The sequence below is a fragment of the Gorilla gorilla genome, chromosome 4, assembly GCF_029281585.2.
Source record: "Gorilla gorilla gorilla isolate KB3781 chromosome 4, NHGRI_mGorGor1-v2.1_pri, whole genome shotgun sequence".
Classification (NCBI taxonomy): domain Eukaryota; kingdom Metazoa; phylum Chordata; class Mammalia; order Primates; family Hominidae; genus Gorilla; species Gorilla gorilla.
The window spans coordinates 84376268-84427500 of record NC_073228.2 but is presented as its reverse complement, the minus strand read 5'-3'; the positions used below and the strand labels follow the sequence as shown (position 1 = coordinate 84427500).

The 51233-nt window shown below is 46.6% G+C and overlaps 2 protein-coding genes and 3 pseudogenes across 2 annotated transcripts; 4 read left to right on the top strand and 1 right to left on the bottom strand.

Moving 5' to 3' along the window:
• Positions 1 to 8936: 8936 nt before the first annotated feature.
• Positions 8937 to 9985, top strand: LOC115934679 (coactosin-like protein). The gene has a single exon (XM_055386136.2). The coding sequence runs from the start codon at positions 8937 to 8939 to the stop codon at positions 9309 to 9311; it is 375 nt and encodes a 124-aa protein (XP_055242111.1). The 3' UTR covers positions 9312 to 9985.
• A 14453-nt stretch (positions 9986 to 24438) lies between these two features.
• Positions 24439 to 25313, top strand: LOC101150945 (CMT1A duplicated region transcript 15 protein-like protein). Its single transcript, XM_004042226.4, has one exon. It carries the CDS (start codon positions 24526 to 24528, stop codon positions 25129 to 25131), a length of 606 nt encoding a protein of 201 aa, XP_004042274.4. The 5' UTR covers positions 24439 to 24525; the 3' UTR covers positions 25132 to 25313.
• Positions 25314 to 28099: 2786 nt separating this feature from the next.
• Positions 28100 to 30828, bottom strand: LOC101150210 (zinc finger SWIM domain-containing protein 5-like; annotated as a pseudogene).
• Positions 30829 to 42622: 11794 nt separating this feature from the next.
• LOC101149841 (interleukin-6 receptor subunit beta-like) lies at positions 42623 to 43884 on the top strand (annotated as a pseudogene).
• A 2096-nt stretch (positions 43885 to 45980) lies between these two features.
• LOC101123847 (putative homeobox protein Meis3-like 2) lies at positions 45981 to 47182 on the top strand (annotated as a pseudogene).
• The last annotated feature ends 4051 nt before the right edge of the window (positions 47183 to 51233 follow it).

The window sequence follows — 51233 nt, the reverse complement described above, 5'->3', positions numbered from 1 at the left end:
GTTCCTCTCTCTCTGCACGTGCGGCAAGAGCTGAAAAAGGAGAAAGGGTCACTGAGCAGGTTTTCTGTGTCCGAGCCCCAGAGTTCAATCTCTGCTGACCAGACCCCCACTGACCAGACCCCTGAGCGGTGGTGTTCAGAGTCCCCTACCAATGGCCCTTCTCAGTCCACAGACCTCTCCCTCCCCTCATCAGCACCCACAGGTGACTGAGAGTCTTCTCGGGGCTGGACCCCAACTCCAGGACACAGGGAGGGGCAGTTGGTCCCAGGCTCCGGGTGCTGAGCTTCACGCTTGTGCCACAAGGTCCTCTGGGCCATCTCAAAGGGGGCAGTGATGTGGCCTCGCACATCTGGATGCACTGTCTGGGCCTATTCCTGAGCCACATAGCCAGAGGAACAGGAAGATGTTTGTCAACCCAGGCACCCCACTCTACTGGGTCTCCCAGGGTCCTTCCCATGGAGGCCAGATCCAGAGACACAGCACAGAGACCGCAGGGTAACTGGCCCAGAACCCTTGAGACTAGGCTGGGGATGACAGGAGGACCGTCCCCAGACAACCAGAAGACCCTTTGCTAGTTTCTTGGTACTTCATTTCTCGCCTGCTACCCTTACCCCACCAGAAATCCCCTTCATGCAGAGTCAATGAGGAGAGGAAGACGGACACAGAATCTGTGGAAAGAAAGAAAACAAAAGATGGGTGGGGAGAAGAGTTGGGAGTGTAACGTTGTAAGGGTCCTACACTATGCGTATTATTTGAGGGTTGGCTGTGATTAATTAAAGGTGTGTCTTGTAGACAACCATTTCACACACTATAAATAAATTATATATATATATATGGAGAGAGAGAGAGAGACAGAGACAGGGTCTTGCTCTGTCACCCGGGCTGAAGTGCAGTGGCCCAAACACAGCTCACTACAGCCTTGACTTCCCAGGCTCAAGCAATCCTCCCACCTCAGCCTCCTGAATAGCTGGGACTACATGTGTGGGCCCCCATGCCTGGCTGCTTTTGAAATGGTTTCTTGTAGAGACAGTTATCTCACTGTGTTATCCAGGTTGGTCTGGACCTCCTGCCCCCAAGCAATCCTCCAGCCTCGGCCTCTCAAAGTGTTGGGATTACAGGCATGAGCCACTGCACTCAGCTTACACATGTTTTTAAGAGGCGTAAATGCTCCGTCTCCCGTCTCCCGTCTCCCGTCTCCCGTCTCCCTCTCCGTCTCCCGTCTCCCGTCTCCCTCTCCGTCTCCCGTCTCCCGTCTCCCACTTTCCATGGTCTCCCTCTGATGCCCAGCTGAGGCTGGATTGTACTGCCGCCATCTCAGCTCACTGCAGCCTCCCCGCCTGATTCTCCTGCCTCAGCCTGCCGAGTGCCTGGGATCGCAGGCGCGCGCCGCCACGCCTGACTGGTTTTTGTATTTTTTTTGGTGGAGACAGCGTTTCGCGTGTTTGCCGGGCTGGTCTCCAGCCCCTCACCGCGAGTGATCTGCCCGCCTGGGCCTCCCGAGGTGCCGGGATTGCAGAGGGAGTCTTGCTCACTCAGTGCTCAATCTTGCCCAGGCTGGAGTGCAGTGGCGTGATCTCGGCTCGCTACAAACTCCACCTCCCAGCCGCCTGCCTTGGCCTCCCGAAGTGCCGAGATTGCAGCCTCTGCCCGGCTGCCCAGTCTGGGAAGTGAGCAGCGCCTCTTCCAGGCCGCCATGCCGTCTAGGAAGTGAGGAGCGTCCCTGCCCGGCCGCCCATCGTCTGAGATGTGGGGAGCGCCTCTGCCCCAACACCCCGTCTGGGATGTGAGGAGCGCCTCTGCCCGGCCGCGACCCCGTCTGGGAGGTGAGGAGCCTCTCTGCCCGGCCGCCCCATCTGGGAAGTGAGGAGCCCCTCTGCCCGGCCGCCACCCCATCTGGGAGGTGTACCCAACAGCTCATTGAGAATGGGCCACGATGACGATGGCGGTTTTGTCGAACAGAAAAGGGGGAAATGGGAAAAGAAAGAGAGATCAGATTGTTACTGTGTCTGTGTAGAAAGAAGTAGACATATGAAACTCCATTTTGTTCTGTACTAAGAAAAATTCTTCTGCCTTGGGATGCTGTTAATCTATAACCTTACCCCCAACCCCCTGCTCTCTGAAACATGTGCTGTGTCAACTCAGGGTTAAATGGATTAAGGGCAGTGCAAGATGTGCTTTGTTAAACAGATGCTTGAAGGCAGCATGCTCGTTAAGTGTCATCGCTACTCCCTAATCTCAAGTACCCAGGGACACAAACTGCGGAAGGCCGCAGGGTCGTCTGCCTAGGAAAACCAGAGACCCTTGTTCACGTGTTTATCTGCTGACCTTCCCTCCACTATTGTCCTATGACCCTGCCAAATCCCACTCTCCGAGAAACACCCAAGAATGATCAATAAATACTAAAAAAAAAAAAAAAAAAAAAAAAAAAAAATCATGTTGTACATCATAAATACATACAACAAAAATAAATATTAAAAAAAAAGGCGTAAATACGAAGGTTAGTGTTGCCATGAAGTCAGGCAGGGGTGGGCAAACTGTGGCCCACAATCCAGATGAAGCCCCCCTCCTATTGTGAATAAAGAAAGGTTTATTGGAGCCACAGTTCCTCGCCTGTGTTCACTTTTTGTCTGGGGCTGCTTTGGGGCTGCAGTGGCGAAGCTGAGTAACTGTTGAGTAGGTGCAACAAAGACCACAGGGTCCACGAAGCCCAAGGTGCTTACTACCAGGTCCTTTGCAGAAAAGTCTTGCTGAGCCCTGTGGAGGGGCCAGGTGGCAGTGAGGAGGCCATTGGGGAGGCTGGTACAGTAATCCAGGTGAAAAATGAAGGGAGCTCAGATTAAAGCAGTCATGACAAATGGCTGGAATCAGGATATATTTTGGGGGTATGACCAACAATATATGGATAAAATGGACAGTATTTAGAGTTTCAGATTTTCTTTCTGCCAAAGGATCCCTTAAACAAAAAAATTATACAAAAGATCAATTAAAAAACTGACCAGGCCGGGTGCGGTGGCTCACACCTGTAATCCCAGCACTTTGGGAGGCCAAGGCAGGCAGATTACGAGGTCAGGAGATCGAGACCATCCTGGCTAACATGGCGAAACTCCGTCTCTACTAAAAATACAAAAAAAAATTAGCCGTGCGTGGTGGTGGGCACTTGTAGTCCCAGCTACTTGGGAGGCTGAGGCAGAAGAATAGCATGAACCCAGGAGATGGAGCTTGCAGTGAGCAGAGATCGGGCCACTGCACTCCAGCCTGGGCGACAGAGCAAGGCTCTGTCTCAAAAAAAAAAAAAAATTAACCAAAAATCATGTCAACAAGATTATTTGTGCGATTGAAGCTGGGGTTGAGCCTAGGCACCCTAACACCTTTTCAGCACCCCTAACACCCCGGCTGTTCCAGAGGCAACCTATAGAACCCCTTGGGTTCAGACGAGCAGAACTTGAAACCACAGATCAGAAGGAATAGAAATTTGCGTATCTTTCACACAAGCCATAACATTCTAAGCCGCATCTTTGCAGCACACTGACGTGGGGCTACTTCACCCACAGCCAGCAAGGGTCTGCACCAGTGCCGGGATTTGTGTCCACCGTTATAAGAAGGCAGCTGCTTGCATGAGGCATGGCGGTGAGGAAACAATGCCACCCAGATTTCACCATTGGCCGTGTGGACTGGCTCTACCATGGGCCAGACGCATGTCTTGGGCAGACACTTTTTAGATGCCAACTTGCCTGTAGACAAAGATGACGCAGAGGTGGCCTCGGGGATGGCCTATGTGATGGGTTGAATTTGTCCCCTGAAATTCCTATGCTGATGTCCTTAGCCCCAGTGCCTGAGAATGTGATCTTATTTGGAGACAGCGTCTTATAGAAATAAGTTAACATGAAAAATGAGATCAGTAGGGGGTGCCCAATTCAATATGACTGATGTCCTTATAAAAGGGCAAATTTGGACACAGAGACATGCATAGAGGGAAGACGAGGTGAAGAGACACCGGGAAGGCCACCTACATGCCAGGAGAGAGACCTGGAACAGAGCCTTCCTGCACCGCCCTGGAAAGGGACCTTCCCTGCCGACACCTTGATCTTGGACCTACAGCCTCCAGGACTGTGAGACAGTGAGATTCTGTTGCTGAAGCTGCCCAGTATGTGGTACTTTAAGGAAGCCCTAGCAAGCCAATGCAGCCTGGTAGCCCACAGCTGGTGAAAAGATGGAATGAGCAATGGAGACTCAGGCTTCCTGTCTATACCTCCCAAAGTGCACTATGGGATCTTTTGCTGGGTGTAGGTTTGCAAGATAATTTTGGCCGGGGTGGGGACGGTGGGGTGCAGGGTGCATAATTTCAGTGTATATTATCGTATGTTTATCTTACTGTGTAAATGCTTGTAAGAACAGTTAACCAACAAAGTTTATATGCTACTCAAGATACAGGTTTAAATGCTCTCAATGCAAATGAAAACACTGTCCTGCTGTGGTCCAGGGAATCTTGATCTTTCCTTCAGAGAGACTTGCAGCTTTGAGCAGGAGCTGCCCTTTCCTTGCTGCATACTGCATGCTCCCACAACACACATGCACACACACATGCCTTTGCACACAGCTGGACACACACACACTGTGCTTCATGCCCTCATTAAGGAGGCACAGAAGGGAATGTGTCTGTTAGGAAATGAAGACGGCTCAACTCCCTGGTTCCCTGGGTGTTTGCACAGGTGCCCTCTGTGCAGACCATTCTTTGGTCTCTTTCTTCTCTTAGTGAAGGGAGAAGCAGAGCCCCAGTGGGTACCCGGCTACTTTGGGCCCAAGTCAAGGTCACAAGCTTCCTTGGGAGCCTGGTGAGATGGGGGCACCACTGGTCCTCCCAAACCGAGGGGGCAGCATTCAGTGGAGCCTTGAGCCCAGGAAGGTGATAGACAGGATGACTCGGTTCATTAGAAAGAACCAAAATCCAGTGAGGAAGGGCAGCCCTCAAAGGTTTTATTCTCCAGGAGGAAGGACTCTCAGGGGCTGCGAGCAGCAGGCACAAGGGCTTTATTGCACATGCAGTTAGGTGATGGTGACCTACAACTGCACTGGAAACTGGGACCCAGAGTGCCCCGACCTCCTGCTCTGTCTCTCTCTCCCTCTCTCCCTTTCTCCCCCTCTGCCTCTCTGGCTTCTCTGTCTCTCTTGTGCCTCTCTGGCTTCTCTGTCTCTCTTGTCATCTCTTGCCCCTTTCCCCATCTCTCTTTCTCTCTCTCTGCTCTCTCCATCCTCCTCTCCCTCTCAGCCTCCTCTGTCTCTCCCCCATCTCTTTCTACCCATCTTTTGCTTTCTACCTCTCTCTTCCCTCTCCCCATCTCTTTTCTCCCTTTCTCTCTCCCCACTCCTCTCCCTCCTCACCCTCGTTCATGCTCCCTGGCCCCCATCCTACGCTGCTGCTAAGGCAATGCCAAGGCTACTGTCCTGTCACGGTGTCCCTACTTCCAGCATCCACACATGAAAAGATGCTCAATGTCATTAGTCATTAGGGAAATGCAAATCAAAACCACAATGAGACATCATTTTATACTCATTAGGATGTTATTATCAAACAAATGGAAAATAGCCAGTGTTGGAGATGTGAAGGAACTGGAACCCTCACACATTGCTCATGGGAATGTATAATGCAGTGGCTCATGGGAATGTATAATGTATAATGTGGAAAAGTTTGGCAGTTCCTCAAAAAGTCAAACATAAAACTACCATATGACCCAGCAATTCCACTCCTAAGTAGATGTCCAAAACCCCTGACAGCAGGGTTGCAAACAGGTACTTGAACTCAGGAACGGAAAACCAAACATCATATGTTCTCACTGATATGTGGGAGCTAAACTATGAGGATGCAAAGGCATAAGAATGATACAATGGACATCGGGGACTTGGGGGGAAGATTGGAAGGGGGGGCGAGGCATAAAAGACAACAAATACGGTGCAGTGTATACTATTCTGGTGATGAGTGCACCAAAATCTCAGAAATCACCACTAAAGAACTTACTCATGTAACCAAATACCACCTGTACCCCAATAACTTATCAAAAAATAAAACACAATTTTTAAAAAAACAGATACTTGTGTCCCAACATTCAGAGCAGCATATTCACAATAGCCAAAAGGTAGAAACAGCCCAGTTGTTCATCAACAGAAGAATAAATGAGCAACATGTATTATATGTGCACAGGTGGATACTATTCAGTTATTAAAATGAATGGAATACTTATACTTCCTGCAAATATGGATGAACTTTGAAGATTTGCAATTCAAATCTAATGAATAGACAGGGCCGAGCATAGTGGCTTATCCCTTTAATGCCAGGACTTTGGGAGGCTGAGGTAGGAGGATCACTTGAGCCCAGGAGTTTGAGATCAGCCTGGGCAACATAGCAAGACCTCATCTGTACAAAAAAATTGTTTAAATGCCGGGCATGGTGGTGTAGGCCTGTATTCTTGGCTACTGGCAGGGCTGTGGAGGGAGTCTCACTTGGGTTCAGGAGGTTGAGGCTGCAGTGCCCTAGGATACCACCACTGCAATCCAACATGGGGAAGAGAGCAAGATCCCTCTCTAAACATAAAAATTATAAAAATAACACACAAAATGGCTCAGCACGGTGGCTCATTCCTGTAATCCCAACACTTTGGGAGACCGAGGTGGGTGGATCATGAGGTCAAGAGATGGAGACCATCCTGGCCAATGTGATGAAACTCTGTCTCTAGTAAAAATACAAAAATTAGCTGGGTATGGTGGTTCCTGTGTGTAGTCCCAGCTACTCAGGAGACTCAGGCAGGAGAATCGCTTGAACCCGGGAGGCAGAGGTTGCAGTGAGCTGAGATCATGCCACTGCACTCCAGCCTGGTGACAGAGCAAGACTCCATCTCAAAATAATAAAAACAAAAACAAGTAAGTGTGTGTCTGTGCCCATGCCTCTGAGCAAGTGCGTGTCAGTGTGCATAGCTGTGTTGTGTCCAGGTGAGTAGGCACATGTGCATGTGTGTGAGTGTTGGATGCTGGGGCAGTCAGGGTTAGAGTCACTCACAGTCAGTACCTGCTCTTCACTTCCTCATGCCTGGTTCCTACAGGCCCCCACAAGAAGCATGTAGGGCCCAAGCACCCCCTGCCACCTCTTAACCCCAAGCACAGGCATGAGAGGGTGAGGGTGGCCGACTGCAGGGCCCAGGCTTGGAGGACCCTGGAGCTGACTCCTGGTTCACGTGCCACAACCGCCAGCCTGCCTGGCCTGGCTCCTGGGAAACACTTGCCCTTGGCCAGCTGGAGAGGTGTTGATTTGGGACACAGCCCCATAGTGATCACCACTTTATCCCACCCCCAAATACTTCCTAAGGCCATTTATTGCTAGGAGATGGGCACAGGCAGCCTGCTGTGATGACTTCCTAGACACAGGCTCTGAGGACAGGAAGCCCATCTGGCCCCCTTCCTATGACGTGGCTGGGAGGCAGGAGGTGGGCCTCGGGTATGAAGGATAGATAAGAGCAGCTTGGGCAGGTTGGGGTGATCAGACCCAACATCAGGCCATGGGGGCTTCGAAGTCCAGCGGAGTCATAGGAATGAGAAAAGACAGGAAATAAAGTGGGACCAGGGGGCCAACACTAGTATGGAGGCTGCAAAGGCCCTGAGCTCTGGGAGCCCAGGCTATTTATTGGTGCTCAAACAAAGAAACACATGGTGAGGATGTGGGGGTTTAAAGGAAGCAATGTATCAAGTGAGTGAGCTACAGCTGTGATGCTGTAGCATTTTCTTTGAAACATGTGGCTACTTGAGATAATGGGAGTGCTAGAAGCAAGAGCCAGCAAGTCTAGCAGATACGCGAGCCTTGCCTCAGCTTCTCTCCCAACACTCAGCTTTTCTCCCAACAGGACAGAGTAAGCAGCAGTAAGTCTCAGAGCCTTAGGACCAGAGGGGCCCCAGTGCCCCTTGGTCAGGATGCTGAGCCCAGAGAGGGCAAGATCCTGACTTGAGGTCACAGAGCAGCAATCCCTGACAGAACTAGCATTCCTTTTGGAGAAATTCAGAGTTCATGGTCCCCAGGAGTCATTCATTTACTCATGCATTCATTCGGCAATTACATATGGAGCCTCTACTATATGCCAGGCCCACTTCTAGCCCCAGCATACAGCAGTGGACAAGACAAACCAATCCCCACCTCAAGGAGCTGATGCTCTGGTCACAGAGACAGAAAACAAGTGAAGAAGATCACATTACATGATGCTAAAGGCTAACAAATAAAATTACACCACATGGAATGTTGGAGTCACTCTGTCCAAATGGTGGCCACTAGCCCCATATGGCTATTTGAGTTTCAAGCAATTGGAGTAATTGAAAATTAAGAGTTTAGCGGCCGGGCACGGTGGCTCACATCTGTAATCCCAGCACTTTGGGAGGCTGAGGCGGGCGGATCACGAGGTCAGGAGATCAAGACCATCCTGGCTAACATGGTGAAACCCCGCCTCTACTAAAAATACAAAAAATTAGCCAGGCGTGGTGGCGGGCACCTGTAATCCTAGCAACTCAGGAGGCTGAGGCAGGAGAATGGGAGAGATTGAGACCATCCTGGCTAACACGATGAAACCTCATCTCTACTAAAAATACAAAAAAATTAGCTGGGGGTGGTGGCAGGCACCTGTAATCTCAGCTACTCGGGAGGCCGAGGCAAGAGAATGGCATGAACCCGGGAGGCAGAGCTTGCAGTGAGACGAGATCATGCCACTGCACTCCAGCCTGGGCAACAGAGTGAGACTCTATCTCAAAAAAAAAAAAAAAAAAAAAAAAGAGTTTAGTGGACCTGCAGCCGTGCTTGGAGTTTGCAGACGCTGCGTCACTATCACCACTACCTTGCTCCCATCCCCGCTGCAGCCAAGGGCATGCTCAGTCACCCCGGGCAGTGTCCCCGCTGTGGCCCTATGGCAATGGCCACCAAGGTTGACAAAGAGGCTTGCTGGGAGGCCTACAACCTGGCGCGAGACGACGGCTTGGCCGTCATCTGGGTGACTTTTAAATATGATGGCTCCACCATCGTCCGTATCGGGCAAGGAGTGGAATACCAGCACTTCATCCCACAGTGCACAGATGAGATCTGGTTGCTTGCCTTCGTGTGCGTCACCACGAGGGATGCCACCCTCATCACGTGGATCGGCGAGAATGTCAAGACCCTGGTGAAGGAGGTCATACAGGATTTCACTAAGGAGTTTGTGATCAGTGATCAGAAGGAGCTGGAGGGAGATTTAATGAAAAGCGAACTGAAGAAGACTGGGGGAATCAATTACAACGCCCAGATGGAGTAACCCCAGCTTCCCCACTGCCCCTTGCCAAAGTCATCTGTCTGCTCCCCGGGGAAGGGGCCCTCCGGCCTCAGCTACCAACCCACCAGCCCACCAGGGAGAAAAGAATCCATGAGAGGCAGTGCCCGCCACCCTGTGTCCACAGCCCCCACCTTCCTGCTTCCCTTAGAACACTGCTGTGTCTTATCTCATGAAGCTTGTGGAACCCCTTTCTTTGATTTTTTTCTTTTCTCCCCCTCTCTTTTGTTCTAAAGAAAAATTATTTTGATGCAAGGTCCTGCCTGTCATCAGATCCGAGGTGCCTCCTGCGGTAACCCCTTTTCCTGGCATTTCTCTTACACATAATGAGGCTGCCTAGTGGGATCTGTGCAACCTCATGTTGCTTCTGGAGCCTAGATTTATTTTGCCATCTCAGTTTTCTTGGGTCCCCCTTCCTGTTTACCACTGAGGGGCAGCTGGGCCAGGAGTGGCACCTGGTGACTGCAGCCTTCATAAGCACACAAGTCCATTCCTGTAGTCAGTCCCAGACCTCCTGGAGTCTGCCCCGGGCTCCCTCATCCCACCTTCATCCAGAGTTGCCTAAGTTGCATCTCCAGCAAACACAGGATTGCTCAGTGGTGAGAAGGTTAGGTCTGGCTCTGATCGAATAAGAGATAAAATTTGCCTTAAAACTTGCCTGGCCGGATGGATCACCTGAGGTCAGGAGTTCGAGACCAGCCTGACCAACATGGTGAAACCCCATTTCTACTAAAAATACAAAAATGAGCCAGACATGGTGGTGGGTGCCTGTAATCCCAGCTACTAGGGAGGCTGAGGCAGGAGAATCGCTAGAACCCAGGAGGCGGAGGTTGCACTGAGCCGAGATTGCGCCATTACACTCTAGCCTGGGGGCAGGGAGAGATTCTGTCTGAAAAAAAAAAAAAAACCTTGCCTGGCAGTGGCTTTGCAGCAGGGTCTGAAAGCACCCGTTCCCACCCTCTTGACTGAAATGTCCTAGTGACACAGAGAAGGGCAAAGGTCTGAGCCCAGAGTTGACAGAGGGACTATTTCAGGGTTCACTTCAGGGGCTCCCAAAGCAATGAGGGTGTTAGGGAGTGAGGCCCAGGGTGGGGACTGGGAATTCAAGGAGAGCTGGGAACTGATCACTTAGGTTCAGGAAGCTTCTGTACAAGCAGTAAGGATGGCTTGGGCCAGAGGGCTACTCCCCCTGTGGTGCTAGCAGTGAGCAAAGCCCTGGGCTCACGGCAGCGCTAAAGCCCATAGCTTCAATCCTACACCTGCACCACACATTCAAAAGGATCGTTTTTTGTTGTTTGTTTGTTTTTGTTTTTTGAGGCAGAGTTTCACTCTTGTTGCCCTGGCTGGAGTGCAGTGGTACTATCTCGGCTCACCGGAACCTCCGCCTCCCAGGTTCAGGCCATTCTCCTGCCTCAGCCTCCTGAGCAGCTGGGATTACAGGTGCCCACCACCATGTCTGGCTAATTTTTGTATTTTTAGTAGAGACGGGGTTTCTCCATGTTTGTCAGGCTAGTCTCAAACTCCTGACCTCGTGATCCGCCCACCTCAGCCTCCTAAAGTGCTGGGATTACAGGCGTGAGCCACCGTGCCCAGCCTGTTTTGTTTTTAAAGAAAGATGAGATTGTCTTGGCTCTTCATGAGAAAATTTTATGTAGCTCTTTTTCTTTTTTTCCTTGCTCATTTCATTTTGGAAAAGAAATCTGTACTGTATTGGGATTACGAAGAACATCTCTGCACTCAAACAGCTTAAGAAAGAAATTTTGTTTTTCAAAAAAAAAATGAAAAGAAAATTAAGAGTTCAGTTCTTCCATCGCAATAGCCACATTTCAGGGGCTCGTTAGCCGCACAGGGTGGCTGCTGTGTTTGGCAGCGAACCGGGAGCATTTCCATCACTGAAGGAACTACCGGACAGGGCTGGTGTGGGGAGTGCACAGAGGGCTGGGGGCTGGACGGCTGAGGACAGCGACATCTGGGCTGTCCTGCTGAGAAGGGGTGGCCACATGGCGACACACCAGGAGGAGGGGACAGCAGGTGTAATGTTGGCCAGATAGGGATGTGCTTGATGTGTTCAAAGGACAGAAAAGACAGACGGAGCAAGGGGAGAGTAGAGCAAGGTGGGGTTGGGGAGGTCAGTGGGGGGGCCTCTGGGGCCTGGGTAAACAGTTTTCTGCTTTACGTGGAAGGCGTCAGGAAGCCATGGGGAGAGGCGTTAAGCAGGGTAGTTGCATAGTTTGAACAATATATGAAGAATGGATTTGTGGGGGCAAGAGTGGAAGGAAGGAGCCCTAGGGAGGAGGCTATTGTGTCACAGAGAGGAAGGTGACTGAGACCCGGGGGATACGGGGGGTGGGGAACAGCCATAGCCCAAGCCTCAGGGTTCTGGATCCAGCTGTGCCTGAAGTTGATCCCCCCTCTCCTCCCTTTCTCCTCTTGGTTACTGGGCACTGACTGGAACACCCCTCATTACTACCACCCACCTATCCCCTCCCTCACAAAACACCTGACTGTCTCTCCTCCTGTCTCTGTGCAGAGCACTCAGAAGGGACCTAGGCTTCCCTCAGTGCCCTGGGTCCAATTTCTTTTCAGAACTTTTCCCCCCTGACTGCATCCCAGGGCTGATAAGATAGCCCTGTCTAGTCACCCTGGAGTCCTGGGAAGATACCTTAGGCCACCTGGTGTTTCACTTACTTTCCCTACCAGGATGATTTCCTGGAGCTGTGAGCAGGAGGCAGGAGGAAACAGCTGGCTCTGGGTCTGGGAGGTGGAGGCAATGAAAAGAGAAGGGTCAGCTTCAGTTGCAACCGTTGGGACTTTGGTTTTCTCTTGGGAAGAACTTCCCCTCTATAAAAGGGCTGATGCCATCCTCGTGTATTCGCAGCGGAGGGGATCTCCTAGGGCCCTAAGAATAAGGTGGAAAACCTGCTCCCTAGGGTGGGCACCGAGAGGCCAGCTCTGCTCCTCCAAAGCTGGGCACTCATTCTCCCTCAGGACCTTTGCAGCTGCAGTTCCCTCTGCCAAGACCCCAGGTGGCTCCTCCATCTCGCTCCAAAGTCTCCTCCTGAGTGGCGTTGTGGATTGCCTGATGAGCACGGCTCCCTCCTCAGAAGCACCTTGTCTGTCTCCTGTACTAGAACGCCAGCTCCACAAGGGCAGGGCGGTTGTTGATCTTGTTTCTCTCTGTCCCCTCCTGTCTGACACTGTGCCTGGCACATGGTGGATGTTCCCAGGAGGTTTCTGGAATGAGCAGATGTCTGGGGTGAGTGTGGGCAGGTGGCTGCCATGCATACAGAGCCTGCCAGGCCCTAGTGGGCTCAGACTCACCCTCTCACTGCACCCTCCCAATGGGGATCAGGACTTTGAGGCTTAGAGAGGTGAGGTCACTCACCCAAATGGCACAGCCAGTATGTGGTGGCCCTGGTCTGGAGAGGCCTGGAGGGGACTTGGAGGGGTTGGAGGCTGGGCCAGGGCCTGTGGACACACTGCCTTTCCACATGGCAGCTCTCCATCCATCCACAGGCCCTGCTTCCCCTGCCAAGTCCCACCTGGGGCTTCCCCGGCCACCTTAGGTCCTCAGGTACAACTGCACTGCAGGGCACTGGCCTGTGGCACACAGAAGCGGGCCCTGCAGCCCAGATTCACACAGCAAGTGAATGAGGCTGAAAACCGTGCGTATGGTGGCCTCAGCCGGGCCACACTGGGTAGACCCAGACTTGGGCAGGCATGTGGCTCCACCCATCACTGGGCCGGCAGCCCTGCCTCCTGAGTGCACCTGCTACACCCAGGGCTTGCACCAGCTTTGGGGACAGGGGCCGCCTCTCCAAAAAATGCAGCTCATTGTCAGTGATGGGGCAGGATTCCTTCCCGATGGCCGCACCCAGCGGGGGATCTATCCAGATGGACAAAGGCAGCTGAGTGAGGTGCCTGAGGAAGGCTGACCCCCTCCATCCTGTGATGGATCCTACCTGTGTCCACCCCATCCTGTCTGACTGCTTCAGCTCACTCTGTCTGTCCCAGCCAGTCTGGAGCCACACTTCCTTGCAGCTCTGTGGCTCCTTCCAACTGCACAGCCTTCCCTGGGCCACTTCCCCTGCCTAGAAGGCTTTTTGCCCGTTGTTTCCATTTCTGCTTGGTCTTGGTTACGTGGTCTTGGTTGGAGGATGGTCTCTCTGATCGACACCCCTGCCCGTGGGACCCTCTCCCTGTGGCCTCCATGCTCAAAATGCTCATTCTCACCTGCCTCAGGGCCTTTGCACTTGCCATGCCCCAACCCAAGCTAGTCTTTCCAGGCCACCCCCTCCGAGCCACCTCCCCACTTCCCTAAACAGGCTCCTCTGTCCTTGGCCTGCAGGGCAGTTATGGTTGCCTTTGCCTGTGGAGTCGGTGCTCACTATGGCACAGCCCTGCCTGTAAGCTGGGGAATCCAGCCATTGAGGAGTGCTTGCCAAAAGAATGAACGAGCACTATGATTCAGAAAGGGTCCTGGACCCACATGTGTCCCCCAACACAGTGTGTGACCTGGGATGACAGCTCCCCCTCTGCACTGCATCTCCTCTGTCCACTGTGGTGGTTGGTCCCCAAGATCCCCAAGGGCCCTGCTGGCCCTCACCTTTGAAGCTCTGGGACACAATTATCAAGGGAGACCACTGTCTACACTCCCAGAGCTGAGAGCACAAACAAGCTCTTAAATCAATCAGCGACATCACCTTCCAATTGAAGAAAACAGGACCTCTGGCCTAGACACAAGGACAGGGCAGAGGAGGCTGTGACCATCCCTGAGCGAGCTGGTTAGGAAGGGTCACTAGTTGCCTGGACCTGGAAGTTGAGGGACCCACAGAGAAAAGCAGGGAATCTCAGCTGGAAGATGGGGACGACATCAACTCAGACCCTCAGACTCAACCTGGTGAGGGAGAGTGGATACATCAAGACTCTTTACACCACCAAAATCAACTCTGGCTAAGTCCAGCCAAGGCAAAGCAAGCAAGGAATGTGCCAGGAGATTATAGGTTAGCTCACAGAACCAAAAGAAGAAGTAAAAAACCACATACTGGAAAGGACTGCTTTGGATATGAAATTTAGGTAGCCGAACTAATGGGAAGCCCTTGGATGAATGAATTCCCTCTGCTTCCATCCTCAAGTCACTCTACTCAAGATCCAAATTTCCTTAATATATAAAGAGTTCCTACAGTCGATAAGACAAATGAAACTGCAATCGAAAATATGAAATAGAAAAAATGTCCACGAGTATAGACATGAACAGATAGTTCACAGAGCAGGAAGTAGAAATGGCCCTTGAGCTGATAAACAATGTTTAGCCTAATATATAACCAGAGAAGTGCAAATGGAAACTAGTTCAAGCCCATTTTTCACTTATCACATTGGCAATTATCCAAAACTGTGATAACACTGTGTCACCGTGGGTGTGGGAGACAAGCTTTCTCCTGCATTACTGGTGGGAGTATAAACTGGTAAGGCCACTATCAACATTTTTTTTAATGCACATGCCTTTTGATCTGAAAACTTACTCCTAGAAATGTACAGGGACACTTGCAAATGTGCTGATGGCCCTAGTACAAGGATATTTATTGTGGTGTGTTTCTCTTGTAATAGCAAGATTGGAAACAATCTAAATACCCATCAATAGAGGTTGGTGAGCTCTATAATAATGTAGCCACTCAGTGAACTCTGCAACTGCGAAAAAGAAGAATGAGGTAGCTTTACATACTGCAGCCTGGAATGGTCTTCCAGATAGACTATCCCATGAAAAAGCATGGTGTAATGCATATTTGTGAAAGCCTCCATTTCTGGTCTCTGAATTCAGAACGCTCACCTTTGTCTTGTGTGGCTACCGTCCACTCTCCACCGGCAGGTCACAGAAGCGTGACCCCTCGCACCTTCCCATGCGCCCCCTTCCTGGCCTGAATGGCCTTGGTTTCCAACTGTCCACCCCTATGAATCTTTGCAGCAAGACTGTCATCAGGCTATTGGAGCCCCTTGGTCCTTTCTGCAGAGAGCTGGAAATGTCCCCCTGCCGCAGGATGGCCCTTCACTAATGACTGACATGTGTATCCTTAGCTCAGGCTGGGAAACAGAGATGTGACTCCACTCCACAGTCCCCAGAGGGACCTGCTTCTGTAGGATTTTGCCTGGGGCCACAGCCTTGCATGGCTTTTCCCCTCTCTGTCTGCTACCCCCGTTCCCTTACCGCTCTCCTTGGGTGCCATCCTTCATCAGTCACTGCCATACAAATCAGGATCTACTTCTGGGGAATGTGACCCAGATAGCTGCCCCCTTACCCTGCTCCTTGCTTTTTGCAGGTAGGGTGTGCCTGTGTATGCATGTGTATGATGCAACATGGGCGCCATGGTTCTTCCTGTTTCACAGGTGGGGGACCTAGAGCTCCACGGCTCGCCTTAGGTCCCAGGTAGGAAGTGGCAAGCGACTTTGAAGCCACGTAGTCTGGCTCCAAGGCCAAACTCACATCCACTGTTATATTGAAAATAGCCTAGAGAAGGAAAGCTCCAAGTGCAAGGAAAATCTGCATTATCAAAGCAGGCCAAGCAGGGAAGACCATTTATTTTCCCAAAAGATTCTATTCTGTGGTCTTCCCTTCATAAACACACATCCCACTGTCAGATGCAAATCCTAGAGCTAGAAATGGGGCATTCAAGGTAGACAGAGCTCCTGGGAACAGCATGTTTGCAGAGATGGGAAGGGACCCTCCCACTGGTTTTGGTTTCTCCATGGCTATGGGCAAAGCCTGCCTGCTCTGCATCCGGGGATCTTGGTCAGGTGTTGGAATCGGTGGGTGGATTGCCGGTACATTTGCACTGTGTCCTAGAGAGCCTCTATGCATTTCAACTCTGATTCTCCTTCACCACCCACGTGCAGCCCACAACCGCAGGACCCCGCCTCTGGCCCTGAATCTCCCACGTCCTGGCGCCAAGCAGGTGAGTCAGCCTAGGAGGAGGAAGGTCTCCCGGAAGCCAAGCCCATGCTGGGATGGTGAGAAACAACTTTCCTATGCAACGAGGTGCCTGAGCACCCCCTGATGATCAAGCCGGAGCCCCCTCACCTCCCCGAAGTGTGGTGAAGGAAAGACAGGCCGGAAAGAGGCGGCAGTCTTCACCTGCTGTGGTTGAGTTTCTCACTCATGCCAAGTTTTACATAAGCTGGGGACCATGTGCTTCAAGGCTAGAGGTCTTGGCGGGCCCAGGGCGTTGGAGGGGCCTGGATGACCAAGGGGTCTGAGACTTAGGCCATGGCTCTGCATGGGGAATCTTGGGAAGGTTGGAAGCCCACAGCCCCTACCGAGAAAGTAGCCACAGGCCAGATCTTTTGCACAAATCCCACCTGTGCTCCTTGACCGCCCCTCCCCACTGGGGCCACGGTGACCAGGCAGGCAGAAGCCTCCATCCATTCACAGGACCAGCATCCTGGGAGGACCCTGGCCTGAGCGAGCTGCTGCAGGGGACCCTCATGCTGGATGGTTGGCTACTTGGCACCCTTTTCTCTGTGGAGCAGGGATGACATTTGAGAGCCACCAAAGATGGGCAGGAAAAACAAAGGCCACCACAAAGGAAGCTGAAGGCAGAAAGAGATGCAGAGAAAGTGGGAGAAACTCAGCTGCGCTTTGTGGGGGCCCTGCAGGGACATCGGCTCCTGAAGGGGTGAGAGAAAGGGTCCCCTGAACTTTGACACTCTGTTCTTCTCAAGGCCTGGCCAGCCCTGTGGCTCCTTAGAGGAATCTGGGTGCCTTCTGTCCCTAGTACGTGACAAGCCCCAGGTGAGAAGACCTGATTCACCTGCGCTACCACGTGTAACCTGATGGCCCTGGCACCCTCGCAGGGTTTGAATAGCTGCCCTTTCCACCTGTTTCCCGGATTTTCCACACCACCCAGAGGCTCATATTCAACCCCACAGCCTACAAGTCAGCCAGGGGCCTTTGGCCACATGTACTGATGATGAGAATCACTGGATTGTAAGCTGTAAAAGCGCAAGGATGGTGTTTTGTTCCCCGCTACCCCCTGCACCTGAGGCCCAGGGAGGATTGCTGCTCGGATGAAGGAGAGCGAGTGTTCGTGGAGCTCTTTGCAGAAGCCACGGGAATCCCTTCCTGTGCCTTCTCAGGTTTAGTTCTCAGACAGCCCCACTTTCCAGATGAGGAAACGGAGGCTAAGAAAGGAGAATAAACTTGTCCAGAATCAGTGGTGAGGCTGGGATTTGAACCCCATCCTGTTGGACTCAACACTTCCTCTGAAGAGACAGCATAAGGGAGCTTCCTACTTCTGGCTTCGGGAACTGGCAGAGAGGAGCAGAGCTGGGCCAGACGCGTCACCTCCCAAGCTCTGTTGCACCCAAGGGTTCCCAGGGTCCTCTTCCTCCATTTGGCTCTTTTCTTCTCTGGACTCTCCCACCTTCAAGGATTGGACTCCTGGCAGGGAGAGCAAAGCAGAGAACAGAGGAGGCCCATCTGAGGAGAGTGTGCTGGAGCAGATGGAGCACAGAGAGAGCCCCCAAACCTGAGCCTCACCTGAAGAGTGGCTCCCTGCAAGCTGAGCCCCTGTGTGCCCAGAAGTGACATAGGCATTCAGGAAAGGGACTGAGGGAGGAAAGAAGGAGCCATTCCTCCTCCCAGGGGCGCCTGCCCTGGGTTCCTGAGGGAGGCTCCATGTTTACATCTCCAAAGGCCAGTCCCAAACACGCCAGAGTGCAATGCCCTCCCTCAGACCCAGGGCCATCCTCGGAGCAGCCGGGAGGCAGCCTGTCCACTCTTACCGCAGGCAGGTCACCCAGTTAGACTCCTCTTAGAACTCCTGAATTCTGGAGCATCAAATAGAAATGTGAAAAACAGGCTGGGTGTGGTGGCTCACACCTGTAATCCCAGCACTTTGGGAGGCTGAGGCGGGCAGATCATTTGAGATCAGGAGTTTGAGACCAACCTGGCCAACACAGTGAGACCCTGTCTCTACTAAAAATACAAGTAAATAAGCCAAGCATGGTGGTCCACACCTGCAGTCCCAGTTACCTGGGAGGCTGAGGCAGGAGAATCATTTGCATCCAGGAGATGGAAGTTGCAGTGAGCTGAGATCGCGCCGCTGCACTCCAGCCTGGGCGACAGGGTGAGACTCCGTGTAAAAAAAAAAAAATGAGAGAGAAAATTAATGTGACAAAATGTTAACAACGGGTAAATGTAGGTAAGAGTATGTGGCAGGGTGTTTTTTATTCTTGCAAATTTTGTGTAGGTTTGACGTTACCTCAGAATAGCAAATATAAGAATGATTCTTGCAGACACACGAGTGATTTCAGCTGTTCACAGGGCTCAGGCAGGAAGCAGATCTCTTGCCCTCCCTCTGATCCAGGTCACTTAGTCCAGTCCCTGAAAGCAGTGGATGGACAACCATGCCACCCTCTTTCTTCAAATACACCTTATTTTGTATCCTGCCCTTTTTGTGTAGCATTAGATCATGAGCATTTTCCTCTGCTATAAATGTCCCCTCAAATATGTTGTTTCTTGTGACTCCCTAGTGTTCTACCCATGATTTCCTCGGCTGCTCCACCTTGGTGGAATTCAGTGATTCTTCTGCCTTTTCACCATTGTAAGTGATGCTTTGATGAACAGCTTTGTAGGTTCATCTGTGCTGCACCTCTGACCAGTCTCTTCTGGAAGAGTCTAAGGAAGGAGACAGGGGCATGGACCACTGGCTTTTGAAGGCATTCGGTGGGTCCTGCCACGCCGCCTTCCAGCATTCCAGAAAGGTGGTCCCAGTGAACAACTCACCAGGGCAGGGCCCCACTCCACAGCACCCCAGCAAGGCCAGCATTCGAGACCAGCCTGACCAACATGGTGAAACCCCGTGTCTACTAAAAATGCAAAAATTAGCCAGGCATGGTGGCGGGTGCCTGCAATCTCAGCTGCTCAGGAGACTGAGGCAGGAGAATTGCTGGAACCTGGGAGGTGGAGGCTGCAGTGAGCCGAGATCACTCCATTGCACTCCAGCCCAGGTGACAACAGTGAGACTGCATCTCAAAAAAAAAAAAAAAATTAGGATAATCTTGTACATGTTATTAACTTTAATTTTGCATTTAACTTTTTTAAAATGATTAAACTTTTCTCAGCATATTCTCATCATTAAATATTATTTAAAACATTATTTTAAGGTTAGATAGTATTTTATCATATAAATAATTCATATTTACTAGTCCCCTGTTGTTGAACATATATGTATTATTGAACCTTTGTGTTCTTTCCAGTCTTTCAATATTCTAAATACTTTTTTCATCTCTTTCTTATTACTTACTTAGGAAAAATTCCTAGATGTTGAATTACTGAGTCAGAGTATAAACATTTTAAAGACTTCTAACATATTCAGCCAGATTGCCCTTCAGAAATATTATACCAATTTGTTCCAGCAGTCATGAGAACACGTACTTCCCTGAGCTCTTGCCAACACTTGATATTATATTGTTATTGCCTTCCAATCTGTTAATCATTTCTTTTTCCTTCTTTTTACCCTTTTTGCTTGGAAATATCTTCCCTAGCCCAAGATCAAATAAACGATAACTTTTCTCATTTAAAAAAATAATTATTTAATCAGTCTAGAATTTGGTTTTTGATCTAAGAATCGTGATGATTGTATGATATTCTGTCCACCAACCAGAGCAGTGCTGGAGAGGTGCAGAGATGGCCTCCTGTTTCCTGTTTCCTCCAAGTTCTGGGTCTGTGATTTAGGGATCTGCTGCTGAGAGAGGTTCAAAACATCTTCCCACCTTATTTCATGGACTGTCATTGTTTCAAGAAGCAAATTATACCATCAGCTCCAGGAAGATTTTCTCCACTGCTTCATCTGTTTTAAGATCAGTCCATTGCAACTTGATTCTGCATTCTGCCATCTGATGGGCTTCGTGGTGGGTCATGTGAGGAGTTTCTATTTTTGTCTGTGTTCTAAATTTGCAGGTATTTTATTTAAAGTATAGAAGTAATTTTAATAGAAGTTACTAGCCAGGCTTTACATTAGGTTTTAATATCTTGTAGAATAAGATTACTTTCTCTTTTTTTGCTTTAAGATTCCTCACTACACTTTTTTTTTTTGAGACGGAGTCTCGCTCTGTCACCCAGGCTGGAGTGCAGTGGCATCATCTCAGCCCACTGCAAGCTCTGCCTCCCAGGTGCACGCCATTCTCCTGCCTCAGCCTCCTGAGTAGCTGGGACTACAGGCACCAGCCACCATGCCCCTCCTCCCAAAGTGCTGGGATTACAGGCGTGAGCCACTGCGCCCGGCCTAGATTCCTCATCACTCTTTTGCATAATGTTTAATCTCCCATGTGGCCCTTTTTGAAGTTCTTCCCTAGTCACTCATCTGTCTCTTTTATTATATTTATATATTTATTATATTTATTTATTTATTATTTTGATTGGCATTTGCATTATATGTATTAACGAGAAGTAATTTTGCACCTTAAAAATGTCTTATTTTTTCCTCATCATAAAATTATATGTTCATTACAGAAGATTTAGAAAATACAGAAAAGTATAAAAAAGAAAAGTATTACCTTTAATCTTACCACTTGGAGGAAAAAAACTGCAAACATTTTGCTGTCTGTCCTTTCAGATTTTTTCTTAGTTTATACATGTTTGAGCATGCATAAAACTTGCATTGATATGATTATGATATTTCATCTTCCTATCCAGAAGAATAGAGTATGTCTTTCCACATTCCATTACAAAGAACCAGTTGGATTCATTTATTTATTCCACTGTTAATCTGTTTTGATTAATTCTTGTATCCTACTTCTTGGACATTTCTTTGATTTCTCACTAGTTTCTTGAGTAAAATTGTTTGTTCATTTCACTTTGTTCTTTCTTGATTGATAATGAAAGCATTTAAAGATATGAATATGACTTTTCTTGTAGCTTTGGATAAATACAGACAATAAAATCTAGAAACTTCTGAAATAAATTAAACCTAATTTAGAGAAAAAAGGGAAGTGTATATTTTCCGTAGAGTGCAAGGCACAACATAAATGTTTAAAATTAAGCTGTTATTAATATTATAAAATCAAGTTACTATTCATATATCGATATCTTATTGCATGCTAGCTAGAATTATCAAATACTAACAGCAGGACAAAAAAGTCCTCACTAGTAATTTTAGGTGAGAGTTTCAGGTAAAGATGTGGGCATGATATCACATAGGGTTGCTTTCATATCTATCAAGACCTTAGGTCTGTGATTTTGTGCTTTCTTATATGCACAGAAACTGATTTGTAATTGCAGTGAACTTGTAACATACTAACCTTCCTGCCTTTTTACATTACCATAGAAAAAGCAAAACCCAAACCTCGTAATCAAACTGATAGCTTATTTTATCTCTACCTCAGAATATCAACTATAATGATATATATAATTTTGGGTCTGCACAGGGGCAGAGTTCTCCTGGAGAACCTCTGCTAGAGCAGGGTAGAAGTGAAATGTGGGTTTGGAGCCCCCATACAGGGTCTCCGCTGGGGCACTGCCTAGCAGAGCTATGAGAAGAGGGCCACCATCCTCCAGACTCCCGAATGGTAGATCCATCAACAGCTGTACCATGTGCCTGGAAAAGCTGCAGTCACTCAATGCCAGCCTGTAAAAACAGCCAAAGGGGCTATGCCCAGCAGTGCCACAGGGATAGAGCTGCCCAAGGCCTTGGGAGCACACATCAGAATGCCCTGGATGTGAGATATGGAGTCAAAGGAGATAATGTTGGAGCTTTAAGATTTAATGACTCCCCTACCAGATTCTGGACTTGCATGAGGCCCGTTGGCCCCTTTGTTTTGGCCAATTTCTCCCATTTGGAATGGGAACATTTACCCTATGCCTGTACCCGCATTGCATCTTGGAAGTCACTAACTTGCTTTTGATTTTACAGGCTCATAAGTGGAAGGGACTTGCCTTGTCTCAGATGAGACTTTGAACTTGGACTTTTGGGTTAATGCTGGAATGAGTTAAGACTTTGGGGGACTGTTGGGAAGGCATAATTGGTTTTGAAATGTGAAAAGGGCATGAGATTTGGGAGGGACCAGTGTCAGAATGATATGGTTTGGCTCTGTGTCCCCACCCAAATCTCATCTTGAATTTTAATCCCCATGTGTCAAGGGAGGAACCTGGTGGGAGGTGATTGGATCATGGGGGTGGTTTGCCCCATGCTCTTCTCATGATAGTAAGTGAGTTTTCATGAGGTCTGATGGATTTACAAGTGGCAGTTTCCCCTGCTCTCCCCTCTCTCCTGCTGCCTTGTGAAGAAATTGCCTGCTTCCCCTTTGCCTTCCATCATGATTGTAAGTTTCCTGAGGCCTTCGCAGCCATGCAGAACTGTGAGCCAATTAAACCTCTTTTGCTTATATATCACCCAGTCTCAGGTATTCTTTAGAGCAGTGTGAAAATGAACTAGTATACGTGAATTCAAATGATAATACTTAAGAGACTCATGTCCAAAAGATAACAGGAGCAGTTTTAGAACAAAACTATAATGAAGGATCTAAAGTGCTGTACTGGGTTCTCTTGACTTACCCAGTGTGCAACGTTATGACCTTGGGCAGGCCCCTTTACACTGTGCAATGTGGAATTCAAATGCGATGGTGGATAGAACCTTGTCCTGAACCTAATTCCATGGGAAGCATTTAACATTTCATTATGACATATGTTTGTTGTAGGCATTTGGTACATACCTCTTATTACCTCATGGAAGTATTCTGCTAAGAGGGGTCTGGTTTGTTTGTGGTTTTTGGTTTGTTTGCTTGCTTGTTTTTTAGAGAGACAGGGTCTCATTCTGTCACCTAGGCTGGAATTCAGTGTTGTGATCCTCACCCACTGCAGCCTTCAACTCCTGAGTTCAAGCGATCCTCCCACCTCAGCCTCCTAAGTAGCTGGGACTGCAGGCACATGCCACCATGCCTGGTAAATTTTTTAATTTTTTTTTTTCAGAGATGGGGGTCTCACTCCATTGCCCAAGCTGGTCTCAAACTGTTAGCCTCTAGTGATCCTCCCACCTTGGGCTCCCAAAGAGCTGGGATTACAGGTGTGAGCCACTGTACCCAGGCAAAAGATAACTTTGGAACACCACCTGAGAATGTTACTTACAATGAATCCTATCCTCATTCTCATTTACTTATTTGGATGCAGTTTCCTGAAATTTGTCTCACTATCATCTAGGATCCTTTTTCTTTCTCCAACTGGGAGATTGTGTCTGGTTTGGAAACTGCAAGCCCTGGTCAGGAAAAGGGAAAAGACCCAAGGCACACACCCAGTCCCCAGGTGATCATCAGGCCCAGGTGAAAACTCAGGCCTTAGGTGCACATCCGGCCTCAGGTGGACACCCAGGCCCCAGGTGATCACCAGTCCCCAGGTGGACACAAGGCCTTAGGTGAACAACAAGACCCAGTAGGCCATCAGGCCCCAGCTGGATACAGTCCCCAGGTGAACACAAGGCCCCAAGAGGGACATAGGCCAAGGCAGACATCAGGCCCTAGGTGGACATCAGGCCTGAGGAGGACATCTGGCCCCTGGTGAACATCAGGCACAGGTGTCCAAGCAGACCCTGGGTGGACATAACTGTGTACGGGTAAGGAGATAACCTGAGGGGAGGGTGAGTAGTCAGCAGCCCAGTGGAGTCCTGAGTAGGCTTATGGAAGGAAGGGGCCTAGGGGACAGAACCGTAAAGAAGCGACCTCACTTCCTGGATGATGACACACATGAACAGAACTTAGAACTCTGGTAACCAGGCACCCATATCCTAGAGTCAGCGCCGTAACCAGCTCACTTTGTGGGAGACGCTCAAGAGAGCAAGATGTTCTCGTGTTGCTTCCCCACTTCGAGAGGTTGCTGCTTCAGGAACGGAGGGAGTGAGAGCCTTTTCTGACGATGCCGAAGAAGGCTCATCCCTCACCCCAGACGCCTGTGGCCGTTTGTAAGAAGGCGCACCCAGGTACCACAGGACAGCCCGGGGCAGGCCCTAGCAGGCCAGGCCACACCAGAGATCCCATCGGGGCTGCCTCTGCACATTGTCCTTGTCCAGGAGGAGATTCGGGAGCCCATGGAGGCACAGACACATGGTGAGGTGGCTGCAGCCTGGAAGACTTTGCGGGGGCGGTGCTTTTGGGCTGGAATTCCTTTGAATTCAGTGAGGTTGTCTCTGTGTTTGGAAATTCCAGTGGAAAGTGACTGATGCTGGTGACCCTTTCTCCTTTTTCAGCTCCTCAGTACGCAGAAATAGGAGCACTTGCGGCACCAGCTGTCGAGCCAAAGCTAGCATGGGAAGAGCCCCCTCCAGAGAGAGCGCTGGAGGTGGAGGGAGCTCCAGCCAAGGACCAGCCCAGCCAGGAGCTGCCTGAAATCATGGCACCTACTGTAGCCACTGGCCTTAATGCTGGAGCTGAAAGCGTGGCTGGAGAGAGAAGTGGGAGGGAGGGGGTGACCAGCACAGCCCCAGCCAGCAGCTCCCATGCTGCCCCTAGTCCTGGGCATGGTGGCAAACATGGAGGCGGAGACCAGGGCATTCAGACTGGACTCCTGTACCTCGCTGGAGAGAGGCTTCTCTCATTCACTAGAACCACAGCCCTGCTGCTGCAGGGCCTGTTTATTGTGCTAATGCTGATGAGGTATATCTCTGTGCAGGTGGTGCTCGAGAGCATTAAAAGAAGGCTTGGAAGAAGAGTTCCAGCAGCTCCTCCTGCTCTCAGATGCAATCTTCTCCTCCAGGCATGGATGTGTGTCTGCAACTGGGCATCCAGGCTGTTTGCCCCTAATGTGCTGCCCCAAACGGGCTTTTAACAGGTGGGCAGGGGTTGAGGGGACCAGGAGGTGGCTCCAAAGGGTACAGCAAGGAAAGCTTTTAAAGACAGCTGTTGTGCTCCAGGCTCTCCATGCCGCCACCTGCCCTAGCATTTATTAATAGTGTTAGAATTACAAGTTTATGAAATGAAATATAAATAAAGTTTGATTTCTGAAACTTCTCACCTTTTTGAACTCCCTAATGTTAGATGGTGTTTTTGAGGCTATCCTGAAAATCTCGGATAGTTGTGTCTTTTGTTGTGGTTGTTTGTGTGGCTGAATTACCATCGAGTCATCTGTTATTGGAAACCTTTCAGGTATGGCTTTTAGAAGACCTTGACCTACTCTTGCCTGTTTTGACTCTCTGGTTTATTGTGGAAAGAGGGATGATGTAGGCTCATGTCTCCGGCAGATCATTCACATTTTGCCATCAAGGATTTGGCATCAGAGTTTCCAAGAATTATGTGTGCAAGTTGATATGCTGCTACTTTAGCTAATCTGGGTGTCAAAACAGAATGCCATAGACTAGGTAGCATAGAAAATTGATTTCTCACAGTTCTGGAGATGGTAAAATCCAAGGTCAAATTGTCAGCAGATTCCGTGGGGCTGATTTCCTGGTTCATAGGCAGCCATCTTCTTTACTGTGTCTTTACATGACAGAAGGGATGAGGGAGTTCTCTGCAGTCCCTTTGAAGGGGCACCAATTCCATTCATGAGGTCCCTGCCTTCATGAACTTAATCACCTGCCAAGGCCCCACCTCCAAATACCATCACATAGAATTAGAATTCAACACATGAATTTAAGGAGGACAATAACATTTGCTTCACAGAATCAGGTCACCCCGCACCGTATGCACTCACAGGAAATCTCTAATCTCCTGTTAAGTATTTGCTGGTCCCCTCTGGGTTTAGGGAATTTTTTTTCTTTAAGAAAAATGATCTTTCATGTGATCCATGGTTTATTCATAGAAAAGCACTGTGAGTTCATACACTTGCTAAAAAGAAGGGCAATTGTGATATGAAAATGAGAGTGACCTCTCTCCCTGTCTTCTTTTCAACCAACTCATTGGACTGAGATGTTATAGGGTCCCTTGGCTGGGCAGTAGGACGTGAGTAGCCACAAACGGCAAATACAACTTCTTGGTCAGTTTGGAGTAGAAAAGGTGACATTTTGTCAACGAAAGAAAAAGTAAAGCAGATGGAGAAGTTCTTAGTTCGCATTCTAGCTATACCACCCCTTCCCTATCAAACCCCACCCCCAGCTAAGGAACTAAGACATGAAAGAGTAAACACCAAGGCACTGGTAACCAACTGACTCTTCTGAATGCTCTTGCTATCTCCTACAATAATTCCAGGCTGAGTATAGGGGTCAGGAAAGTAGCAGGAACATGATGATTCACTGTGGAGGTCAGCCAGGGCTAAGACAGGGTTGCCCACTGGGGCTAGAAATTAGGAAGGGAGAGGCTAAGTGAAGACCAGCCCTAGCCTCCAAGTCAGCAAGCAATGAGACTGTGACAAAAGCAGGCAGAGAAAGGCAGGGGAAGAAAGCAAGTACGGGGTGAGAAGAGAACTGTGCAGTGAAAACAGCCAATCTGATGGCAGAGGGAGACTGGTGCTTAGAAGCTCATTTGGTGAGAGAGAATGAATAGAGGAGGCACAGAGATGGGGAACATTTAACTAGTGAGAGAGATTTAAGACGAATGGGAAGAGAAATCTCACAAAAAGGACACATTCATGCAGATCCTCAAAGAGGAACACGCAGTCACCCCCACATGTGGAAATACACTCAGTTACACATATAAAAACACAGATGCATGGAGAGCAAGCATACACACAGACACATATCTCTACACATGCACTCATGTGTGCCCACATACACACACACTAAACATGCAAGACATGAGAGCATTTACACATAGATATGCATCCTCACATGCAAGCAAATGTTACAACCTTACACAGGGACCCACATTCCAGTGTGCACATATCCACACAGGTACACAGCCATAGAACTGACATACATACACATCAACATATGATGTGCACATACAGACAGGCACGCGCAGATATATCTATACACATAGACACATGTACTCAGTCGTACAGATACACACACTCTCTAACACAAAGGTGGCCAGTGTAGATGAATACTGTAAGCTCAGTGGCTTCCCAGACCTTCATCTTTTCCCTGCACTTGTTTCAAAGGTGCTCAGCAGACTCCTGGCGAGGCTGTATGAGGCAGGGGCAGGACCTTCAGAGTCTTCACAGCTTTGTGAGGCAAAAGTCTGAGTCCAGTCCTGGCCTCTGCCGCTCACCCACCACTGGGCTATTAATGCCATGTCTGTAGGCGAGAGATTCTGCATAGACTAGTCTTGGGATTTTTTCTAACTGTCCATTTTTCTCCTTGGCACACCCACTATCCCACTGGTAACGGCACACACTCTGCAAGGGAAACCTGAGAAATGGCTGTGAGTCTCCTCGGACAATAAGCATACCCTCCCACCCACAGCTACCTCAAACGCCCATCAAATCAGAACCAGAATTATAAATACTTATGACTTTACAGTAATTGGCAACACATATACTATAGTACTTACAGTACCATAAATTCATCTGTTTCTCTGGTGAAGCAATCTCTGAGATGGAACAGTGTTCTGTGTTTGCCAAGGGAGACAGGGCCAATGCCCAGGACACGCAGGACATAGGGGCAGAAAGTGGCATGTCGTGGGGGTTTCTGGTCGATCTGCAAGGCCCAGCTTCTCCATGAACAGTGGGCTGTAGTGAGAAGCTTGCCAAGGTATGCATATCGACTGGAGTTGGACTCTCCCCATCCTTAGCCCTGTGGTCCTTCGGCCTCAGCCACAGGTGCTCAGAGTCCTCCCAGGGTGGACAAATGTTTCAGTGTTTTTGGCCTGACCTGATACTACCTGGGGACCCAGGCTGCTGGGCTGGTGAGCTATCTGCTTTCTCAGCCAAAGGGCTCTCGAACCAGCAGCATCAGCTTTTTCTTGCCTTTGTAGATCGTTTGTGGTTGTTGATGAACAGGGCAAATTGCAGGTAGCCATCTAGGGCAGCAGGAGGGTCTCCCGAGCCTTGCTTAGAAACTCAACGAACTGTCCATACTGGCAATGGCTAATGTGTGTTAGGTGTAGTGTGTGGTGTTGATGTAATCATTGCATCAGCAACTGGTGCCATGGAGTTCTGTCAGTGGAGATGAGCTTTCCAGAGCTGTGGTGGCCCGGGGTGCCGGCCAGGCCAGGTGCAGTCACCGTGCAGCCTCGCACACAGGATGTCTGAAAGCACCATGGCAATGTGCGCACTCTTCACCACCAGGGGGATGAGAACTGCCAGCTCATTCTTGCCCAGAGAGTGGCTGAGGGCACAAACCCAGAGCACATCACTGGTGGCTGGGTGGGTATCCTGGTTATGAGCCAGGTTAAGATGGCTCATGGCCAATGAGACCAGCTTGAAGGTGTGGAGCGTGTAGCCCCGGAGCTCCATGTAGCAGGCAATGGTGAACAGCTGTGAATGGGTCATGCCACCGGCAGCAGCCTCGGTGGCAATCTGGCAGGCTGCCTCAAAGGCAATGTGGTCTTTCTCACAGAGTGTAAGGGCTGACAGGGCACAGCTCTGTGGATGCTTCCTAGCACACTGCAGGGCCAGTGTGCAAGCACAGCTAGCCAGTTCCTCCCGCTGTGGATAGTCAAGACTGAGGCGCAGGATAGTGGTGTGGGATACGGCTGTGGCAGCTACAATACTAGCAGCCTCAGTAGGGGTGAAGAGTGTGTGCCAGCTCTGCAAGATGCTCCCTGAGGCCCACACACCTGTCGGGGAGAGCCTGAGCTCAGCCGTGGCCATCTCAGTCCTGATTCAGGTCGGCCCAGATTACTGTGTGGGATTTGAAGTTGGCCTGCAGAGATGAGTTCTCCCTCCTCTTCAGCAACCTTGACATGATCTGAGGCAAACCAGGGCAAGAGAAGCATCCCAGATGGCCAAACCTTGTTTGGGGTCTCTTCCTATCCCTTCCTTACCCAGGTCAGAGGGTTGAAGGTTTCTGCAGGTGCTCTCAGCCCCTCACAAGGATGGAGCAGTAGATCCTGGGGTTTGCTTAACCCGAGGCCAGGGTTGCAGATCTGCCAGGGGTTCTAGCTGAAGTGGGGCCTGTCAGGGTAGAGTCTTGTGCTGGGGCTTTGGGCTTTAGAAAGGGTCCTGAGCCTCCAAGGTGTCTGGAGTTTCTCACAAGCATGGACAGGGACGGGGACCAAACCACCAGGCCCACTACCTCCCAAGGGCACACTTGAGTATTGGCAGCTGAAAATTCATTCTCTTAGACATGTCTCTGATGAGAGGGTCAAAGTGCTGCTGACATCAGCATGTGGTTGGTTTAAGCAGTGAGGACAGAACTTGGGCTGGCTGAACAGAGGCTATCTTCTCCCACCAGCAGCCGCATCCTTTCTTAGGCCATCAGGAATAGGAATATGAGAGCTCCAAGGATTCGTTGTCCTGTCCCAAGAGTAGGGTATAGAAACTCCTTTCCCGTGGGAGTAGAGGGAGGTGGGCGATACCCACTTCTGTAGCACAGGTCACCAACCATCGTACCATCTGTCCGTGTCTCCAGTTAAGGGATGATAAGGTCATCGCATCACCTGTAACCCAGGTTCCAGGGCCACGTTGAGCAGGGTGCTGTCAGTACTACTGTTAGTGGGAGTAGCAATCTTGAACGCATTTTGGGCCAGTTTGAAGATGGGGGGGAAGAACGAATGTGCTTCTGCATTGCTTCCAGAATTGTTCAGAGCCTCAAAGTGTCTCCTTTGGCAGCAGTCAGCATGGTGGAGGCCAGTTCCCACCGCTGTGATTCCAAGTGTCCAAGCGAGAACCAGGGAGGATAATGGCTGGGCACCAGAGACACCATACAGAGAGTGAGGGATGTGTCGCCTGCACAACCTGAGTTTTCTAAAACAGGTAACCTTATACACGTAAGCCTAATTTATAGGCAGGGTCTGGATCACGAGACAGCAGAGCTGAGAACAAATACTTGGCAGAGGTATGCATGGAAACGCTCTCTCGGTGGATGACTTCTCCCAGATCCCTGAAAGGGCCCCCTTCCAGCAGCAAGATGCACTATTTTTGGAGTGTTTGCACTGGGTCATCATCCAATTGCAGCTCTTGGAGTTGGCTGAGGAGCTGCTCCTCATTACGGCACACCTTGTCCTGTGCATAGGAGCCTTCAGGCATTACCCTCTGTGACCCAGGCCCATCGATGCAGCCTCCAGGGCCAATGACAAGTAGGACTCACTGCTGTTTGGGGAGCTTACAGCCACAGGTACATGTTGGTACACAGGGGGTCTGCTTTCTTTCGTATCTAGATACCTGTCATCATTCAGGAGGCAGGCCTCAGTCAAAGTGAGAAACAGGCAGCCGATGGGATCCAGGGGGTGGCCCACCCAGCCTTCCAGGTTTGTGATGGTTGTGGTTCCTCTCTGCAGCACTTCTTTCTTCTGATGCTTGTAGATTTTCAGTTGCCACCGCTGCTGAACCTCAGAGTATTAATAATGGCCACTGTGAGTCTGAGGGCCTCTTTTGGATAACCATGGGAATGTGGGGCATCAACCCGAGCACAGGCTGTTGCACATGCTCAAACCACAGTGGCTGGCCTTGGGAATTAAAGAGTAGTCTTGGCCAGGCGTGGTGGCTCATGACTGTAATCCCAGCATTTTGGGAGGCCGAGGTGGGTGGATCATGAGGTCAGGAGATCAAGACCAACCTGGCCAACATGGAGAAACCCCGTCTCTGCTAAAAATACAAACAATTTAGCTGGGCGTGGTGGCGGGCCCCTGTAGTCCCAGCTACTCGGGAGGCTGAGGCAAGAGAATGGCGTGAACCCGGGAAGTGGAGCTTGCAGTGAGCCGAGATCGTGCCATTGCACTCCAGCCTGGGCGACAGAGCGAGACTCCGTCTCAAAAAAAAAAAAAAAAAAAAATTAGCTGGGCATGGCGGCACGTGCCTGTAATCCCAGCTATTCTGGAGGCTGAAGCAAGAGAATTGCTCGAACTCAGGAGGTGGAGGTTGCAGTGAGCCCAGATCGCACCACTGCACTCCAGCCTGGCAACAGAGCTACTAGACTGTCTCAAAAAAAAAATATTGCACAGATCCCTGAAAATACAATTATATAGATTTTCTTTTTTGTTTTGTTTTGTTTTGGCTTGGTTTTTTGAGATGAAGTTTCGCTCTTGTGCCCAGCCTGGAGCAGTGGCGCGTTCTCGGCTCACTGCAACATCCACCTCCCGGGTGGATTCTCCCACCTCAGCCTTTCAACCAAGACGCTACTTTTTGTTTGTTTGTTTGGTTGGTTGGTTGGTTGGTTGGTTGTTGAGACAGAGCTTTGCTCTTGTCGCCCAGGCTGGAGTGCAATGGTAAGTTCTCGGCTCACTGCAACATCTGACTCCAGGCTTCAAGCGATTCTCCTGCCTCAGCCTCCCGAGTAGCTGGGATTACAGGCTCCCACCAGCAAGCCCGGCTAATTTTTTTGTATTTTTAGTAGAGACAGGTTTTCATGATGTTAGCCAGGCTGGTGTCAAACTCCTGACCTCAAGTGATCTGCCCGCCTTGGCCTCCCAAAGTGCTGGGATTGCAAGCATGAGCCATCGTGCCCAGCCTGATTATATACATTTTCAATAAACATATATGAAAATGGTCTCAGGCATTTTAATAATTAGAAGACCAAAATCAATAAAAATGTAATAACATTACCCACTAACCAGAATATATAAAAGAAAGACTGACAAAATCAGGTATTGGAAAGGACATCTAATTAGAATGCTCTTAAACTTGTGGTTGGGTTGTATATTAGTCAAAAAAATCTTTGGAATTAAAAAAATTGATAAATTGTGTGTATTTGTGGTGTACCACATTATACATATATACACACACACAGACACGCATTGTAGAATAGTTAAATCTGTGTATATATATATAGCCACAGACATACATTATAGAATGGCTAAATCAACCGACATAGCATATCAGTTAGCTTAGATACTTATCTTTTTTTTTTTAATTTTTTTATTTTTAGAGGGAGTCTCCCTCTGTCACCCAGGCTAGAGTGCAATGGTGCAATCTCAGCTCACTGCAACCTCTGCCTCCCAGGTTTAAGCGATTCTCCTGTCTCAGCCTCCTGAGTGGCTGGGATTACAGGCGCCTGCCACCACGCTCGGCTAATTTTTGTATTTTTAGTAGAGATGGGGTTTCACCATCTTGGCAAGCTTCTGACCTCGTGATGCACCCACCTCGGCCTCCCAAAGTGCTGGGATTACAGGCATGAGCCACTGTGCCTGGCCAATCAATACTTATCTTTTTGTGTGTGTTTGGTGAGAACATTTAAAATCTGCTGTCTTAGCAATTTCAAATATTACCACATTTTTTTTTTTTTTTTTTTTTTTTTTGAGACGGAGGCTCGCTCTGTCTCCCAGGTTGGAGAGCAGTGTCACGATCTCGGCTCACTGTAAGCTCCGCTTCCCAGGTTCACGCCATTCTCCTCCCTCAGCCTTCCGAGTAGCTGGGACTACAGGCGCCCACCACCACACCTGGCTAATTTTTTGTATTTTTAGTAGAGACGGGGTTTCACTGTGTTAGCCAGGATGGTCTCGATCTCCTGACCTCGTGATGCACCCGCCTCGGCCTCCCAGAGCGCTGGGATTACAGGCATGAGCCACCGCGCCCGGCCACCACATTGTTATTAACTATAGTCAACATGTTGTACAATAGAGCTCTTGAGCTTTTTCCTCCTAGTTGACATTTTCAGTGACATGCACTGCATTTGAACATATGCAGTTACTATGACCAAGCGATTTTATCTGTAGGGCTGTACTTAACTAAAATATACATGTGTACCAAAAGAAATTAACAAGAATGTTCATAGTGGCTTTATTGCTAACAGCCCCAAACTGGAAACAAACCAATGTCCATCAACAGTAGAATTAATAGATGTGCCATATTCATTCAGAGCACCACCGAGCAGGGAAAAGAAATGAATTGCTTCATGAAACCACATGAAGGAGTGTCACGAATGTAATGCTGGGCCAAAGAAGCCACACACAAAACCATTCCTACTGAATGGCCTTCCATGCTTCCATTTATGAAACAAGCAACACTAATTGGGGCTGCTAAAATCCAGGTGACTCTTTGCTTTGACAAGACAGGTGGGCAGTGGTTAGGGAGCAGACCTTCAGGAGAGGGATTTCCAGATTGTTATTTTTATTTCATTTTCTTGGACTGTGTGGTAGCTCCAAGCATGTGTTCTCTTTGTGATAAATTACTGAGCAGTAGAATAACAGGATTCCTGTGTATATTATACTTTAGTAAATGTATTTGAATTCATTTTTGCCATTAGGACAAAAATATATCTGTGAATTTTAAGTATATATTTATTAAATATTGACAAATGTATGTCAGTGTAATACAAATCTCTATGAAGATCTACAATATTTGTCCACATATATTTTGTCTTATCCCCTCTCTTTTCTTCTTCTGGGATTCCAATTAGGTATAATAGGTATATGTTGGACCTTTTGATACAGTTCTGTGGGTCTCTGAGACTATTTTTTTTCAAGTATCTTTTTTCTCTCTTCTTTAAATTCAATAATACTGATCTTTTTTCAAGTTCACTATCTCTTCTTCTGTTATCTTCATTCTGCAGTTAAACCTATTGATGAATTTTTTAATTTAGACATTGCGTTTTTTTTAGTTCTAGAGTTTATAGTCCATTGCTATAGTTTTCCTCTACTGCAATTTCTGATTTTTACATTATTGCAAACCTAGATAGATTCTGCCTTTAACCACATAGATTCTGCCATTAACATTACTTACTACACTTGCTTTATCAAATATCCATCCTCCTATCCATTCTTCTATCCATTATTAATCCTCCTTTTGGGGGGAATGAATTTCAGAGTACATTGAAGACACCAATAAATATTTCCTTCTAAATACTTAAACATATATATCATTTATTGGACTTCAATGATCTCTTTACAGTTTTCTTCTGACATCAATTTTATGCACAATGAGCTCCCCAAGTGAATGTTTGTTGAATTTTGTGTATATTTGTGAATTTTAAGTGTATATTTATTAAATATTGACATATGTATGTTGGTGTAATACAAATCTCTATGAAGATCTACAGTATTTGTCCACATGTATTTTGTCTTATCCCCTCTCTTTTCTTCTTCTGGGATTCCAATTAGGTATAATAGGTATATGTTGGACCTTTTGATATGGTTCTGTGGGTCTCTGAGACTATTTTTTTTCTAGTATCTTTTTTCTCTCTTCTTTAGGGTCAATAATATTGATCTTTTTTCAAGTTCACTGTCTCTTCTTCTGTTATCTTCATTCTGCAGTTAAGCCTATTGATGAATTTTTTATTTAGACATTTGCATTTTTTAGTTCTAGAGTTTACAGTTCATTGTTATAGTTTTCCTCTACTGCAATTTCCGATTTTTACATTATTGTAAACCTATTTTCTTTCATATACGTGAGCTTTAAAATTTTTGTCTGCTAATTTCAGCATCTAGGTCATCTGGGTTTGGATTCTGTGGATTGTCTTTTTTCTTGAAAAGGGATCACATTTTCTTGTTTCTTTGTATATGGAGTAATTTGGGGTTGGATTCTTGATATCAGTATCAAAAATATTGAATGTTACGTTGTGGAGACTCTAGGTTCAGTTACATTCCTCTGAGAAGATTCCTTCCTTTCTCCCTATCTTCTTTCCTCCCTCCCTTCCTCCCTCCCTCCCTTCCTCCTTCCCTTTCTCCTTTCCTTCCTGATATGGTTTGGATGTTTTTCCCCTCCAAATCTCATGTGATTCCCAATGTTGGAGGTGGGGACTGATGGGAGGTGATTGGATCACAGGGCAGATCCCTCATGAATGACTTAGCACCATCGCTTTGATTCAAAGGGAGTTTCTCGCTCTGAGTTCCTATGAGATCTGGTTTTTTAAAAGAGCATGGCACCTCCCCTGTGCATCTCTTGCTCCTGCTGTGACCAGGTGATGTGCCTGCTCCCCCTTTGACTTTGGCCATGAGTGTAAGCTTCCTGAGGCCCTTACGACAAGCAGATGCTGGCACTATGCTTCCTGTGCACTCTGCAAAACTGTGAGCAAATGAAACCACAGTTTTTTATAAATTACCCAGCTTCAGGTATTCCTTTATCGTGATGCAGACAGACTAACACAAGTCTGTCCCCTTCTTTCCTTTCTTTCTTCCTCCCTTCTACCAGACAAGTAAGTTGGTTGGACTTAAACTACAAATTTTCTCTTGGGTGGTAGTTCAGAGATCAGCCAGATATTTGAACAGGCTTTACAGAATTTGGGAATCTCTCCTTTCCAGGAATCCCCACCTTACTTTTCTGCAGCTCTGATTTCCCTGAACTCTACCCTGTGGTTCTTCAGGCCAGAAAGACTGAGTTTTCTATTGGAGCTTTATATACCCTGTGTGGTGCCAACTTTGATGTGTACTCAGGCTAAAAGTCATTAAAAACACATAACTCACTTTGTGCCATTACCTTTTTCCCAAGAGTCAACTCCTGTCCGGATCTGTATTACTTTTCTTTACTCTTCCTTGCCTAAAGGATTTTTATTTGCTTGTTTTGTTTTAGTTTTGGTCTAGAGTTTATTGTTATCTCCAAGAGAGTTGGGTCTGGCAGGAGTGATTATCTTTTTTAATTTCAATTTTAATTTTAATTTTAATTTTTTTGTTTAGAGACAGAGTTTTGCTTTGTCACTCAGGCTGGAGTGCCGTGGCGTGGTCTGCGCTCCCTGCAATTTCTACCTCCTGGGTTCAAAGAATTCTCGTGCCTCAGCCTCCTGAGTAGCTGGGACAACAGCCACGCACCACCATGCCCAGCTAATTTTTGTAATTTTTAAGAATAGAGATGGGGTTTCACCATGTTGGCCAGGCTGGTGTCAAATTTCTGTCCTCAAGCAGTTCACTCGCCTTGGCTTCCCAAAGTGCCGGGATTACAGACGTGAACCACTGCGCCCAGCCAAATTTTAATTACTTAAAGAAAGAAGAAAATATGAACCCAGTGTCTGGCCTACCATCTTATTTTGTGCATATCAATAGCACTTCTCAAAAATAGTTTTTGAAAGTTCTGGCTCACAGAATGCCCAATCAATTGATCTTTGTCTTTTTTTCATACTTGTTAACAATGTTGGGATCAAACCATGCAGTCTTATAATCTGTTTTATCCACATAATATATTGTGACCATTTCATGTTTGTTGCTTTTTGATGACTTCATAGTATTTCTTCATATGGATATACCATAATTCATACAACAAATTTTCTATTTTTAGGTAATTTTGAGTTTTTAATGTATTATTATCAGAAAAAAGGTAAGAAATATCTTCCTGGCAATATGTGATAGCTTTTCTTATGTCCTTCATGTTGCACTCACTAAAAAGCATTGCCTTTTAAGTTGAATGAGGGAGAAATTGGTTAACTCTTAAATCATAGATTATATGTTAGAGAGAAAATTACTTTTATTAGAGTCAAGAAAGTAAGGTGGTACCTCATTATAAAGAAGTTAAATATGTGTATGTATGTATGTATGCATATGTGAATAATGGGTTGAGATAGAGAAGATTTTGAGAGGATAGGGCAGACTGCTATCAATGACTAACATTGTCTTTCAAGAATAGTCATGAATCATTTAACAATGGGGATATGTTCTGAGAAATGTGTTGCTAAGCTATTCCATCATTGCATGGACAGTATAGAGGCACTTAACACAAACCTAGATGGTTTCGCCTACTAAACACTTAGACTATATGGATATAGCCTAAGCTGTCACATATTGTAGCTCCTAGGCTACAGACCTATACAGTATGTTACTATACTGAATACTGTAGGCAGTTATAACACAATGGAAAGTGTTAGTGTATCTAAATATATCTCAACATAGAAAAGGTACAGTAAAAATATGGTATAAAAGATGATACACCTTCTATTACTCCGTTTTCACACTGCAGATAAAGACATGCCTGAGACTGGGTAATTTATGATGAAAAGAGGTTTAATGGGTTCACAGTTCCATGTGGCTGGACAGGTCTCACAAACATGGTGGAAGGCGAAAGGCACATCTGACATGGCAGCAGGTGAGAGAGAATGAGAGTGAAGACAAAGGGGAAGCCCCTTATAAAACCATCAGATCTTGTGAGACTTATTCACTACTACAAGAACAGTATGGGGAAAACTGCCCCCGTGACTCCTTTATCTCCTACCACGTTCCTCCCACAACATGTGGGAATTCTGGGAGCAACAATTCAAGATGAGATTTGGGTGGGGACACAGCCAAACCATATCATTCTTCCCCAGTCCCTCCCAAATCTCATGTCCTCACTTTTGAAAACCAATCATGCCTTCCCAACAGTCCCCCAAAGTCTTAACTCATTTCATCATTAACTTAAAAGTCCTCAGTCCAAAGTCTCATCTGAGACAAGGCAAGTCCCTTCCACCTATGAGCCTGCAAAATCAAAAGTGAGTGAGTTACTTCCTAGATACAGAGGGGGTAAAGGCATTGGATAAATACACCATTCCAAATGGGAGAAATTGGCCAAAATGAAGGGGCTAAAGGCCTCATGCAAGTCCGAAGTCCAGGGGGGCAGTCAAATCTTTTTTTTTTGTGAGATGGAGTCTCACTCTGTCACCCAGGCTGGAGTGCAGTGGTGCAATCTCGGCTCACTGCAAGCTCCATCTCCCAGGTTCACGCCATTCTCCTGCCTCAGCCTCCTGAGTAGCTGGGACTACAGGTGCCCACCACCACACCTGGCTAATTTTTTGTATTTTTAGTAGAGACAGGGTTTCACTGTGTTAGCCAGGATGGTCTCAATCTCCTGACCTCGTGATCCACCTGCCTCAGCCTCCCAAAGTGCTGGGATTACAGGTTTGAGCCAGGGCAGCCAAATCTTAAAGCACCAAATTCATCTCCTTTGACTCCATATCTTGCATCCAGGTCACACTGATGCAAGAGGTGCGTTCTCATGGTCTTGGGCAGCTCCACCCATGTGGCTTTGCTCCTGGTTGCTTTCATGGGCTGGCGTTGAGTCTCTGCGGCTTTTCCAGATGCACGGTGCAAGCTGTTGGTGGATCTACCATTCTGGGGTCTGGAAGTCGGTGGCTCTCACAGCTCCACTAAGGCAGTGCCCCAGTGGGGACTCTGTGTTTGGTCTTCAACCTCACCTTTCCCTTTTGCACTGCCCTAGCAGAAGTTCTCTATGAGGCCCCTACCCCTGCTGCAAACATCTGCCTGGACATCCAGGCATTTCCGCACATTCTCTGAAATCTAAGCACAGGTTCCCAAACCTCAATTTTTGACTTCTGTGTACCCACAGGCTCAACACCACATGGAAGCTGCCAAGGCTTGGGGCTTGCACCCTCTGAAGCCATGGCCCAAGCCATACCTTGGCCTCTTTTGTCCATGGCTAGAGTGGCTGAGATGTCCCTAGGCTGCACACAGCAGGGGGGCCCTGGGCCCAGCCCACAGACCCATTTTTTCCTCCTAGGCCTCTGGGCCCATGATGGGAGTGGCTGCTGCAAAGTTCTTCGACATGCCCTGGAGACATTTTCCCCACTGTCTTGGTGATTAACATTTGGCTCCTTGTCACTTATGCAAATTTCTGCAGCTGGCTTGAATTTCTCCTCAGAAAATGGTTTTTTTTTTCTATTGCATTGTCAGGCTGCAAATTTTTTGAACTTCTGTCCCCTGTTTCTGTTTTAAAACTGAGTGCTTTTAACAGCACCCAAATCACCTCTTGAATGCTTTGTTGCTTAGAAATTTCTTCTGCCAGACACCCTCAATTATCTCCCTCAAGTTCAAGGTTCCACAAATTTCTAGGGCAGGGACAAAATGCCACCAGTCTCTTTGCTAAAACATAGCAAGAGTCACTATTACTTCATTTCCCAACAAGTTCCTTATCTCCATCTAAGATCACCTCAGCCTGGATTATATTGTCCACGTGATTATCAGCATTTTGGTCAAAGCCATTCAGCAAGTCTCTAGGAAGTTCCAAACTTTCCCACATCTTCCTGTCTTCTTCTGAGCCCTCCAAACAGTTCCAGACTCAGCCTGTTATCCAGTTCCAAAATCACTTTCACATTTTTGGGTATCTTTATAGCAGCACTCCACTCCTGGCACCAATTTACTGTATTACTCCTTTTTCATGATGCTGATAAAGACATACCCAGGACTGGGTAATTTATGATGCAAAAGACGTTTCATGGACTCACAGTTCCACTTGGCTGGGGAGGCCTCACAATCATGGCAGAAGGTGAAAGGCACATCTTACATGGTGGCAGGCAAGAGAGAATGAGAGCCAAGTGAAAGGGGATACCCCTTATAAAACCATCAGATCGTGTGAGACTTATTCAGTACCACAAGAACAGTGTGGGGGAAACTGCCTCCATGATTCAATTATCTCCCACTGGCTCCTCCCACAACACTTGGGAATTATGGCAGCCACAGTTGAAGATGAGATTTGGGTAGGAACACAGTCAAACCACATCACACCTGTTTTGGGCATTTACCATGAATGGAGCTTGCAGGGCTGTGAGTTGTTTTGGGTGAGTCAGTGAGTAAGTAATGAGTGAATGTGAAGCCTACGACATTACTGTATATATACTATTGTGGACTTTATAAACACTCTACACTTAGGATACACTAAATTTACTGAATATATTGTTGTTCCTTCAATAATAAATCTTAGCTTACTGTAACTTTTTTACTTTATAATCTTTTAAATATTCTTAAACTTTTGGACTCTTTTGTAATAACACTTGGCTTAAAACACCAAACAACAGTGTGCAACTATCCAAAAATATTTTCTTTATGTCCTTACTGTATAAGCTTTTTTCTATTAAAAATTTCTTTTTTTTTACTTTTTAAACTTTTTTGTTAACAACTAAGACCCAAACATACACATTAGCCTAGGCCTACATATCTTGATGACAACCATCGCGATGTCACTAGGCAATAGGAACTTTTCAGCTTCATTATATTCTTATGGCACCACTGTCGTATATGTGGTCCATAGTTAACCACAACATTGTTATATGGAGAATTATGATAATTTAAACCTGTGAAGAATTTAGTTTTATGTCTCTATAGTATTCCCAATGTGATCACTAACCTTGAAAGGAATTTGAGCAATGTTTTATCCTTTTTAAATTATGAGATACAATACACATAGAAAAATCCACAAAACAAAAATATACAGCTCAGTAATTTACTACAAAGCGGAACAGCTGTGTAGGTATCACCTAGGTAAAGAAAGAGTATTACTAGTAACCCAATAGCCTCTCTCTTTTTCTTTGCCTTTCAGTCATTCTAGAGTAATCAGTATCACAATTGTTATAATCATAACTCTCTTGCTTTTCTTCAACCACCACCCTGACTTCTGTCTCCATAAATGACTTTTACCTGTTTTTTTTTGTTTGTTTTTTTTTTTTGTTTGTTTGTTTTGTTTTGTTTTTTTTTTTTGAGACAGAGTCTCGCTCTGTTGCCCAGGCTGGAGTGCAGTGGTGCAATCGCGGCTCACTGCAAGTTCTGCCTCCCGGGTTCATGCCATTCTCCTGCCTCAGCCTCTCGAGCAGCTGAGACTACAGGCGCCTGCCACCACGCCCGGCTAATTTTTTTTGTACTTTTAGTAGAGATGGGGTTTCACCCTGTTAGCCCTGTTAGCCAGGATGGTCTCAATCTCCTGACCTCGTGATCCACCCGCCTCGGCCTCCCAAAGTGCTGGGATTGCAGGCGTGAGCCACAGCGCCCGGCCTGCTTTTCTTACTTCTTACCACTTAAGCGCATATCCCTGAATGTTGTAGTTTAACTTTTTTCTGTTTTCTGAACTTTATATAAAATAAACAACATATTCAGTCTATGTCTTCCGTTTATGGGTTTTTTTCATTCAACATTATGTTTTTGAGATTGATTCAAGTAATTGTCAGTAGTTCTAGTTTGTTTCTGTACCTGTACAGTAAGTGTATATTACAATTTTTCCTGTGGTGTACAATGACGTGGTGTACAGTAGTGTTTCTGTATGGCATACTGTAAGGTATTTTTATGTAGTAAGTATATACGACTACTTATTTTACTGTTGATAGGATTTTGGGTTTTTTTCTAATTTGGGGGCTACTATGGGTAACAACACTTATGAACATTCTTATATATATCTCCTGGTGCACATGTACAAGTATTTCCATTGTGTATATGTTCACAATGGCTTGGTGAGTCATAGAGTATAAATATCTTGAGCTTTAGTAGAAATTGCCAAACTCTTTTCCATAGTGATTATTATCAATTCACATTTCCACTAGCAGAGTATGATTGTTTACATTCCTGTACTTTTTTGCCAACACTTGCTATTTTCAGTCTTTGTAGTTTTAACCATTCTGGTGAGTATATAGTGATATTTCCTTGGGTTTTTGACTTTTTTCTCATGACTAATGAGATTGATAGTCTCTCTTCTGAAGTGCCTGTTTAAGTCTTAAGCCAATTTATATATAGGCTGGTCTGTCTTTTTCTTATTGATTTGTAGGAGTTCCTTATGTATTCTGGATACGAGCCCTTTATGGCCATACCACCCTGAATGTGTCTGATTTCAGAAGCTAAGCAGGGTCCAGCCTGGTTAGTACTTGGATGCATATGAGCCCTTCATCAGTTATGCTTGTTGCTCTATCTTCTTTCCCTCTGTGGGTTACCTTAAATAGTCTTTTGGCAAATGCGAATTTTAAACTTTCACATAGTTCAGTTTATTAAAATATTTCTATGATTAGCCCAGGTGTTCATGCCTGTAATCCCAGCACTTTGGGAGACCAAGGCAGATGGATCACTTGAGGTCAGGCGTTCAAGACCAGGCTGGCCAACATGGTGAAACCCCGTTTCTACTAAAAATACAAAAACTTAGCCAGGCAAGGTGGCGGGCACCTGTAATCCCAGTTACTCGGGAGGCTGAAGCAGGAGAATCGCTTGAACCCAGAAGGCAGAGGTTGCAGTGAGCCGAGATTGTGCCACTGCACCCCAGCCTGGGCAACAGAGTGCCTCCATCTCAAAAAAAAAAAATCCAAAACCAATTTTATATATATATATAATTAATGCTTTCTATTTCCACTTAAGAAGTGCTTCCCTTGCCCCGCCCCGCCGCGGGACTGGGGCGGCGCTCTACTTCTGCGGAGAAGGATCGACGAGCTTTTCGGAGAAGGATCCGCGAGCTTTCCGGAGAAGGATCCGCGAGCTTTCCGGAGCCGGATCCGGGGCGAGCAGCCAAAAGGCCCGCGGAGCCGCGCTGGGCCGCCCCGGAGCAGCTGAACCGGGGGCCGCAACTGCCAGGCCGACGGGTCTGGCCCAGACTGGCGCCGAGGGGTTCGAGGGGTTCGTGTGCTGTGGAGACGCAGAGGATCCAGGCGGAGCGGCCTGAGTGAAAGCCAATGGAAAAAGTGTGACATTTAGAAGCAGAAGACTTAGCTTCAAATCCCTACTCTTTCACTTACTAATTTTGTGATTTGGAAATATCTACGCAAGATGTTGACGTTGCAGACTTGGCTAGTGCCAGCTTTATTTTCCTCACCACTGAATCTATAGGTGAACTTCTACATCCATGTGGTTATATCAGTCCCGAATCTCCAGTTGTACAACTTCATTCTAATTTCACTGCAGTTTGTGTGCTAAAGGAAAAATGTATGGATTATTTTCATGTAAATGCTAATGACATTGTCTGGAAAACAAACCATTTTGCTATTCTTAAGGAGCAATATACTATCATAAACAGAACAGCATCCAGTGTCACCTTTACACATATAGCTTCATTAAATATTCAACTCACTTGCAACATTCTTACATTCGGACAGCTTGAACAGAATGTTTATGGAATCACAATAATTTCAGGCTTGCCTCCAGAAAAACCTAAAAATTTGAGTTGCATTGTGAATGAGGGAAACAAAATGAGGTGTGAGTGGGATCGTGGAAGGGAAACACACTTGGAGACAAACTTCACTTTAAACTCTGAATGGGCAACACACAAGTTTGCTGATTGCAACCAAAACGTGACACCCCCATCTCATGCACCATTGATTATTCTACTGTGTATTTTGTCAACATTGAAGTCTGGGTAGAAGCAGAGAATGCCCTTGGGAAGGCTACATCAGATCATATCAGTTTTGATGCTGTATATAAAGTGAAGCCTAATCCGCCACATAATTTATCAGTGATCAACTTAGAGGAACTGCAAACTGTTTGCTTAGCATTCCTATTGACAACTTTTCTGGGAGTGCTGTTCTGCTTTAATAAGCGAGACCTAATTAAAAAACACATCTGGCCTAACGTTCCAGATCCTTCAAAGAGTCATATTGCCCAGTGGTCACCTCACACTCCTTCAAGGCACAATTTTAATGCAAAAGATCAAATGTATTCAGATGGCAATTTCACTGATGTAAGTGTTGTGGAAATAGAAGCAAATGACAAAAAGCCTTTTGCAGAAGATCTGAAATCATTGGACCTGTTCAAAAAGGAAAAAATTAATACTGAAGGACACAGCAGTGGTATTGGGGGAGTCTTTATGCATGTCATCTTCTAGGCCAAGCATTTCTAGCAGTGATGAAAATGAATCTTCACACAACACTTCGAGCACTGTCCAGTATTCTGCTGTGGTACACAGTGGCTACAGACACCAAGTTCCATCAGTCCAGGTCTTCTCAAGATCCGAGTCCACCCAGCCCTTGTTAGATTCAGAGGAGAGGCCAAAAGATCTACAATTAGTAGATCACGCAGATGGTGGTGATGGCATTTTGCCCAGGCAACACTACTTCAAACAGAACTGCAGTCAGCATGAATCCAGTCCAGATATTTCACATTTTGAAAGGTCAAAGCAAGTTTCATCAGTCAATGAGGAAGATTTTGTTAGACTTAAACAACAGATTTCAGATCATATTTCACAATCCCATGGATCTGGGCAAATGAAAATGTTTCAGAAAGTTTCTGCAGCAGATACTTTTGGTCCAGGTACTGAGGGACTAGTAGAAAAATCTGAAACAGTTGGGATGGAGGCTGTGATTGATGAAGGAATGCCTAAAAGTTACCACAGACTGTACGGCAAGGCGGCTACGTGCCTCAGTGAAGGACTAGTAGTTCCTGCTACAACTTCAGCAGTACCTATAAAGTAAAGCTAAAATTATTTTATCTGTGAATTCAGATTTTAAAAAGTCTTCATTCTCTGAAGATGATCATTTGTCCTTAAGGACAAAAATGAACTGAAGTTTCACATGAGCTATTTCCATTCCAGAATATCTGGGATTCTACTTTAAGCACTACATAAACTGACTTTATCCTCAGATTAGCTGAATGATTTTGTGCTGGTTCAGGATGTTTGCACTGAAGAAAAACAGAAAGCTTATCTGAAATTTATAAAACTTTTTGTTTTGCTACATAGAAAACAGAAGGTACTTAAATAATAAGCAGTGATATGCTTAGCGAGCACAGCTATACTGATTTTGATTTGAATAGTCATCAAAGTGGCTTAGGGACAGTTAATATAAAAGATTAGAAGAGCAAGGTCTAGACCATCTACTTCTGCTAAAATAATTTAAAAAGAGGTCCATAGGCCCTAACTATATGAGCCCAGCTTTTGTAATCTGACAAAAAAAATGAGGAGCAGCCTCGTGTATATCAATGTACACAATATTCCTTAGGTCTCTTCCATTGGTGGTGATGCTGCCAGTTATTACTGGAGAAAAGGAATTCTAGAGCTTTAACTTGGCAGATTAAAAGTACTCTTTTTTTTTTTTTTTGAGTTGGAGTCTTGCTCTGTTGCCCAGGCTGGAGTGAAGTGGCAAGGTCTCTGCTCACTGCAAGCTCTGCCTCCCGGGTTCACACCATTCTCCTGCCTCAGCCTCCAGAGTAACTGGGACTACAGGCGCCCACCACCATGCCTGGCTAATGTTTTTGTATTTTTAGTAGAGACGGGGTTTCACAGTGTTAGCCAGGATGGTCTCGATCTCCCGACCTCGTGATCTGCCTCAGCCTCGGCCTCCCAAAGTGCTGGGATTACAGGCGTGAGCCACTGCACCTGGCCTAAAAGTACTCATTTTTTATTCATCAATAATTAGTAATCTGACTCGTTTCAAAAATTTGTTTATTATTGACAACCTCTTTGAAGATCCATTTCACAAACTCAACAGAGTGCCACGATTAAGAGCTAGGGATCCTCCAAACTACCTCAAGCATCTAAAAAATTGCCATTTTTTAAAGGCTTAAATTGTAGTAGTAAAGGGGGAAAAAACCCATAAATCATCTAAAAAATTGCCATTTTTAAAGGCTTAAATTGTGTGTGTGTACACACACACACACACACACATCATTGACCTTTCTTAAGACTTCAGAGGGTGGAACTTCCAGATGAGACCACAAAGAGGGAGAAACCGGGAACGCGGAGCGCGGCCGCCAGCACCCCCGAGCCGCCGCCGGACCCCCGCCCCCCGCGGTCCCAGGTCTGTGCGTCTGGGGACGGTTCGATTCCCCGCAGAGCCGGGGGAGGGACGGGGGCGCCCAGGGGAGGGGGCCTCGGGCTCCCCGCCCGCGCCTGCTGCTCTGTCCCGGCGGCAATGCGCTCCTGGCCGTGACCCCCGCTGGGGGCGGGGGCCGGGGTCCATGCGCGGAGCCCCCACCCGGCCCGGCGCCTGCCGCTGACGGCGGCGGGGGTTGGGGGGCGCGCATCTGGCTTCCTGCCCACCCCCTGGCGTCGACATCACGGGCCGTCGGGGGCTGCGGCCCCGGGCTGCGCCCTACCCCGCGGCCAGGCTCTGGAGGGACCCTGGAGCTGCCGCCGGCCTCAGCCCATGGCCCGGAGGTACGATGAGCTGCGCACTACCCAGGCATCGCGGATGGCCCCGCAGCCCTGGCTGGCTTCCCAGAGGCAGTGCCCGCGGCACCAGGGCCCTATGGTCCTCACCGGCCTCCCCAACCCCTACCCCCCAGGCTTGGACAGCGATGGCCTGAAGAGGGACAAGGATGAGATCTATGGACACCCGCTCTTCCCCCTCTTGGCCCCGGTCTTTGAGAAATGTGAACTGGCTACATGCTCTCCCCGTGATGGGGCCGCAGCTGGGCTGGGGACACCCCGCGGCGGCGACGTCTGCTCCTCTGATTCCTTCAACGAGGACAACACTGCCTTCGCCAAGCAGGTTCGCTCTGAGAGGCCCTTCTTCTCCTCCAACCCAGAACTGGACAATCTGATGATCCAGGCCATCAAGTGCTGCGGTTCCACCTGCTAGAGCTGGAGAAGGGAAAGATGCCCATCGACCTGGTCATCGAGGATCGGGATGGCGGCTGCAGGGAGGACTTCGAGGACTACCCAGCCTCCTGCCCCAGCCTCCCAGACCAGAATAATATATGGATTCGAGACCGTGAGGATAGCGGGTCTGTACATTTGGGGACCCCAGGTCCATCCAGCGGGGGCCTGGCCTCCCAGAGTGGGGACAACTCCAGTGACCAAGGAGTCGGGCTGGACACCAGCGTGGCCTCTCCCAGTTCTGGTGGAGAAGATGAGGACTTGGACCAGGAGCCACGGCGAAACAAGAAGAGGGGGATCTTCCCCAAGGTGGCCACCAACATCATGCGAGCCTGGTTGTTCCAGCACCTCTCGCACCCGTAACCCCTCGGAGGAGCAGAAGAAACAGCTGGCGCAGGACACGGGGCTCACCATCCTGCAAGTCAACAACTGGTTCATTAATGCCCGGAGACGCGTCGTGCAACCTATGATCGATCAATCCAACCGCACAGGGCAGAGTGCAGCCTTCAGCCCAGAGGGCCGGCCCATCGGGGGCTATACCGAGACAGAGCCACACGTGGCCTTCCGGCCTCCAGCATCAGTGGGGATGAGTTTGAACTTGGAAGGAGAATGGCATTATTTATAGAGGCTGATGCGGGAGAGACCCAGCCTCCGGCTGTGACCCCCAGCCTCACACCTGGCTCTGGTTCCCGCCTGGTCCTCCGGCTTCAGGGCCCCACCTCCAAAGGCCTCTCCGCTCAACGCCTACCTCCCTAGGGCCCTACTGGGACATGGGGGCCTGAGTGCCCACCCAAGGGGCTCTCAAGGACACTGGCAAGGCCTCCAGGCCCTGAGCCCCGCTTCTGCCTTCACCTCTGCCTGGGACCCGAGCTGGGCTCCTGAGCCTTGGTCCCCAGAAGATGGCAGCTAGGGCCTCGCCGCCAGGACAGAGAAGGGACAGGGTGGCTGGGCAGTCAGGGAAGGAGGGTCGCCCGGATCTGACATTTTGGAGAGATTCCTTCACCCTCCTGTCCCCTCCACCTCCCTTCTCTAATTTCCTCTTTTTTTAATGATAAAGTCTTAAAACACAGAAAAAAAAAAAAGACTTCAGAGAATTAGGTAGATGAAGCACTTTATACAGTATATATCTTCAGCTTAAATTTGTTTTGAGTATTTTTTTTATTTTTAAGTAGGCAAAGATTTAAAATTTTTTATTTTTAGTAAATGTTTGAAGCAAACTAAAAAGACGTGGGCAATATTTACCAAAACAAAACAGAACCCAAAAAATTGTACATCTTGATCTTAGCAAATATCCTTATTGTAGAGACACTTAATAAAGAGATGGTATTTTAATATCTGCAGTTCTGAGGTAGGGTGTAACTTAGTTCTACATTGTGATTTAGGAATTTTTAAACCTTTCTTCTTCAGGGGAGAAGTGACCCAGGCCTCGAGTTTAGTGCTAAAGCCACTAGTGTACTTATGCTGTCACCTAACCACCACATGTGACATGGAGGCAGAGGCTAAATATAGGGGCTTTCTTAAGAAAGTGAGAGGAAATTAGCAAGCATTATTAGTGTTTGACTACTGCTATCAAGTGAATTCAAAGGAAACAAGTTTTTATGCCATATTTAAGTTACAGAAACCAGGCATGCTTAGAATAGTTTCTAAGGCGACAGAGCGAGACTCCATCTCAAAAAACAAAACAAAAAAAGAATAGTTTCTAGAGGTTATTGGAGAATAGAAAGCTAAGAAAACTTGGTATACATTTACAATTGAAATATAATTACACTTTTTACTCTCAGAATATTATTCAGATTAGACTTCCTGTTTATCTTTTATATTCTTGCATTGATATAATGCCTGATCCTTCAAAGTTCTTTCACATATTATATGATCTTCTTTATGAAAAAAAGTAGATGCTTTATTCTGATATATTCAGTTTCCCACTTTAGGCAAAAGTGGATTAATAGAATGATGAATTAAAAGTAGATGAGGAAAATCAGGCACAGAGAAGTAAAGGTAGGGACAGACCCAAATTCACACAAGATAATGACATCGCCAGCGTTTAAGTTGATCATCAAAGGCTGGGCTGGATTTGTCTTGCTGTATGTGTCAGGAAATTTATACCTATTACATTTTCCATTTTCTCAAAATAAGTCACATGATTGTAATGTTTAGCTGCAACTTTTCTCCTAACAAATAGTGTCATGAAGAATGTTATAGTGTGAAGTTTGTACATTTCAGGGTCAGTTATACAATGTGAACTCTTTATCTACGGGAATGAGAATGGAGGATCATTGAAGGCCATGATATAAACAAATTTGCATGTTGAAGCCTGTATAAAACATGGTACAGTGAGTGAATGCCCCCATCCCCAAGAACACTTTATACATATTAAATGGATATATGATTACTGTGCAAAAATTCATTCTGGAAATGAACATATATTTGAGCCCTAATATGTAATGTACATCTTCTGCCCTAAGGAGAAAATAAATCATAAAACTTGTTTTACATTCAAAATTACTTTCCCGAGCATGTCTTAGAATAATCTATGTGTTGATGTATGTAAATTGTATTTTAGGTAGGCAAAGAAACAAATCTGGTTATTTATGTAAAAACTAGTCTAATAAAGTGAGTGGCTTTATCACTTTGAATCTTTAGTGTCTAAAAGTGGTGTTTAATACTAGCACATAAGAAAACCTTGTGTGGACAAAACTAGTTCACTCACTGCTTCTGCAACTGCAGTTGCTCCCCTTAGGGTTATAAAAAAAAGGACCCAAATGTTACATGTGTTGATATCATGACTTGTCAGTTACTGATGTCTGTGGTATCCTACCCTCATCTCTGAAACGGATAATACTGAATAATTATTAGAAAACTACAAGACTTCACACTTTGTACCATTAAAACCTAAAATTTTAATCCTATCCTTTTTTATTACAGATCAATCAGCACTCAGGAACAGAGCAGCAAGGAAAAAAAAGGAAATTTCATTCATATGTTCTGTGTTCATATCTCTTCAGTACCTAATTGTTCATTTAATTTCAGCCTTATTCCTTCTATCATAAGGGGTTTTACCACATGAAGTCATCCGATGACCCTAGTTCTTATTGTGAAGTTAAAGATGAGTGGAGTATACTTACAAATGTTACAACTTAAAAATGTTACAAAACATTTACTAAAGCTCATATTTAAAGTAGAGCATCTAGTTTGAGAAGTAGACATCAATTATTAAAGATGTCTTTTTTCTACCCATTTAACTAGTTAAAACCATGACGTGTAAATGTAGAAGTAGGATAATCATATGGAATTCCCTAAAATATTTCTGTTTGCTAACATATATTGACCAAGTACATCAAGCAGGAGAGATCTTCCTTCATTCTGTTATAGTCCACATCATTCTAATTTTGCTCAGTTGTTATTAAGAGCATATTCCTAAACCATACACTTTTGTTTCAATAAAGTTTTATTTTGTTGGGATGAATAAAATATCAAAGTTATAAGCTACATGAGACAAAAGTTCAATTGTTCAAAAAATTTACTGGGATAGCTTTCTATTATAGGTATTGTTAGATTATATTGCTCTGATAAGATTACTTTCTTTAAAAAGTTTGTACTTTTCTGTAAATTGAAAGAATATAGAGTCATAAAATGGCAAGTGTTTTAGGGTTAGCCTAAAATTGGGCATTGTCATTGATTCCATAGATGGTATAAACTAGCAGGCTTACAGCCTAATTCTTCTTTGGACTGGTCTTTGGCAGCAGTTCCTTTTCAGACTCAATAAACAGAATTCAGACAGATGTAAGTCAAAACAAAACTTTACAAAGCCAAGTGTATTATCTTTTGCATTAACCTATTTTTTCCATCATGCATGCTACTAGTATGTGCATTAGCATGATATTCTCATATACATTGCATTAAAAATTAAAAGGTGGCAGCTCAGGGTGAGCTCTTCTGTCATTCATTTGTTCCTAAATTTTTAAGGGCTTTTTCTCAGTCAATATTTGTATAAACTGGGTAGTTTAACTTCATTACCCATTTCATTAAAGTTGATGGATTATGATGAGATGCATTTAAGGCCAATAGTGACAGATTTTTTTTAAATCTCTTGAACACAAGCTTTGAATGATAACTACAGGTTTTAAGTGCTGTTAACATTAATACCATAATGTGATGTGTTAGAACCAAAGGGATATTTTAAAGGTAGATATCTGAAAATTCTCTAGTCTCAATGTATATATGTATTGAATATACTCTAAAAATAAATGTGCAATTTGCTAGTAGGACAATGCAGTGATTAGCATTAGGTATGTTTCTTTTATATCCTAGCTATGTCCCACTTTCTTCTAAGTGCAATCCTTTCACGTTCACTTGTTGTTTTACCCCATCTACTCTAACTTCAGTTGGAAACCTTGTCTAGAGTATAGTATGTGTTTTTACCTTTGCAGTGAATTCCATGTGCTAATTGTAACCACAGCTATTTTTATGTTGACATAACTCCAAGTGTTATATTAAATGTTCTATTTTATATTAGCTCTAATCCCTTAAGTAAATTTCAAGAAATAAATTCTTGTTCAAAAAAAAAAAAAAAAGAAGTGCTTCCTTGTCCTAAGGTCATGACAACTTTCATGTAAGTTAACTTAAATATGGAAGCTTTATTGGCTTGCCTTTAACATTTAATTTAGATCTACAATGCCCATGGAACTAATTTTTTCTGAATATGTTTGGTTGAATGAAGGCTTTTTTTTTTTTTTTTTTTTTTTTTTTTTTTTTTTTTTTTTGAGACGGAGTTT

Coding starts and splice junctions, on each gene's coding strand:
- LOC101150945 (XM_004042226.4), top strand. CDS start 24,526: ATGCTGGTGACCCTTTCTCCTTTTTCAGCTCCTCAGTACGCAGAAATA.
- LOC115934679 (XM_055386136.2), top strand. CDS start 8,937: ATGGCCACCAAGGTTGACAAAGAGGCTTGCTGGGAGGCCTACAACCTG.